Source organism: Enhydra lutris, unplaced genomic scaffold, assembly GCF_002288905.1.
Source record: "Enhydra lutris kenyoni isolate GAN:26980312 unplaced genomic scaffold, ASM228890v2 scaffoldscaffold12, whole genome shotgun sequence".
Taxonomy (NCBI): Eukaryota; Metazoa; Chordata; class Mammalia; order Carnivora; family Mustelidae; genus Enhydra; species Enhydra lutris.
The window spans coordinates 43,180,314-43,252,402 of NW_019154096.1; the positions used below are offsets into that span (position 1 = coordinate 43,180,314).

The 72,089-nt window shown below is 38.7% G+C and overlaps 1 protein-coding gene and 1 long non-coding RNA gene across 6 annotated transcripts in view; both read right to left on the reverse strand.

The window, feature by feature from the left end:
* The window catches only part of LOC111144851, a 5,910-nt gene extending 5,483 nt beyond the window's left edge, over positions 1 to 427 (reverse strand). For both annotated transcript variants that reach the window (XR_002640440.1, XR_002640439.1), the window contains exon 1: positions 238 to 427. This is a non-coding gene — a long non-coding RNA (uncharacterized LOC111144851). The remainder of the gene's footprint in view (positions 1 to 237) is intronic.
* A 6,312-nt stretch (positions 428 to 6,739) lies between these two features.
* On the reverse strand, positions 6,740 to 49,100 carry LOC111144844 (chondroitin sulfate N-acetylgalactosaminyltransferase 2). 4 transcript variants are annotated; one of them, XM_022499382.1, is made up of 8 exons: positions 49,061 to 49,100; positions 33,474 to 34,405; positions 31,029 to 31,245; positions 29,137 to 29,238; positions 25,594 to 25,772; positions 23,951 to 24,045; positions 13,156 to 13,237; positions 6,740 to 7,882 (listed from the first exon to the last, which is right to left on the reverse strand). In XM_022499382.1, exons 2-8 carry the CDS (start codon positions 34,132 to 34,134, stop codon positions 7,590 to 7,592), a joined length of 1,629 nt encoding a protein of 542 aa, XP_022355090.1. In that variant the 5' UTR covers positions 34,135 to 34,405; positions 49,061 to 49,100; the 3' UTR covers positions 6,740 to 7,589. The 4 variants fall into 4 exon arrangements, 3 of the variants coding, with proteins under 3 accessions (XP_022355090.1, XP_022355093.1, XP_022355091.1); XM_022499385.1 differs by lacking the exon at positions 23,951 to 24,045 and having other exon boundaries at positions 7,825 to 7,882; XM_022499383.1 differs by lacking the exons at positions 6,740 to 7,882; positions 13,156 to 13,237 and adding an exon at positions 20,106 to 20,408.
* Between the last annotated feature and the right edge of the window lie 22,989 nt (positions 49,101 to 72,089).

Sequence of the window (72,089 nt, forward strand, 5' to 3'; positions counted from 1 at the left end):
CTACACCTGTACATAAAGTATGTGTCATGTTCTCCAGGGAGGCAAGACAGGATAAGCATAAGAGCAAAGGAATCTGAAGCTGAACTATTTGGATTTGAGTCCTAGTTTCTTGTTCCAAGCTGGGTATCCTGGGAAATGTTTACCCTTTAAAGCCTCCATTTTCTCATAACTAAAAGGAAGTTACAATACTCTGTTTCATGGGGTTGTTGTAACGATACATGGCAGAAAGTGCAGTACCTGGTTCATCAGAAGCAGTCAGTGTTAGCTGGGAATTAGCAGCGGCACCCCTGATAAGATTGAACCCCACTTCTGCAGAAAGCAGAATCTCCTGGGAAAAGTAAAACAAAGAATTATAACTGATTTTCTCTAAGGAACAACTGAAGTCCTGGTCAATACAAATACAGTCCAACATTACCAATGATCCACTTAAAGTGTTAAATTTAACAGGTATATAAACATATATGGAAAAAATTCCCACAAATTTGGGATTCAAACTACTTTCTAAATGAAAAATCTACTACCCACATATAGGCTAGTAACCTTATATCATACCAACACAATTTCTCTTTTTATTCCCAGAAAGTAAGTCATGATACTGTGAAGAAGGTGAAGGGCTGCCATCCCTCCTTGCCCAATGATCTATCATAACATACCTTAAACTTAGGTATGGAACTTCAGCAACAATGTTGAGGAAACAGTGTTGTCAGGAATATAAGAAAATTGGGCACCTGGCTGGCTCAGCTGTTGGAGCATATGACTCTTGGTCTTGGGATTCTGAGTTTGAGCCCCACAGTGGGTGTAGAAATTACTTAAAAATAAAATCTTAAAAAAATGTATGAGAAAGTTAGGCACCTATTTCTGGCAGCATTAGACTAAGCGCTTGCCTGTGGAAATCAGCTGCTAAAGTTACGCAAAATGTAAATATCCAAGCAAAACCCCAGAGAGGTTGAAGGAAACTCTGAAGCCAGCTTTTGCCTTGAGGGCAAGGATTATGAGCTTCCATTTTCAAGTCTACATGGGGATAGAGAAGAAAGTTCAGGGCATATTCAAGAAGATGGGTCAAATAGGAGGCCCCAGCCCATAAAGCTGACATCCTAAAGAATGACCCTTCACCATAATAGCGAACTTGCAATAAAATGCTTCTCCCCCAAACCCATTAAAGGGATTAAAGAAAACTGCCTGTTTTGAACCTTGGCACTGAATGGAGGTTGGGAAAATTTACCACTGATAATTTGTAGCCACAAGTCAGTGAATTTCATTAAGTTTTGCAGCAAATATCACATTGGTCAAAAAAACGATAAGCTGAAAATCTAGTTTAATGTGGCTCTGAACTATGGGTACTATCTCTAAGTTAGCCAGCAAAAGCAAACATTCTGAGATTCTAGTTTAAAAAGTCTCTCCTTATTAGATGTGTCCGTTTAATCCACCTGTTGGATTTTTTAAAATTCATTTTCATTTCTTGAAGAACCAAATAAAGGCTCTTCCCCAAATTTGTTTGGTTATAATTCTGAAGAAATTACCAGAGTATAACACAGTGGGAGAAGACTGGAAAATATGAAATGGGTTAAGAAACAAAGGGCATGGTGGACACAACAACAGGTCTAACATGTTCGCAGAGCTTTTGAAAGAAAGAATGATAGAGACAATCAAAATATAATAGCTGAAAATCTTTCAAAATTGATAAAAGAATAATCCAAGGAACCCAAAGAATCTCAAGCAGGATTAGAAGAAAAAAAAAACAAAAACCCAGCACACAGACATATCATAGTGACACAGAAGAGAAATAAAGAGGAGATCCTGAAGGCAACCATGGGAACAAGGGTGATCACTTTTAAAGGAGTATCAACTGTTAAGCTGACAGTTTACTTCATAAGGGAAATAACTGAAGCCAAAAAAAACAGTAGAATAACCTCAAAGTGCTAAATAAAATTCCCAACCCAGAATTCTATACCCTTCAAAAAATATTTTTTAAATAAGACAAAGATACTTACAAACCAAATGGAGTTTGCTGTCAGCAGACCTTCACTAAAAGAGATTCTAAAGTTTGACTCATACACTATATACAAAGATTATTTCCAGACGCATCATAGATCTAAGTATGAAAGGCTCAACAAAGACGAGAAAGGGAGGTTATAGGCAATCTTATGCAATAAAGCATCTAAAAGAAAATATGAAAATTTCTTCTTTACTTTGGATAAAGTTTGCTTTGTCAAAGTTACTTTAGACAAAGGTTTCTTAAATTGGGATACCAAAATCATTAGCCATAAAAGAAAGAAAATAATAAAATGGACATTATTAAAATTAAGAGTTTTTGTTTACTAACAGATACCATTAAGAGAATGAATAGTCCCCTGCCTAGGGGAAAATATTTGCAATACATAAATCTGACAAAAGACTCATATCCAGAATACTGAAGTAAATCCTATCAATTTTAAAAAAGGCAATGAAGGAGTGCCTGGGTGGCTCAGTTGGTTAAGCATCTGCCTTCAGCTCAGGTCATGATCCCAGTGTTCTGGGATTGAGCCCCACATTTGGCTCTTTGCTCAGCAGGAAGCCTGCTTCTCCCCCTGCTTATGCTTTCTCTGTCAAATAAATAAAATCTTTAAATAAAGGGCAATTAAAAAAGCAAAAAAAATTTACTAGGCATTTCACAAAAGAAGATACTCAAATGGCCAATAAGCATATGAAAAGATAATTAATATCATTTCCCTAGTGATAAACTAAACTAATAAAACCAAAATGAAATAACTGTACACACTCAACAGAGATTAAAGAGTCTAAATTGAAAACACTGAAAATACTGTGCTGGGACAATGTGACACAACTGGATCCCTCAAATGTGGCTGGTAGGAATCAGTTATTTACAAGGACTGAAAAAACTGGCCAGCCTCCCACAAGGTTAATGCAGGAAAAACAAAAGGCATAAATAAACAATACCAGGAATGAAAGAAAAGGCTATTCACTATAGATCCTGTACATATTAGAGATAACTAGAGGATATTATAAACAACTTTGTATATTTCATCTAAATTTTCAAATTAATCACCATAAATTCCTAGATCACATCTTAAATAACTCAGTCAAAACAGACTTTTAAAAAAAAAGGTTTATTTCTTTTGGAAAGAGAGAGTGAGAGAGAGTGAGCAAGAGTAGGAGGGGCAGAAGGAGAGGGAGAATCTCAAGCAGACTCCATGCTGAGCAGAGCCCGAATCTGGGCTCAATCTCATGACCCTGAGATCATGACCTGAGCTGAAACCAGGAGTCCGATGCTTACCAATGTGCCATCCAGGTGCCCTAAAACTGACTTTAAAGAAGTAGAAAATCTTAATAGTTCTACAATCATTAAATAAATTGAACTGGTGATCAGAAATCTCCCATTTAGAAAACATCACAGTCAGGTGGCTTTCAGGTAGTTCTGCCAAATATTCAAGGAAGAAGTAATTCCAGTCTTACAAAACTTCTTTAGAAACAGTAAGAAAGAATACCTGTAATGTACTTTACAGGCTAGCATAACCTTAATTAAAAAAAAGCCCAACAAACATAAGAAGGGGGCATTCTTACTCATGAACACGGATGAAAAAACACCTGAAATATATATACATACACACACACCCACCCACATGAGTATATACAGATATGCAAATGAAGTGTGTGTGCGTGCGCACACACACAAACACACACACACACACACCCCAAATCCTGCAATGTATAATAAGAATAATACATCATGAAAGACTGGAGTTTACCCTACGAATGCAAGAAACTTCAGAAAACTGATTAACTCAATTTAATATATCAAAGATGGAAAAAAATCATATGATCATCTCAACAGATACAGTAAAAGTATTTGATAAATGCTCTCAAGCATGATAAAAACTCACTAGGTAGTCTTTTTTAACTTGATAGAAGGTATTTATAAAAACACTTCCAGCAAATACCATACTTACTGATGAAACACTGAGAATGTTCCCCTTGAAAATCAGAAACATGGGCAGGAACTCCACTATTATCACTTCTAGTCAACACTGCATAATAAAATCCCAATAAACACAGTAAGACAAGAAAAATAAAGATATAAAAACTGGAAACAAAATTTTCACTACTCATAGATATATGACTGCATAACAGAAAACATACAACAGAAACTAGAAATACATTACCAGAATTAAGCATTTTGGCAAGGCTGCTGAACCCAAAAGTAATTGGACTTTTAAATACCAGTAAAATATTAAAAAAAAAAAGACAGCTATAATGGCATATAAAATGCAAAGTATGTAGGGAAAATCTATAAAGTAATACATGTAAAACCACTGTGTGAAAAAGTATAAAATTTAAAGACAATAAAGACCTAAACAAACATGTCATGTTCAAGGATTGGGAGACTCTGTATCATAAAGATGTAAATTTTCCCCAAAGTGGTCTTATAGATTCAATGAGATTCCAATCAAATTCATGAAAGTTTTGTGAAATTTAACTAGCTTATTCAAAAATGTATGTCAAAGTGCCAGGGCTACAAAGAACCATGACAATCTTTAAGAATAAGGCAAGTGGACTAGCTCTCAGAGATACTGACTTGTATTAAGCTAAAGTAATTTAGACCATGATGTAAGGTATGGTGATGGACAGAAAGCCTAATTGAACAGATGAGAGCCCAGAATCAGACCTGTGCATTTGGACATCTGATGGATGAGAGTGGTTCTGCAGGTAAAATATGAACTATATTGTAAGGTGATGGTGGAAAAAGTGTAATGCAATCCTTAGCTTGTGTTATACACAAAAAGCTCCTCCAGTTAGGTTAAAGACCTAACTAGGAAAAGCTATAGATGAGGTATTCAGAAGACAATACAGAACACTAGCTTTAAGTTATCTTTCCTTAATATGAGGTCATAAGCCAATAATAAAAAGTAGAATACATAAAGGAAAAAAAATAGTCCCATTAGAGTCAATTTTTATTAATGAAAAAGTACCACCAAGAATCGGAAAAGACAAGCCACGTTCTGGGAAAAGATACTCAACCAACAAGAATTGGTATCCAGAATATGTGAAAAATTCCTAAGAACTGATAATAATGGGCAAGAGGACCGAAATGCAAACTATAACTACAATTCATGCCTAAGGTCTATTAGATTAGCAAGAATTAATAAACCTGACAAAATTAAGTGTTGCCAAGGATGCAAAATGAACTCTCCCACAGTGCTGGAGATGGTCCATTTTGGAAAGGAAACTGAATGTACACACAAACGATGACCCAGCATCATTATTCCTAGAGAAACTCTTGTACACTTATAAGAGACATGTAAAGCAGTATTCATGACAATACTGCTTCTGATAGCAAAAGCAAACAACAAACTATGAACGACCCAAATATCTATAAAAAAATAAAATTACTGAATATTTAGTATATTCATACAGTGGAATACTAGTCAGTAATAAAAATGAATTTTGAGACTAATATGAATGAACCTCAAAAATATAATACTGAATGAAAGTTAGAGAATAGATAATGAAATAATATGCAAATAAATTTAGAAACAGGCAAAACTACATAGTCTTTTGGGTAGAGGTACATAACAGTTGGGAAAACTAAGAAAAACAAATGAAAAATTATCACAGAAATCAGAATGGTCACTATTACAGAGAGTGAGGGTATGTGATCAAGAAGGGGGCCATAAAGGCCTTTCAATGATAATGTTATCTTAATCTGGGTAGCTGTTTGCTTTATTATTCTTTAAAGTACACAATTACATCTTTTATCCTTTTTCATATTTATGGTATTTTGTAACGGAGAGAAATTACTTATCACATTTTCATTTAGCTTTTGGTAATAAAATACTTTATTGGTACCATTTAATGTCAAAAACATAGCATATACTGTTTCCATCACTTAGTTTCTATCTTTAAATTAAAAGCTCACTAAGGTAAAGTCATTTGATTCTGTCAAAAAAACAAGCTGCAACTTACCTTTGCAAATAATTAGCTTCTCTCACTTTAAATACCTACACTCACTGGTCTTCATAATAAATAATTGTATATAAAAAGAGATATTGGCCTTAATAATTCTGCAGAGAACATTTTACACATCTTAAAAAAGCCTAAATGCTACCCAACTTAAAACTTGTACAAATAATTTATTAAGAATTACTGTAAAGTGAATTCATGTAGCACCAAGAAATTTGGGATTTATACTTTAGGTGATAATGATTCACTGAGTAAAAAGAGTAGATTTTTCTTCTGTGAATTCTCAGGGGTTTATATACAAATAGAAAGGATACAATATAGGTCCCTTTTAAAAGCCAAAGGTTCAAAATCTGTGCATGCCTTTCACCATATCTCCAATTTCTGGATCTAGCAATGGACCGTATGGTAAAAGATCCATGTGTGATAAATAACATAGTACAGTCCTATCTGAATATAACTTCTTATTCATCTTGTCTCATTAACATAATTTATACCTCAATTAAAATGTTATTCTATCTGCAGACAATAGATTTCTCTAAAATATTCTGTAATTCGGATTTCTATTCAGACTTTCTCCTTCACCTCTTTTCTCAAGTCAGTATAATTTTATGGTAAACCTCATTAAACTGTTTTTTTTTCTCCCTTCAGTGAAACTCAACTCAAAGTATCATAATATTATAAAAAGAGATGTAGCTTTTGTTAACATATTGTAAAAAGAAGGATAATAAATACATATGGATTCATGCTAAATAAGACAATGCAAAGCAAAAAACACGCAACACCATGCTATGCTCATCTATTCTGAATCACTACAAGAAGGCCCCGATAGCACCCTGGCTCATGTAAACTGATGTTCCCAGATATCATTAGTGCCCTATGCTCCAACATAATTAAATGTTCTATTAAAGACATTTCCATTTTATTTGTTTGTTTAAAACAATTTATAACAATGTTGACTACTAATCCTGATAACAACACATTACAGTTTTAATCAAGTCATAGATTCTAAGCTAAAGTATTTTCTACCATCATCCATTTATTTAAAAACACATTCAGGGAGCTAAGCAACATTCAGTTTAAGGGGTTTTTATTTCTTTTGATTGATTGTGAATTTCAGATGTGTCATTTAGTCATCCTCTGCTTCAATGAAAAAGAATTCTTCAGGCAACTGACTAAAGATCTTAATTTAAAAGCAAGTTGACTTGGTGGTCAGCAGGGGAAGAACCCTTGTCTACACACTGCATCAAATATTACTCTTTCCTCTCTGCAGGAGCTGGATGCTCCTGACCTACCATGAGCATAACACATTCCAACCCTCAACCCATATGCAACCAGGGCACATTAGAACATGGGTACAGGGTAGAAACTAACTCAAAACTACTTTTGGGGCAAACACCAGATTTTGATTTGTCAGCGATTCCATAGTATGGTATGCCCACAAAACAGGCTTTGCACTGAAACACTTGATTTTTTCTTCTCATAACAAGTTAAACTGCTTAAGTAAAGTAATATCAGAAAGAACACAAAAGATAGGCATGTCTTCTCTGAAAGAGGCACTGCATCTGGAATTGGAATTAAGGCTAAATAAATAGTGCTGGTTTGTGGTTCAGACTAATGTGCCAGTGATTATGTTAACCGACAGCTTCACTATTTATCCTGTATGCCTGTTTGTGAAGATGCGTCTCTATCTCCTCCCTGAAGACCAGCATTCCCAGGTGCGAGTGAGAGGCCTCGTTCATGGCTTTGGACTGGATGCACATACGGTACTGCTCAGGAGTCAACTCATCAGCACAGCGTTTCTCATGCCAGAGGTGGAAAAGGCCAGGAACTGGAGTCCGAATCACAATCAGGTCACCATGTAAGTATTTTCGATAAAGATGAACATCTTCTCCACCCCAACCTTTTACTTCCATGTCAAATCCACCTGCAGGATGAAAATTGACACTACAGGTAAATGTCTGACAGCCAGAGCACAGTCAACCCTGATAAGAATTAAGATGTTCTGCTTCAAATGAGATGGCACAGTACAGCCCAATGATATCTGATATAGAGGACTGACATTCTGGTTTGGAAGTCCAGCTAGAAGCTGAGATCTAGGAGCTCAAGCCTGTTGTTCAGAGTATCAAAATAAGATTAAATATTTAAGAATGCTTTGTAAATGTCTAAGTTATATAGAAAATCTAGAGAAAGTCAAAGTAGAAGGAAATAGAAATTATCCATAATTTCAGCACTATTAATATTGTAATTAATACAGTTATCCTTTGAGATACAAGTTTTTCTGGGTCACAGACAACTTTCCAGAGTGGAAAACAGAAGAAATGGCTAGTCTGAACATCCACATTTGAGAATGGACACACAGGTGATTTAAAGTCAAAGGAATGGATGAAATTACTGAAGGAGTTTAGAAAGAAAATATGGCCCAGATCTAAATGTTAAGCAATACCAATATGTACAGGTTAAACATGCAGAGAAAGATAAATCAGCAAGAGACTGAAAAATGGTCCCAGAGGATGGAGAAAATTCTGAAGAATGAGCTATCAGAGAAGTCAAGTGAAAAAAGTGTCTTCAGGAAGAAACGGTCAAGCATGTGCTGCTCAATAAATTAACTAAAAAAAAAAAACAAAACAACCCCAACAACAACTAGTAGACCTAGCAACATAAATATCACTTATAACCTTACCTACTAGAACAATTCTGATGGAGTGATGTGGCAAACGGCTTACTGGACTGGGTGAACACATGAAATGGGAGATAAAATTGAGACTATTTTCAAACTGGCTTAGGATGAACAACAAACTTTCTAAAGCATAGAGAACACAAACCATTTGGAATTTTTGGAGAATTAGCAAAGGTTCTTAAAAACCAAGAACAAATCAATTCTTCAATTAAGAGCTAGGTTTCCAAATTATCTCTTCTATCAAATAATTATATGCTACTTAGTTTCATACTCACAGGATGACAATAATCCTGAGACCTCTGAAAAGTATTACCTTAAATAGTCACAGCTTTACTAAAAGCTATGTCTAATACATACTGGTTTTTCTTCTTTGTAGATAAAAGGTCTTCAAATATTAGAAATGGTGTAGATACTTAAAATAAATGGGGGACTTCCAGTTTCTGGTCCAGCATATATAGGGCTTCAAAGTCATATTGTCCTAACAAGAAGTAAAAAACTAAACTGAAAAATAAACAAATTTTCTCAGATCCCTCAGAGAAATAAGGTCACGAGCAAATTGGAGAGACAGGCAGGTAAAACAGAACCATAACTATGTGAGCAGAAACCCACTACTAGAAATCTCTAGGGGAACCAGTACTAGGGTAGGAAAAAAAAAAATCTGAACTATAGATGATAAATCGCTAGAGGCTCAGAGGACCAAGTCTGAGAGTTGAAAACTCTGGGTCGTAAGAGGGTCCCTATGCATGTGTGAGTTTACCTTTTGGAGCTCTAGCAGGTTCTCACTGTGAAGACTGGAGCAAAATCCCCTAGTGTTTTCAGCAAGGGCAGTGGGAACATAATCATTCTGAAACATGCCAGAGCACTTTATTCTTCTTAACAAGGCCTGCCTTCAGGAGAAACTATTTTACTACAGTCAAACCTACCTGGAGAAAGGACATACTCAACTTCAGCCCACACTAGTCATCCTGTCTCACTTAAGGTTGGGGGGAGTGTCTGAGAAATACTTGTGAGGTTAACGGTCCAGATACATAATCTCACTAAAGGGCTGAGACCTAATCACAGGACTATGGAATGTTTCCTCTTTCTGCACGCCTCACCACCTATTATTAAAGGCCTATTTACTGCAGTTTCCTTTACCCAATATATCATAATCAGCTATGAAGGAAAAAATGAGGCATACCAAAAGACAAAAAACAGATTGAAGACGCAGAGCAAGCATCAGAACCAGACTCAGATATGGCAGGGGTATTGAAATTATCAGCCTGGGAATTTAAAACAACTATAATTGATATGCTAAGGGCTCTAACAGAAAAAGTAGACAACAAGCAAGAACAGATGGGTAATGTAAGCAGAGTGTGACAGATTCTAAGAAAGAATAAAAAAGAAATGCTAAAGATAAACAGTGTAACAAAGGAAGAATGCCTTTGTATTGGCTGAGGAAAGAATCTCTGAGGTTGAAGACATGTCAAGAGAAACTTCCAAAACTGAAAAGGCAAAAGAAAAGCAAAGAGGATGGGGGTGGGGAAGCCAGATCAGAATAGAATTTCTAAGAACTGTATACAAAAGGTATAACATATGTGTAACGGGAATATCAGAAGGAGAGGAAAGAGAGAAAGGAACAGAAGCTCCAAAATGAAAAAGGCCAAATTCCAAACAAGTGCTGCTGAGAAGCCAGGGGCTCCCTTTCTATCCCGCCCATAGTCATAAGGTAGAGGATATACCCCAGGAGGTAGTGGGACCCCTGACCCTCCACCCCATGTCCTACTCATAACACAGGGGAGAGAGAAGTTTGCCACTGTCTCCACCCCCAGCTCCAGAGGAGGCTCGGAGACTTTTCCCTGGGGAGGAGCCAGTGCATAAGAACAGACTGCTCCAAAACTCTTCCCGAAGGAACTGACTTTATTTGAAACAGTGTGCAGAAGTTCAAGCCTAAGGGGGCTCTTGAACATAATAGAGATTTTGGTGGTAAGCAATTAAGAGAAGGCTGATAGCTCCATTAGAGCAATAAGCTAAAATGTAGGCCAGCTAGTTTACTGGAGAGAACAGGGAAAGAGACAGATAAGAAGAACCCTCCTGAGGTCTGAACAAAACTCAAAGATGTGCCTCAAAAACTACCTTGCAAAAGGGTTCAATTTAATTGGGTCAGACTGCAGAGCCATTTTTATGCCCCAGAGTACTGTCAAAAACAAGAGAGCAATGAGTAGAGCCTAACAAGTGGGGGTGTTATCAACAAAGGCACGGAGACCATAAAAGACAGCCCTACTAGGGGCACCTGGGTGGCTGTCGATTGAGCACCTGACTTCAGCTCAGGTCATGACCTCAGGGTCCTGGACTGATCCCTGTGTTGGGCTTCACGCTCAGTGGGGAGTCTGCTTCTCCCTCTCCCTTTGCCCCTCCCTCTGGTCCTCCTCTCTCTCAAATAAAGTCTTTTTATTTTTACTTATTTATCTTAAAAAAGAGAGCCTTACTAAATCCATGTCATCTCAGAGTGACTGTGCCCATGCCCTAAGGAGTGACACGAGAGGCTTCATATTGCCGGGGAAGGGGGAGATAAAATTCATTAAAATAGTAAAGTCAAGTCAATAAACAAGCAAAAAAAAAAAAAAAACAGAACAAAAAACAAGCCCTGGAGTCAGGGGGGAATCAATATCCAGACTCACCATGATATATTACCTAAAATGCCCCGTTTTCAAGAAAAAAATTATGAGGCACATAAAGAATTAGAAAAGTGTGATCCATATACCAGAAAAAGTAGGCAAGAGAAACTGAGGGCCCAGATGTCAATTTCAAAACTATTATAAATATGTTCAAAGAATTAAAAGAAATCATGCTTAAAGAAGTAACAGAAGGCAAGATGATAATGTCTCATTAAATAGAAAATATTAAAGAAGAGAGAGAAATTACATATATAAAAAGAACCAAGGGGAAATTCTGGAGTTATGGGGCGCCTGGGTGGCTCAGCGGTTTAAAACCTCTGCCTTCGGCTCAGGTCATGATGCCGGGGTTCTGGGATCGAGCCCTGCATCGGGCTCTCTGCTCAGCGGGGAGCCTGCTTCCTCCTCTCTCTCTGCCTGCTTCTCTGCCTACTTGTGATCTCTGTCAAATAAATAAATAAAATCTTTAAAAGAAAAATTAAAAAAAAATTCTGGAGTTAAAAAGGACAATGTAAATGAAAAATTCATGAGAGTAGCTCATTAAATCTTAACTAACAAAGAATCAGCAAACTTGAAGACAGACCAATTGAGATTATGCAGTCCAAAGAACAGAGAGAAAAAAAATAATGAAAATTAAAAAAAAGAAAAGAATAATAATAAAAAATAATGAAAAATGAACAGAGTCTCAGAGAAATGTGGAACACTATTAGCTATACCAACACATACCAAATAGGAATATGAGGAAAAAAATAATGAGAAAGGAGCAGTGAGAAATAACACGAGTTAGAAAGCAGTGATGTATCCTTGCTGTTTTACTAATCCAGAAATCAGGGAAAAGGGCATTAGTTTAACTTAATAGTCCTTTTATTACTATTTGCTATTTGCATGATTCAAATGTTACAATGATAAAGAGACAAGGTGGAGGAACTTCCACAATAAATGGCTGATTATAAAAAATAAATGTAAGATGGACTTAAAAAGTACACAAAATATATTCTATTACAAAATATAAAAAAAACCCCAATATATGCATGTGTATATATAGATATGTATGTGTATACATAAGTAAATATGTATATCTATGTATAGATGTATATACATATCTAGATATATATACACACACACACACGCATAAATATATAAAATACATTCTTATATGCTATGGAAGTGTAGCCACCTACTGATTAGGAGACATGGAATCAGGTTTCAGCCTGCTTTCTTAAACTATACTCTGATGCATTTTTTGCTGGGTAAGACTGAAGCTAGAGTGGGGCAGGAGGCTTAGACCAGATTCTTCAGGGTCATTTTGGCTTTAAGGAGTGGATGACTAAGCCAGTGACTCCAAGTCCCCCATTCCAACTTCAACCAGAGCTAGAAAGATAAGCTGTCTTTTCATTTGTTTTAAATACTAGGATTTCATTAACAGTTCAATAGACAATTAAAGAGGGTTTCATCTCTAAATTTAAAAAATGCAAAAGCCCTTGGATTAGATAATCTAACATTACTTCCAGATGTAACAATCTGTGAGCACAACACCAAAGTTATGTAGAGATCTTTTGTAAGAGTATTTGTAACAACTGCAAATATTGGCAACAAACCAAACAGATGATTTTAAAAACTAGTGTTTTGATTTTAAAGAAACAAGTAAATATTCTATTTTACTTTTTTAAAATGATCTCATTTTTGCTACTTAGAGACATTAATTATATATCTATTTTGCCTTTCACACCTCCAGATGCCTCTTTTTAGCTAATCTCATTCATAATTTAAGAGGAAAATACTTGATTCTGAGACCTTTGAGAAAAATGCCATAAGGCACAACAGTAAATATGTACACCCCTCTCCATAAATATAAGGTATACTTACCAATTGTCAGGAAATCTGATCGATACTGACAAGTCATTCCAAAGCCAAAATCTCGCCAAAAGCCAGAATCCTTTTTGTGAACCTTCAGTTAAAAAAAATAAATTCAATTTAATACCTCAAGAACTAGAAGAAGTTTCAATCAACAAAGAAAAAAATTAAAATTTTCCAGATAATAATTTTTCCTGTCATTTCTGTGACTGACAATGGATCACATGCATTCACATGATTAAATCCTTAAAAAAAAAAATCAACAAAAATACAGTACTGTCAGCAAAGGGTTCTTGCCACTTCAATTTAGCTGAATTTAAGCCCTCTGGCAAGATGCAAGCTGGGGTTACTAATAACCAAACAGTATTGTGCCTGAGCTCGAGGAGCTTACATTCCATTCTGGGAGGATAACAGTTGCATAACTCATACTATAATACACTGTAATGAATTCTGCACAGACCTTATTTGGTGCCTATCCAGCATTCACCTCCCTGCCCCTTACCTAACTGTGTACAGTTTTGCTCTGGCAATTACTTGGCTCCATGTAGCCCATGAGCTTCAGGGAAGCTCCTTCCACCCACAGCTTTAGATTGGACCATGCCTGTATCAGTGATACAGTGTCACCCAGTTTTTGCAGGAATTGATTGACTAACAGGAATTAGACAAAATTCAGGCCAACATGGTAAAAGGGGAGGGTTGTTGGGAACTCTGGAAAACAAGGCCCCTTCATTCCTCTGAGAGAACTACTAGAAAAGACACTTGCTTTTTTTGGATGGCGTAGGGCAGGAGTCAGCAAACTACAGCCTCCAGGCTAAATCTGGCCTGCCGCCTGTTTTTGAAAATCATTTATTGGAATACAGCCACACTCATTTGTTTACAAACTGTCTATGTGTATTTCATGGTACAGTGGCATAGCTGAGTAGTTGCAACAGGGATTTAACTATATGGCCTGCAAAGCCAAAATATTTCTCTGTGGCTCTTTACAGAATAAATTTGCCAACTCCTGCTATAGGGTGTAGATGTGAGGTTTGGAATTACTACAGTCCTTTAAAATGAAATTGTCACCACTGAAGTCCAAACAGAGAAATAAAGAGAAAATCAGGGCTTTGATGATATATAACCCCAGAATCAAGTAAAAGTTGACACCTGATAAAGATTCTTTATTTTATTCATGCATTCAGCAAGTGTTTTTACCCATCAGACATGATATTGAGAGCTGGGAACACAGCAATGAATAGAGATGACAAGGTCTCTGCCATCACAGAGCCTCTGTTTTGATGGAAAAATAGCAAATAAATAAATATGTATCTCAGGTGGTAATACATGCTAGGAAGAAAAATATAGTAGGAGAAGGGGAGACCATGAGAGACAGAAAGCCTATTTTGGATATAAAGGCCATATGAGGTCTCCTTGAAGAGATAACGTTCAAGCAGGGACCCTAATGAAATACTGAAGTGAGCTGTGAAATATCTAAAGGAGATCATTCCAGGCAAAGAGGGTAGCATGTATGATGGCTATGAAGCAGAAAGGGAATGAATGGGGCAAGAGCAGAGAAAATAAGGGCAAGAGCAGAGGAATGAGGTCCTGTGGACAAGAAAGGGCTATTAACATTTTTAAAAGATAATTGGTATTACAGTTCTTCTGTATGCATATGGTAATGATCCAGAAGAAGCATAATGCTAGGATAGGAGAGCCTGAAGGATGGCTGGAGGGGAGTGCTTGTTTAGGCATGAGAGATGAGCTCTAGTCCAAGAGAAAAGGACAGATTGGCCTTATGAAGGGATGTGCGCAGTTCCTCCACTGGGAATGGAGAGAGGCTGATGAGTCTTATGATAGAATAAGAAAGTGAAATGTCTGCTTCTCTGTTCTAAGTGAAATATGAAGCAAGGTATGTGGAGAGTGAGAAGTGGTGAGGGGTGTTGGGAGACAAGAGAAGGAGGACAGTATGGCTGGCCTGTAGGATGGACAGTGGGTAGATCATGGTCAGGCACAGATGTGAGGGCAGTTGTGGAACCCTGAGGCCCGTGGTCATGTTTTTAAGGCAGTGGCCCTATAGTGAGACTTTACTATAGGTGTGTTTCTTACCCTCCCTATTCCACTGCTCAAGGGCCTGTGTAAGAGTTGCCCTTAACCAGGCTGGGGTTCTAAGAGAAAACACTAGACAGGGTGAGGGATGAAGGTGAGTATGGCAAGGAGGCTGTGGATAATGACTGACTATAAAGTTGGAGTTGGGTAAGGAGAGACATGAGGATGCACACAAGAGAAGGGTGACAGAAAGGAGAGAGTTACCTCACCCAAAGTGCAAGGTTCTAAGACAGTTTCCTCTAAGAAATGAAGTTGGAACTAGGATGTGAGAAATAAGCCAGAGTTATTCAACTGAAAGATGTGCTGGAGAAAGGTCTAGACAAAAGAACAGGTTGTGCAAAGACTTGGGAGGTTGGAGAGAGCATGTGAGTGAAGGATGGTGGGACCACATTAGAGACAGAAGTAGAGGTGCCCACAAAGGTAGGTTAGAGCTCAGCCAACTTCTGCAAAAGAGCAGGCAGTAAATATTTTAGGTTCTGCAGAACATAAAGTCTGTCACAACTATTTATCTTAGCCACTGTAGTGTGAAAGCTGTCACAGACAATAAGTAATCAAGTGAGCATGCTGTGTTCCAATAAACTTTACTTATGGTCGCTGAAATTTGTATTCTTGAAAATATTTGTCAACCACTCTTCTTCATTCATGAGCCACAGAAAACTAGGCAGTAGGCTGTTTTGGCCAACAGACCGTACACTGATGACCCCTGGTCTAAGGGACCCACAGGGCCATATCAGAGAGAACAGGATACCTGGTCACATATTTTCACTTTATCCTAATAGCAATGGAAATTCTCTGAAGAGTCAGGGCAGGAGGAGTAATATGATCAGGCGACATTTTTGAAAGATCACTCTGGCCAGAGTATAGAGAAGAGATATAAGAGGGGAAAAGAAGGGATGCAGAGAGGATGGTTAAGAGGCAATAGTTATAATCTGGGAATGGGAAGCTGATGATATGTTCAGAAAGAAAAAATTAACATGATATGTTCAGAAAGAAAAAACTGCATGGGGGTAAAAAAAAAAAGATTGAGGACAAAGAACTGATAGAAGTCAGGAAGTGACTGAATGGGTAGGAGTTGGGATGAGAGGGAAGGATCAACCAAGGCTGACAGCAGGCTGCTGTCCTGGATAATGGGTATGTTGTAGTGCCATCCCCCAATAGTGGGAGCACTGAGGAAAGGGCCCAGAGCTGAATGATGCAAAGCTGGGTTCTGAGCATAATGAATGTGAGTGATCTACAAGGCAGCACATGAAAATACTGCAGATAGCAGGAATGAAGGGAATATATGGGTCTGCAGAGGAGGCAAATCTTGAGAGGAGTGGGAAGAATCTGAAAAAGCTGCTGTATGTAATGGGAGAATTGGCTGAAAAAAATAGAAGAACCAGGCAGTACTGACGACTCAGCTTAAGTTGGAACTAATAAGTGAGGTATGTATTTTCTTTTCTTTCTTTTAAAAAAATTTTTTTTTGGTTAGGGGAGGGCTTCTTCCCCTTCTAGACTATAAAGCTCCTAGAGGGCAGGACTTTTTATTGATTTTGATCACTGTTATATGTGGAGCACCTAAAACAATGCAAGGCACATAGTAAGCTTTCAATGAACATTTGTCAAATGAAATTAATTTATAGAGGCATAATTTCTGTGGCAAAACTAGGTTCCAATATTCTTATCTCCTTAGTCAAAACATAATCCTGGTGCAAAGTATTAAAACAAAACACTCCCCACCCCATGCAAATAAAATAAAACACTCACTCTGACATTTCTACCCCATGACAATTCTGATTTTACAAATATTAAGTCTTCCTTTATAACTTAGTTTCTTTAAAAAAAAAAAAAAAACTCCAATATTATATTATCACACTTGGGGAAAGGAGTCTTTGGTTTTGATTTTTTTTTTTTTTTTTAAGATTTATTTATTTATTTATTTATTTGACACAGAGAAACACAGTGAGAGAGGGAACACAAGCAGGGGGAGTGGGAGAGGGAGAAGCAGGCTTCCTGCCAAGCAGGGAGCCCGATGTGGGCTTGATCCTAGGACCCTGGGATAGTGACCTGAGCCAAAGGCAGACGCCCAACAACTGAGCCACCCAGGTGCCCCATGGTTTTGTTTCATTTTTAAACAACACATTTCCACTGTCTGTAATCCCTGATTGTTAATGTTTTATTGCATTTTTATCTCTCCCTGTCCTAAGCAAGTGGGGGGATGCAGGTGTCCACAGATAATCTACATCTCCAGCCCCCAGGCCCTCACAGGCTGCCAGGTTCACAAATCCATGTGGCAACTTGACACCTTCCCTTGGAGGTCTAATAAACAACATATACACCACCACACTCAGGCTGAATCCCTAATCTCTCCTTCTGCCATTCCTGTCTTTCATTCCTCACATCTAATTCTCCAGCAAGTTCTGTCAGACAAATCATACCTCAAATTTTCTCCACGATTACCATCCTGACCCAAGCCATGGTCACCTCCTTGGCACACTGTAAAAGCCTAACTGGCTATTTGTAGCTACTGCCACACCCCATCCATTCTTTACAGAATCAAAACCCTCCCCAGGCTTTCTATCACACAGAGCTTAAACTCCTTATAGCTCAACATGACTGGCCCAGCTTTGTGCCCTGTTGCCCACTGTGTTCTAGACACCTTAGGAAACCTAGTAGCTGTTCCTTTCTTGGGACTGTCTTTCCCCAGTTACTAGGTAGCAGGTTCTTTCCTGTTATTTGGATGGCCTCTCCAATAGCCTCATCTCAAAAAGGTCTTTCTGACTAAACACACCACAGAAACACCTAATCATTTTTCACAACTCAGCCCGTTTTAATGATCTGCATGGTATTTATTAATTGATTTCATCTTCTGTCTCTTCCTACCAGAATAAAGATTCTTGTGAATAATAACCATGTCTATATGGTTCTAGGTGCTGGGGATTCCAGCAGTGAATAGTGGCTGGCCTAGAATGAACCCCATTGGATGAATTATGGTAACACAGGCAAGTTTGTGCAGTGAATAAGAGTGGAGATACACTGCCCGGGCCCTTGGCCCCAGCCATGCCAGCTGTGCAACTGGGCAGGCACTCAACCACCAGATGGTTGTGTCCTCATCTGTAAAACAGGGGTAATAATAGCATATACCTCAGAGGTGTAAGAAGGATTAAATGAGTTAACATGTATGAAAAACAGAACAATAGCTTACCCAAAGAAAAGGATAGCTAAAAAAAAGTTATTATTAGCATTAAAATATCATAAAAAATACACATAATTTCCCTTTTTTTAAACTTTATATTTTCCTCTACATTTACATGGCTGTATAATCTACATTTCATGAACATTTTCCTCTTGCTACCTATTCACCATCATATGTACTATAATTCATTATTTTTACAGTTTTGCTGCTTCCAATGTTGTCGATATTATCATATGTATTGCTGCTCTACGGTTCTGTTTTCTCAGGATAGACTCCTGGGAGTGGAGATTACGGGATCAGAGGGATGAACCTGTTTGAAAACTCCTGACCCAGAAAGCTTGTCTGCATTCCTACACCACCAGCATGGATGGAAGAACTCCTACCCCACCAGCCTCGCTTGCATGGCTGTTTTAAAAATTGATTTTACAGCAGCAAAAAAGTATTGCACTGCTGTTTTTATTTATTCTTAGTAAGGCTGGTTATTTAAATATGTTTATTATGAATTACTACCAACTGTCTTTTAGCCTTTTTTTTCTAATGGTGTATTTCCTGTTTACTTTTAATATCAAGGAGATAAAATTACACATTATGGAGAGCAAGCTTTTGTCTTGTTTTAAGTGGGGGAGATTGAAGTTTAGAAAGGGTAACTTGCAAAGGTTACAAAGTGAAACTACAACTTGAAGTGGAAGTATTTAAACTTATTTTTTTGTGTGGAACATCTAGAATGAACCCACATTCAAATCATTCTTCTCCCACATCCTCCCAAACCAGACAAGAATATTAGCATGCTTTTACATTCCTCTTCACCCTCACATATTGACTCCATTTAGCACTGTGTTTATCAAGGAATTTTTTTTATAAATAAGATTTTTATTTTGGAGTAATTTTAGATTTACAGAAAAGTTGCAAAGTAGTAAACAGAGTTCCCGTATACTTCTCACCTAGTTTTAACTTCACCTAAATGTTATTATCTTACATTGTTATTGTGGTACATTATAAAAACAAAGAAACCAACACTAGTACATTACTATTAACTACATTTTATTTATTTATTTATTAAAAGATTTTATTTATTTGTCAGAGAGAGTGAGCATAGGCAGACAGAGAGGCAGGCAGAGAGAAGCAGGCTCCCTGCTGGGCAAGGAGCCCGACATGGGACTCGATCCCAGGATGCTGGGATCATGACCTGAGCCGAAGGCAGCCGCTTAACCAACTGAGCCACCCAGGCGTCCCTATTTATTTATTTTTAAAGATTTTACTTATTTATTTGAGAGAGAGAGAGAGAGAGAGAGAGAGAGAGAGAATGCATGAGGGAGAAGCAGAGGGAGAAGCAGACTTTTGCTGAGCAAGGAGCTGGTTGCAGGACTTGAACCTAGGACTCTGGGATCATGACCTGAGCTGAAGGCAGATGCTTAAATGACTAAGCCACCCAGGCACCCCACTATTAACTACATTTTAGACTTTATTTGGATTCTACAAGTTTTCCTTTAATGTCCTTTTTTCTGTTCCAGGATCCAGTCCAAGGCACCACACTGCATTTATTTGTTATGTCTCCTTGGTCTGGAAACTCGTAATTTCTCAGTCTTCCTTGTTTTTGATGATCTTGACACTTTTTAAAAAATTACCAGTTTTTTGTTTTTTTTTTTTAGTAATACCCACACCCACTCTGAGGCTCAAACTCACAACCCTGAGTTCAACAGTCGCATGCTCTTCCAACTGAGCCAGCTAAGCACCCTTGATCTTGACACTTTCAAGTACTGCTGAGGTATTTTGTGGAATACTCTTCAATTTGGGTTTGGATGAAGTGTTTCTCATGATTAGGTTTCTGGAAGGAAGGCCACAGAAGTGAAATGCCCTTCTTGATTCATCAAATCAGGGGTGCATAACAACACTGGTGATGTTAACCTTCATTACTTGGCTTAAGGTGGTGTCTGCCAGGTTTCTCCACTGAATAGTTCTCTTTCCATACTCAATTCTTTAGAAGTGAGTCACCTAGCTCCACCTACTGGAAAAGAAAGTATCTACATAAGTTATTCAGAATTCTGTAGCAAAGATTTAGCTCTTCTCCCTTATCTACTCCTATCTAATCAGTCTATCCATTGAATTATTATTATTATTATTTATTCACTTGCTAATTTATTTATATCAGTATGTACTCATGGATAGTTATTTTATGCTTGGGGTTGCAATCCAGTACTATGTTATTTATTTTGTTGCTCAAATTGTTCTAACTTTGCCATTGGGAGTTTATTCAGGCTCCTGTATCCCTTTGACATACCCTTATCCTCTTTTTTTTTTTTGAGTACTGCCTTACTTTCTGGAGCTTCAGGCTCCTTGATTTCCTGTCCCAGATCCTAAGATCTGGGAGCTGGGTATGCTGGTTACTCTTGGGGTATTACTGCTTCTAGGTCCTCTCAGGGGACAGGGCTAGGTAATACACATTTGTATGTGTACCCTATGAATTTTAAATCCCCAACTGCTATTCATTTCTTTTTTTATTATGTGTTTCATCAACAACTACTTAAACAAGTTTTACTGGGGTTTTAGTGCTGGTGACTACTGTTTTATTCTCAGGTCTTCTTTCAAACGGGTTCATTTCTCATTCTGCTGAAGAGGTCTGTAAGAAGTAAACCTTGAGTCCTTGAATATTCAACAATATCTATTTTGCCCTCAAATAGGTAAAATATAAATTACAGAATTAAAGTTATTTCTCTCACAACATTCAAGATATTGTTTTATTGTGTTCTAGCACCAATTATCATCAAAAAGAAGTCAAATGCCAATCCAATTCTTAACTCCTTTGCAGACAAGTTCTCAAATGCCAGACTTGTCTTTCCTTAGCTCTTTGAAGTTTTCTTCTATTTCATCCACTGTCTGTTCTCTCTTTTCTCTCCCTTCTGGAGCTCCTATTAACAACTTTGGGAGCTTCTTGAGTGATTCCTCATGTCTCAATTTTTCTCTACATTATCTCTTGGTCTTCATGTGCCCAGGTAACTTGTCTTCTAGTTACAAGCTTGTTTCAACTCTAACTGTTCCAATATTCAGCCCATTTACTGAGTTTTAGATTTTCACAATTTCCAAGTTGACCTTTTTAGCACAAATCCAGTCTTAGTAATTTAATGTTTTCTTTCCCTGAAGACTTATTTACCTTAAAGTTGTTTTCATTCTCTATTCATATTCTCATGTGTTATCTTTTCTGTTTATTAAAATTTGGTGCCTCCCTTTCATAGTGTTGGTTTGGCTACTCTCGGTTAACTGCTACTGTTTTTTGTTTCAAAAATCATTGTTCAGGGGCACCTGGGTGGCTCGTCAGTTAAGCATCCAACTCTTGATCTCAGCTCAGGTCTTGACCTCAGGGTCTTAAGTTCAAGCCCTATGTTGGGCTCCACGCTGGACAATGAGCATACTTAAAGAATAAAAAAATATCATTGTTCAAAAACCCTTGGCTGTCAGCTAAAATTACAGGGGCCTATCTCCAGTAATAGTGGAAGAGGGGCTGAATGTGGTCTTGCAGACAATGTGCCAACAGCAGCTCATTTTCAGAGCCTGGCGCTCCCTATCCATCCTACAACTCAGTATTCCCAAAACCTTACCCTACCTCTCTTTCTCCAGAGACCACATACACTGCCGCAGCCTGTAGTTCAATCCCTGTGATGCCTGTTGCTTAGCACATGCCCAGAGAATATGTACTCCATCATGCTCTGTCTTCCATGAGCTCAGAGGATACAGAGCAGCCCCATCTTGTGTTCTCCTGAACATATTCCAGATTCTTCTTTCTTCTATCAATCCTATGCCAACTATTGCCATCTTATAACAATTTCTCAAAATTTTCTACTAAGGGCACTTCTCTCATTTTCCAAAGCTAATATACTTTTTTCTTTTTAGTAATTCACTTTTACAAAGGATTTAGGGTTTCAGATAAGGCAAATGTGGGCGCTTGGTTTGCCATTTTGATCCCAATTGTTTTTATATTCCCAAGTAATACTGGCCTACAGATAAGGCAGAGGGGTGTGTGTATACAGACACATCAACTGTAGCTAATAGCTATATTGCTATAGCATCAACTGTAGCTAATAGATATATTGCTTACTATATCCAGCCCCTCTGCTAAAGGCAGGACTGGAGTCTGAAGATAATGTTGGCTTCATAAAACTTATTAAGTAGGTCATATGGTATTACTTTAACCTGTTCTTCAAAAGTTTGGAAAAACTCACCAATAAAACATTGTACCTATTCATATGCAGGGTAATTTTTTTGATAACTATTCTAATTTTTTAAGTGGTTCTTAGTCTTTTCAGAGCTTCCATCTCTTTTATATATAAAATGCTAACACAAAATTTGCTTGTGTTAATGGTTTATAAGTTCTCAAATCTTTTATTTAGAATTTTAAAAATTTACCATATAAAATTGATTTCTCTCAGTTGTTTTATTTTCCTTTTTACCCCAAATCTGCCCACTTTGGTTAAGAAATTTTTTTTTGCACATAAAGAATAAGCTACTATATATTAGTCAAACTATTATTTTTGGTTCATTAATTTCTGCCTTATCTTTATTTCTTTTCTCAGAGTTGCTCATTTTTTTAATATCTTAAATTGACTTCTTAGTTCATTTATTTCCATTTTTATTTAATATTAACAATAAGAGATTAGACTAAGTGCAATATAGTATTCTTGACTGGAACCTGAAACATGAAAAGGACATTAGTAGAAAAACTGGTGAAATCCTAATCTACAGTGTAGTTAGTAGTAACTTAGCAATGTTAATTTCTAATTTTGACAAATCTTTCCATAAGATATTATTCTGAGGGAAAACGGGGTGGAGTACAGGAATGCTCTATACTATCTTTCCAACTTTTCTGTAAATTTAAATTATTTCAACATAGTATGTTTACTTAAAGTAAAAAAAACTTATATAGTTTTATCAATAACTGTAAGTTCTGTTATGGGCATTCCCACTCCATGATTTCTTTAGTAATTACCCACAGAATATCATTCCTTCTTACTTTATTTTGTAGTTTTAATTTCTAGTAAATAAGGTTTTTAAAATTAAAACTTATTTTTAGTATTACTGAGAATACACTGGCAGAAGTGATTGTAAAATCTACATATTCTAGAACATTAAGTTTTCTCTGTGGCCTAATTTTCTTTCCCTCTCTAGAATGATATTTGATTCTAAAACAGTAAGTGGAAAATCACCTTATGGGGGGTGGTAAAAGATACTATGAAAAGTGTTTATAATAACTAGAGTTTTGGGGGGCTCCTGGGTGGCTCAGTCAGTTAAATGTCTGCCTTTGGCCCAGGCCATGACCCTTGGCGTCCTGGGATTGAGCCCTGAATTGGGCTCCCTGCTCAGAGGGAGAGCCTGTTTCTCCCTCTCCCTCTGTTGCTCCCCCTGCTTGTACTTAGTCTCCTATAAATAAATAAATAAAATCTTAAAAAAAAAATAACTACAGTTTTTTATCGAAACTTTCTTTTCTACTTGTGAAACAAACATAAAGGAACCTAGCAAGGATCACTGTGGCCTTTCATAACTGACAATGAGTCTTACCAGCTGCTGCTCCACGGGTGGTGGTACATCCTGACTGGCATAAACAATGGCAGGGTTGTAAAGACTGAAAACCACAGGGTAAAACACCTTCTTACCTATAAATTAAAATATACAGTTATATCACACAACAAAGTCATAAAATGAAAGACTGATCAATACCGTGTTATCAATATTTAATACTGCTATTTCTTTGGTCATATATGGTGACTTTATCAATATTGTATTTTGTCAATTTTCAGGCTACTAAACATGATGCTGATTTGATGAACATGATGATTTTATAATGTATCAGTAGCTACAAAATTTATAACCTAAAAGAGACTAAAAAACAGACTAAAGGGTATAACACACATTTACTCCATTTGACTTTGGAGAGATACACAAAAGTTTTCGGTCAGTTATTCAATAGGTGAGCTATTTACTACTCATCATTTCATCTGATTAGCAGTGACAGATGTAGGTTAACCTCTGACAATCACCAAGAACTTAGAAACGTGTTAAATCCATCCTTCAAAATGAATCACAGAAATAGTAAGTCCAAAGAATACTATAAAATCAACAGATTTGTGCACAATAATTAAAATACAGAATTGCATAGAGATTTTGGTAAGATTTGGAAAAGTTAAAAATACCTGATCTAATAGCCTCTGCAGAAAATCTTGCCATTAGCATTCAAATTGATAGCAGTGAAGGGACCTGTGAAGACTAAGGAGCCCTCAACAGAGAAGCCCTTGCTAAGATGGGCCTCAGTTAGACATGATAATATAAAGTGCTCCGTAACCATCAAGTACTTGTGGTAATGTGGCAGCCGTTCTATTACAAAATCCCTACTAGATGCTCATATCACCTTTGTTAAAACTCACTTAGGGATGGAATTTCAATTCCCAAGGAAAATCTATTTCTAGACATTAAAATATTTCTTTTACATTGAGCAAGTATGTTTCCTTCCACTTCCACATTGTGAACTTCATATTGTCTGGTGCAAAAAAAGTAAACCCAACCCTCATTTATTCACTAGGTGCTCAAAGAGTTCCTGACAATGATCCCTAATGAAAATAATTAATAGGCTAATAATTTGCATGATATGAATAGTTCTACACAAAAAGCATTTACTAGGAGTTTTTTTGGCACAGAAAATTTTCTTTTCACATTTAAAATAAGATTTGATTTATAAAAAAATCATTTGCTCATACATTTAAAAAAAATACCTATAACATAAAGCAAAGTACAGTAGATGATCCCCAAATATGTAGTATGGATGCCAAGCACCATCTGTATCTAGGCTTCTTCATGTGTGTGTGTCTCTGTTGGTACCACCTGCCTGAGGTAGAGTACTTCTTTCACACATCTCCATGTTGTCTGCTTGGCTCTTTTTCTGATAAGTGCTGCTTCCTCCTTGTCAATTTTAAGACATTTTCTTTGCTTTTGTTTATTTGTATTCAAATTTTGACAATGGATTTGGCCACAAGAGAACAGGGGTATGAACTTCAGAGGGGCAAATTTTAACTTTTCTACTTAATATTCCAGTTAAAGTATGCCTAATATAACTTTAAGAAAACATAATTAACTTGATCCAAAATATGGGACATGCTGACACTGTTCTCAATTTCTACACTCAACTCGTCTACCAAGATTTTACGCACCTGGCTCAGCATTTAACCGGCAACTGTTAAGGAATTCAGCTGAGAAATATATATCAACATCACAGAAAAACATCAAGACCTCTCCCTTGTCCCAAGCTCGGGCACCCATATTTAGTCCTCGTCCACGATTAAATTCTTCATTCAAGGAGACCAAAGTGTAATTGTGAAAATTAGACTCACTAGAAGGAAAGCATATACAACAAAGGGTAAGTCCCACTTAAAATTTAACAACTCTCTTCTTTCAACAAGACTTACAAAATATGTTTTATACTTCAAGTATTTTTCAATTTTGGTTCTACAGTCATACAGGGAAAGGAAATTATCAGCTTCACATGTATGATCAACATCAGGGACGGATATTCATGAAATGGCCATATCTGAGGCAACATGTTTGTGGTGTGAGCTTAAAAAGTGTTGAGGGATCACTGCTCCTCAGGATCTTAAAAACTTATTGGGGAGATAAGGAATATACACATGGAAAAATGGCCATAATGATTGGTAATAAACAATGCATTCCATATGAATGGTACATTCAAAGGGTGCTCTTGTGTTTTTTGGATCTTTGCTCACATGTCCTCTTATCGGAGGGATTCCCCTCATACCATTTGTGAAGTTGTCCCGACCTCCCTCTCTTTAATCTTTATCCCCCTGCCCAGCTTTGCTTTCCTCAGCAACACCAGACATGTTTGTTTGAGTGTCTCCCCCCACCCACTGGAACATAAACTCCATGAGAGCAGGCATTTTGTTTTGTTCATTATTGTGGATATAGTGTACCTCCTCAAAGAGTAGGAGTTCAATAAATATTTGCTGAATGAATGAATGAACAGCAGTTCTGAGAAAAAAGATTGCTTTTGTCTGAGAGTAGTTAGAGACTAGAGAGGTTAGAAGCAGAATTAAAGTTATGCCTTGATAAAATTCCTGAATTCAGTAGTGAGTTTAAAGGTTATTCCAATTAATTATTCTCAAAGGCAAAGAGGTAAGAAAGTAGAAAGCATTTTAGAGAAAAAAGATTAGACAAATTGGATGAGAACAAAGGGATCCTAAATTGGGAACAATGAGAGAAGACCAGAAAAGGGTCAGACTGAGGAGTAGCTTCTGTGAGAAGTTAAAAGAAGTTGGTCAGTGTCCTTGAGGCAAGGAGTTTTTCTGCCAGGGTAGTTCTCACAGGGAAGTCCCAACACCCACAGCATCAGCCTCCCCCGGGAAAGCAATAGAAATGCAAATTCTTGGGCCCCACCCCAGACCCCTGAATCAAATACTAGGGGTAATGCTGAGCATCTATGTCTCTCTTGGTAAAGTCACACCAGGGGACTCTGATGTTAAAGGTGGAGAACTGCTACGCTAGGATATGGCCAGATCAAAAAGGGTCATTTTAGGAAGATTACTCTTTATAAATGTATAGAATGGGAATGGAGAGATGGAAGCAAAGGCTCAAACAGTTTCCAGAGTGGACTCCATATGCTCCGAATGCCCACACTACCCTTCTCATGGATATCAATCTCTCCCTTCTTTTGGGAAAACTGCTGATTACCGCGTCACACTCCCACCACCAAGTGGAGGAACTAATCATAGAACACCCAAACCACAGTAATTTCCTAGAGGCAGGGACCAGACTCAAGCTGGGCCAATCATAATATCCAAATCCCACCTGGCCATAGTGACTGACTTAAGAGTGGGCAAAACTCCTTCCCTGGGCTTTTCTCAACTGGATCTGGGAGAAAGCTCTTTCCTCTCTGATGGCAAAGCTGAGAAGATGTGAGCCCAAAGCCGCCAACAGCCATATACCTCACATGTGGAAGAAGCCAATCTGCAATAGAATGAAGTCAACATGCAGAGAAAAACAGACAAGAAGACAAGAGAATTTTCATGGTGCTCAAGTCTCTGGTTCCAGTCCCTAAAATATCAAAGCTGTTTTGGTTTTTCTCCCCAAATTTGGCTGTAATAATCCCTTCAGTTTGGAGACTATCCAAGATTCTTCCATTAACACTCCCAGCTTCCTTAAGCAAGTTCAAGATGGGTATCTATCATGTGCCACAGAGGAGTCTTGAGTAATGCAGTGATAGCTTCAGTGGTACCAATGTAAGTGCCTGGCATTTAGTGGGTGACCTGAAAATGGTGAAGAGGGAAGAGAAGGAAAGAAATGAAGGAGGGGGAACCTGAGTTAGGTTGGTAGCAGTAGCAGGGAAAGGACAGGGAAAAGGTCCTGGGCAGGAAGAAAGAACTGACTAGAGGTAAAGAATGAAAGATGCTAGCTCTCAAACATGAAGCCCAGGGGATCATGAAAATGGTCTTAGTCTGAACTGAAAGAGGGCCACCAAGTGAAGCAGCTAGTGTGAAGGGGGAAGAAAAGACAGTATTTGTTTTTTAATACATGTGCTGTGAGAGTCCCTTTGGGGTAGGAACTATAACACTCTCTTCTGTGCTCATCTATTCCAACCACCCCAGTTAAGACTCCCGAGCAGTGTACCTGGAACATAGTCGGTGGGACTCAAGGAATGTTAGTTGAACAATTCGAGAAGAATGGCCAGCCAAATCTGGACTCTTAGGGAATGGCCACAACTAGCAGAAAGGTAAAGAAGCAGGTAAAGGATACAGAGTTGGCTTGGTCTGAAAAGACAATCAACCTAAAATTTTACACTGTAACATATTTACATTTACAAAATATATTCATTTTACAAACATCAGAGGAATATGTTAAGAAGGAAGTACTGGTTAGGCATCAAATGTAAAAAAGTGACCAAAGAGGATGACAGAAAAAAGGCTGAATTTGGCAGTTAGGTCAAAACTTTGGGCCTATAACTTAGAGATGAAAAGGCTGAAAAGCTATAGAATTAATGTCAGAGTATTAAGGAATTACTAATTCATTCATTCAAACCTCTGTGTACCTACTATGTGCCAGGTACTATGTGAGTTGTCTGATTAGAGAACTACTGTTCGGTGAGGTTTAGCTATGAAAGAACAGAAACCTACCAGCAGCTACTGGTACTACAGAGTCAGGTGGTGGTGGCTTAAGGACAGGAGAGACCTAAGCATTATTTGCAGGGCAAGAAGAAGGAACTTGGGAAAATGGAAGGAAAGAAAGGTGAGAAGTGAGAGAAAAGCTTAGGAGATGACATCAAAGTGAAGGGATTAGATTTAGAAAAAGGGGAAGAGTCCAACAGAAGGGAACGAAGAAGTAATAAATGGAGGCAAATAAATAGAAGGTGGCTGGGCCACAGAGTGAGAGGGCTTGGATCATGCCAGGCTGGCTGCCAAGAGGTCAGGGAAGACGAATCATTTAGAGATGCATGAGTGAACTGAGGGGTGAAAGGAGGAACTTACCAGTACCACTACTCATTTGCTCAGCCAACTTTTAAACAGCAGCTATTAAAAATCAACTCATTATGGTGTGAAGTGTGTAAACCTGGCAATTCACAGACCTGTACCCCTGGGGCTAATAATACATTATATGTTTATAAAAAAAAATCAACTCATTAAATATCTGAAATTCTCATTCTTCTAATGTTATGTATCAAGACTTCAATTTGGACATGGCTCACCAACCTTGTGACAGATTCTAGGATAGACTTGACTTTAGATAATCCTTCTTTACCAAAATACACCACTGTGAGATGAATTCTCTTGTCCTGATGAATACACACATCCCTAACAGAATTGAAAAATAAAGTTCATTCAAAAAAATATATAAGGCACTACTCATTCAGAAAGCAATCACATGAAGTTTTAACAAAACAAGTGAGGCATTACTCATTTAGAATGACACTGCATGAAGCTTTAAGTAAATATAAAAGTGGCAATATTGCTGAATTATTAATGACATAATAATATAAGCAAATGCATAACAATATAATCACATGAATACAGTCCTTGAAGGTCTACAGAAGTTGCTTTATTCCAAAATTTTGAAACTTTTGCTTTGGTATTGCCTTTAGAAGCAAATTACAAGCTACTCAAGGAAAGAAGTCTAAAAACCAAATAAATAAATATTCAAGTTGTTAGTCAAGAGTTATTTTGTCCTCAGACTGGTTAATTCCAGAAATTATACCTCTCATCAAGGAATAAGTATCTGCCATGGCTGAGATTACTTACTGTAAAGAATAATGTAGCATCTGAAAGCAATTCCAAGAAAAGCAGTAAAAAATATTTTAGGAAATCAGATCTCAGGTGAGCAATTTCAAATAGGCAAAACTCATTTGGAAGCATGATTTCTAGATATTCTGCTACAGAGCAGCATTAACTTTTATTTATTTATTTTTTTTTAAACTTTTTTTTTTTTTAATATTTATTTATTTGACAGACAGAGATCACAAGTAGGCAGACAGGCAGGAAGAGAGAGAGGGGGAAGCAGGCTCCCCACTGAGCAGAGAGCCTGATGTGGGGCTAGATCCCAGGACCCTGAGATCATGACCCGAGCCGAAGGCAGAGGCTTAACCCACTGAGCTACCCAGGCGCCCCAAACATTAACTTTTAAATCCAATGATTTCAATATGAGAATAAGGATTGGGATTATAAAGCATTAAAACTAGCATATTAAAATATTAAAAACATGGCAATTGTTAAACAAAAAGGCAAAACTTTCCTCACACAGCTACCCTGATACATACTTGTTAACATTTTAACATGTCAGCATTTAAAAATATCCAAATTTAATGACAAAAAAGGAAAAAAATTATTTTAAAAATTATTATAGTCTCTGCTTCTCAAGATGGAATAACTCTCATTTTTAGTTAAATGTTTGTATTTCTAAAATTATTTCAATGTTAAAATTCCAATTGTTCTTAGGGAATTTTCTGGAGAAAAAGCAATGACCCGTCCTGTATGTTCACTGGGAAAGCAATTATGAGCATAAAGGTTTGTCAAAAGACATGTAACCCGTACCCTTAAAATATGTGGGTTTTATTGTATGTAAATTGTGCCTCAATAAGTTATTTTTAAAAATTCAACTCATCCTAAAATGAACTCACACACAATTATAAAGTTCGTCAAATATAGTTTCTAATAGTTGTCACTCTCAATTTACTTCAAAATTCAAATTGCCAGGGAAGCCTAAGTGGCTCAGTTGGTTAAACAGTTGGTTAAGCAGCTGCCTTCAGCTCAGGTCATAATCCCAGCGTCCTGGGATCGAGTCCCACATCGGATTCCTTGCTTAGCAGGGAGCCTGCTTCTCCCTCTGCCACTGCCTGCCACTCTGTCTGCCTGTGCTCACTCTCTCTGACAAATAAATAAAATCTTAAAAAAAAATTCAAATTGCCAATAACACAATATATTATACATGCTTTAAAAAAAAAGAGTATCAAAAACTAAGATTCCCCAAAGCCTATAAAATTACTCTGGAATTCTAAGTAATCACACTCAGTGAAGATAAATTAAGCAAATCTGCATGAAATGTGATTTTTTAGAAGTGCTTAGCCAAATCATTAAGCCCTGAGAGTTACCTGAAGTTCTGCATAAACTGCGCAAATGCTTCAGTTCTTTCAGCAAGTGGCACAATGATATTAATAATTGATCTAGTAATGTCAATCATCTCGCTCTTCACTTTCATGAGAGGTCCAAAAGGGCGGAAGAGGGTCACATGCCTATATTCCATAAGGTCTGCTTTCTTAAAAAAGAGTTCATACTGTGTGCCCTTATCTCTCTCGGTGCGATAATAACCTAAAGGAAAGAGTTAGGGACAAAGATGTCTCCATGTCAAAGTTTATAAATTCAATGTGAATATTGATTTTACTCAAAGATCAAAAGTACAAAACCAGACATGTAGTGTTTTTAATCATTTTGTGAAAATAATTATCCCTTTTGTACAGTTGAAAACAATTATTTCTTTAAAAGGAGAGGTTACAAAAAATGTTCACTCCTCTATTATTAGTCAATTCATAAATATGTTCCAAATCACAATTATTCCTTTTTACATATGACTTTTTTAGTAGTAGAGCCTATCAACACAGTAATCATATGATGAAAATAAATTACTTCTACCAATACTAAATTCTAGACCTGAGAGTCAAAACTTCTATTGCTTGGTTCAGTTCAACTAAAATGAATGGAGTGCCTTCATGTCACTCATTGGTGGTATAAAGAGGGCTATACAGTCCTGGTTTTGAGGAACAGTCAGTCTAGTGAGGGAGACAGAAAAATAAGGAAATAAAAACAATACAGTGATACATATTTCACTCTACAAACACACACACACACACACACACACACACATACACACTCACTCTCTCTCTCTCTCTCTGAAGAGAGTGAAGTCAGACAAAGAAAAATTAGTACAGATTTAAACATGGTGATTTGAGGTAACTTCAGGAGAAAAGTTTGGAAGTCTCCTGGGCAATCTATTTTTAAATGTACATTCAGGAGAGAGGGAAGACCTATAGATGCGTGAGTCAGTCAATATCTGGGAATAAAATAATGAACGAGATAGACCAATCCACTCTCTCCTGAGGCTGACAACAGCTTAAGAGAACTACAAATCAGGAAATGGGCAACATCATATACTATGACAAGTACTATGAGAGGGGACACAGGTAGAGGTTATAAGAGAATATAGGAAGTACTGTTATCTTAAGACTTGCAGGTTAGAGATGACTTCTAAGTGAAGTGATATCTAAGCTAAAGTCTGGAAAAGGAATAGGACTTACTGAATAATGAGTATTTTTTATTTTTGCCAGGGGGGTAGCAGAGTGGAAGAAAAGTGGGGGACAAAATTATGTTCCATGCAGAGAAAAATCCTGTCAGTGAAAGAATCAAAAGAGAGTTATAAGATAAGCAGAAGCTGTAGAATATAAAACTGACATGGCTTCCTTCCTTTATTAAGGCAGATGTGAAGACATTTTATACTTTAGTGAGTTATTTCCTTAGCAGCTTTCAGTTCTGCTATAAGCTACAAATATGGTAAAAAGACAAAAAGCTGAATTTGACAAAAAATTCCAAGAGTTTTGACAGAAACAGCCCATTCAAAATTGCACTAAGTGACAACAAAAAAAAGAAGTGACTACAATGAAAAGACAGCTGAAGTACCACGGAAAGCACAATGCCCTTCCTGATGGCCTCCAAAGGTCTTAAGGTGCTACTACACTGTAGTATAGCAAGTACTATCCATGATGATTCAAGCCCAAAGAAATTACATGTGGTATACTGTTCATAAAATCAAGCAAAGAGAACTTTCAAGACAGATTTATATCCAAAATGGTTTTAAGTTTGTCACTAAATATCTGGCAGGAGATATTAAGATGGAGATGGGTGGGGATCTGTATTTCTATTTATACCAATCAGCAAATATCTTAAGTTTACAGAAGTGTTCCTCAACTTTTGAGTCATACTTCATCTTGATATGTATACATTCCATGCCCTTTCTGCAGTCTGTATTAGGAAAACAGGTTATTTCTTTACTTTTTCAAATACCAAATTTGCTTTTCAAAACTATATATGCCCCCTTGATGTTCTGACATGTGGTTCTCCTCCCCCTAAAATACAGAATCACCATCAATCTACTAAATTAGGGTTTTTTTCCTTCCTTTATCAAATGGTTTTCAAATCACGAACCTTAGTTCATATATTTTGAAAAATACAAAAAGGGAACATCAAGACCAGATAAGAATGCAAAAACATACATGTAGAAATACATGTATAGCCCTAAGAGCCCTTCAACTTGAGCCCTGTATAGTATATTCTTCTATATAAACTTAGATTTATTCTATTTCCCTGTCCTCTATTTTATTATGGTCACATTATAACTTTTTTTTAAAAAGCCACTTCAAATTCAATATTTGAGTAAAAACTCAAATATTTTAATACTGTAAATAATGACTGACTTATAATACCAGCATAGAGTAATAGAATTGTCATACTAACATAATTATGGATCAACATATTTTTCACATTACCTTCTATGAAGTCATTTTCATTAAATACCATTTTCTCTCCAAGGGGACCATCTTCATCTTCCTGTTCATCATCTTCATCAGGATTATTAATGACCTCCAAGCCAGCTTCAATGACTTCTACCAATTCATCTCGCTTGTCTTTTCTAACTGGCTTTTCCTCAGGATGGCGAGTGAGACCCATTTCCAACTGGAATACTTTCATTAAGGTAAAACTTTCAAAGGGAATGACTCCATACTCACTAGGTAATTTGGCTCCTATGCTAACTTCAGCTTTGTCAATTTGGGAATGAAGAAATTCTAAAAGATCACTAGGTGTTTGTTCCTTGTTGCCTTGATAGCCTATGCCATTAGCCCCCACACTTTTTCTCTCTTGCAGTGATCTCATCTTCTCACTCATTTCTTGCAATTCTTGTTTTAATTGGGCAATTTGACGTTTTAGACTGGTAGCCCTGGTTTGATAATGTTCTTCTTGCTCCTGTAGGAGGGCTTGATAATACTCTTTACCATAATTTTCCCCAACAACACCAGGAAGAGGTGCATTTCCATCAGTTTGGGGGGCACATTCCAGGAGGTACAAAAATAATACCAAACTGCAGAGTAAAGCGAGACCCAAGAGTAGCCAGTGGGTCCGGGTCTGAAGAATCAATCCTCTTCTAGGCATTCTTATTAATGTGGACTTGCCTAACAAGATAAGTTCTTTGGTTGTTCATACCTTTGCAAAAAGTTATCAAAAATTAACAAAATCAGAATTTCCATTAAAGGTAACAAAATGAACTCTGTTATAGCTTAAAAAATTTCTTCCTTCAGCAGTGAAGACTACTTGCAGAAATGAGAAATAGTGCATACTTCCTGTATTGTTATCATGATATCCAGAATAATGAAATCTTATCTATAGAATCAGATAAAATTCCATAATATGGGTGGTGATTTTCCTGAAAAAAACAGATAGAGTCGATCAGAGTTGATCAGAATCTTTTTTTTTTTAATTTTATTTATTTATTTGACAGACAGAGATCAAAAGTAGGCAGAGAGGCAGGCAGAGAGAGAGGAGGAAGCAGGCTCCCTGCCAAGCAGAGAGCCCGATGCGGGCTTGATCCCAGGACCCTGTGATCATGACCTGAGCCGAAGGTAGAGGCTTTAACCCACTGAGCCACCCAGGCACCCCAGAATCTTATTTCTTTAAGTGTATCAAATTGTTGGTAGTTTCGATAAACTTAGTGATGTGACTACTCTGTGTAGAACACCATGAGAAGTGCTAATACAATGTAGAATATTCAGTAAATGCTCGAAGAAAATATTAAGAGAAATATCTTATAAAACACTAAAATCCCACATTTAATACTTTTAACCACAATGTCTACACAACCATAACCTCCTGAATGAATCAAAGAAGCATTTAAATTATGTTTAGCATACTTTGTTACAGAGATATTACTGTTTCTAATTATTTGAAAATTTTAACATTTATAACTCTTTATTAACACAATATTTAGATTAATATGCCATTTCCCGCCTAGTGTATATCACTATTTGGGAACTGAGTTTCCATAAATTGTTTTTTTTATATTGATAATGGCTTATTAGGGACAGATATTTTCTTGAGTTTATTCAATTCAAGCATTCTATTTCATTAATTTCTATGGCTGAACCCAACCAATAAAAGAGCCTTAAAATTAAGTATGTGTGTTAGGGGAGAGACAATTCCAAAAGGTCACAGACATCTGGAAAACACATTAAGAAACATTTTTACATCCAAAGTCCTCCCATAGATTATTTGAGCATTAGATCACCTAATTCTTTCCACTGTATTACACAGCACCAGATTTCCTACAAGTCTGGAAAGGTTTAGAGTCTATTTAAAGAAAAAACAAGACCATTTTAATGTTTATCTACTGGGAAAAAAATTAAAAAACCATTTAAAATAAATGTAAAATCACACACTACTGTTCATACTATAACCAGTTGTGTGAGCTCTTCCATATTTCTTTTTAAACTAAGAATCCTTAATTTTATGAGTAGAGAATGTTAAATTTAGGAGACAGGAGGCCTCCACTGCAGAGAGAACTTTCATCCTAACAACGTATTTGTCAAGGATGTGTGATACTCCAGCGGGATTTTTTTTTTTTTTTTTTTAAGATTTTACTTATTTATTTGACAGAGAGATCACAAGCAGGCAGAGAGGCAGGCAGAGAGAGAGGAGGAAGCAGGCTCCCCTAGAGAGCAGAGAGCCTGATGCGGGGCTCGATCCCAGGACTCTGAGATCATGACCTGAGCCGAAGGCAGCGGCTTAACCCACTGAGCCACCCAGGCGCCCCTCCAGCGGGATTTTAATAGAGATGGTTTCTACCAGTGCAGCAGAACTTATGGGAACTTATGGGGGAACATCAGTCCTAGTCACCTTCTCAGTGATTAGGAAAGCCTTAATGCCTTTTCTTTTTCCTTTTTTTTCCTTGTGGCACATATCTGTATAAAAATGCAGGATAGATTCAAACTTCTTATAGCTAGTAGACCAAATAATGGACTTAAGTACCCTTAACCACTTATTACTTTCAATAAACAAATGATAACCAAGTATCATGAAAATTTTAATCTACTACAAAGAAGTTTTAATATGATGCCATTTGTTTTATGATTGTAAAGCTTGTTTTAAGTGATGCAGAAAAAAATAGGAAAAAATTTTGGTATAAAGAGAAGTATCTAATTAAAAAATAAGAATGCAAAGTTAATATTAGTCCTAGGACTTTACCACGTCTCAAAACCATAATTCTTAGCATAAAAAATAACTTGAGTATCATCATTTGAAAGCTAAAACTCAGAGGTATCTCCTTTAACTATTTTAAGTTCTTACTAGCCTGCTTGTTAGGGGAAAAAAAGACTAAAACTGAAAATGCAGAGTCATAATCTTGTAGAAATTATTAATAAATTATACATATTTGACTAGGTTCCAGGTAGTTTTGCTGTAAGCATATTTGTGACAAGCATTTTCACTGCATAGCTGATAGGCCATAAGGCAATCCTGTAGAAGACTAAAAAATAACTGGCTGACAGTTTGGTTTCACTGCTCCATTGACACAGTACTCCTGTTTTTATATTATATAAATCTCAGCCCTCATAATGATCTATACAGTGGCAGAGTTTTGAACCCACATTTCCTATAGAACTTTGGAATGTTTATCAATGGACACCTGGTAATATGCCAAGAACAAACAACAGTGTAGAAGGCTTTCACAATACAATAGGAAGCTCAGTTACAAATATATATTCTAGTATTTGGAAATTGATGCCTCTTTAATGAAAGAAACAACTTTCATGAAAAAAGAAAGTGCGATGCTGAACAAGGGCATGAATCAATAAGCAAAAAAAAAAAGTACTACACTATGAGCAAAAGACTATGAACACAAGTGTTTAGGTACAATCCACAAAATAAAATCAGTTATTTATATAATATTGCCATGAATCTACAAACATTTTAAAATATTCTGTATTTTACAATAGTCTTTTAAATTTTGTTCTTCATTTTTCATGTTTCATATGTCCTTTTTAATAAATGTCCCTTCTTTTTCATGATTTTGATTTATGGCCAATTAGCTATGCAGGTAAATGCTTATGGTAAAGGTGCTAATTGCAAAAATAACTATACTATACTCAAACTATTTTGAAATGAAACTTGAAAAAGAACTAACAGTATGTTAGTTCTAAGTATCTAAGTATCTTAGAGGTACTTAGTATCTAAGTATCTAAGAGGTACTTAGTATCATCTAAGTACCTCTACCTTTTATTAATATGGTACTTCATGGTTTTTTTTTTTCATTATATAGACAATATATTTTAAACTGTGAGATATGATCCATTTAATGGGTCACTAAATACAGGATTACTTTTCAATGAAAAAGACCAGGAAATATCAGTGTACACCACATATAATAAGTTTTGTATTGCAATTATATATATATGTATATGTATGAGATCTCTACATAAAATGTATTTATAAGAGAGCTGTGGTCTAAAAATCCTGAAGAATCCTGGTTTATAAAGTATTTTTACATATTTTCTATGTCATCTTTTTAAAATGATGTGGATATTAACTTCATTTTGGATAGGAACAATAAGCTAAAAAAAATGAAAGGTGTAAGTAAGGTTCTATAACTATTGAGTGGTATTATTAAAGCTGAGTTCTTCATTTTCCCCTCCCTTAAGCAAAATACAGGTTTTGCAATACTTTACATGCTTATCTTACAGTTATATCTTTTACAGTTGAATATTACCCACTGAAACAAAAGAAAAGTTGCTGTAATTACTTTAGAATATAAATGTTATTTGCATACCTCTGTGGTTGTTAAAAATAAAAGGTATCAATTATAGTCTTTTTTTTTAACAATACAATTTTTATGAAATTAATTGTAAACCACAAACACAATTTTTTTTTCAGGGAGGCAGACCATGCTTATTTTCTTTACCGTCTGCCATCAATAGCAATTAAAGTCTTATTTGCCTAGTTCTTGAAGGGAACTCTTTAGCCAAATCCTAGAAGACTAGATTATAACAGTTCTAAATACATTAACATGTTGGAGAAAACATCAATTTTTCAGCTGTTACACCTTGACTGTTGTCATTCTATGTAATGTGTTCATATCATAAATAAGATTCACTTGTAACCCAGAGTTAATCTCAAGCACCTTTCTATGCACAAACAGCAAATAGTTAAGTGGTGTGAGGAGAGAATGAGATAACTGTGGAGATGGGAAAATGAGCTATTAAAGATATAGAACACAAAATCATAGATCTCAGAGTTGAAAGAAACCCTAGGAGCCATTAATTATTTTTTTAAGATTTTATTTATTTGACAGACAGAGATCTCAAGTAGGCAGAGAGGCAGGTAGAGAGAGAGGAGGAAGCAGGCTCCCCACTGAGCAGAGAGCCCAATGCAGGGCTTGATCCCAGGACCCCCGGACCATGACCTGAGCCAAAGGCAGACGCTTTAGCCCACTGAGCCACACAGGTGCCCCAGGAGCCATTAATTTTCTTACTCTTTAAGACAGACTAAAGAGACTTCCTCTTATAGCCTAGATAGAACAACAGGGACCAGACTTACCCCTGTACTTAAAACAATAAAAAAACCAACCAATAAAATCCAAAATCTGCCCCTCCCAATATAAAACAATGGTTTTCAAGATACTGAACATTAGGTAATAAACTACAGTGATCCTTGGTAGAAACAAGAAACAAATGATTGCCCAGCTTACTGCCTTAGTTTCTAGGCCATATCACAGGGAGTCCCCTCCTAAGTAGAGCCCAGGTGACTTGTTGAGTTGATGAGATGAAGCTGGCAGTCTGAGGAGATCAAGGCAGCTAGGTTGAAAGGGTACAGTACCAGAAGAGAGAGCCACATAGAGAGAGAGAACAAAGATCTGAAGAGCACACCCTTTAGGTACTGAGCAGAGCACTGACAAGTGCAGGCATATAAAGAAACTAACTAAAGCTTAAAAAAAAAAAAATTAGAAGACACAGAACTCAGCATTCATAAAGGGCCAGGAATAATGTGCATGTTCCCACCAGATAGACTGGAAAACCTCAAATTCATGGGGCATTGGGTACAGTACTCAAAAAGGTCTTGCCTCAGTAATGGGAAAAAATTAACTCTAGACTAAACATGGCTCTGGTCTTGCCTAACAAATCTTAAAAGCAAGACCTGAAAGGATCAAATTGTTTTCAAGTTAACTGCACAAGAAGCCTCAAAATATTTACAGGAATATAAAAATATCTAGCACCCAGCAAAATAAAATTCACAATGTCTGACATCTAAACAAAAATGATCAGGCATACAAAGAAAAATAAAAACAGAACCTATAATGAGAATCATCAATGACTGAAACTGATCTAGAGCTGACACAGATGCTAGAATTCATAGAAAAGGACATTAAAATTGTTATAAGTGTTTTTAAATAGATACTCATGTTAAAAAAACTAAGCAGAGACACAGATAACATAAAAAACTGAACTTCAGATGAAAACTTCAATGTCTGAGATGAAAAATACATTGAATGGGATTAATAGATAAGACATTTCAGAATAAAATATTAATGAATTGAAGACATTGCAATAGAAATTATGCAAAACAGAGAAGGAAAAAAGAATGAAAAACATGAATAGAACATGTAGAAAGCTGTTTGACAGCTTCAAACAGTCTAATACATATGTAATTAGAGTCTCTAAAGAAGGGAGAGGGGACAAGGAGAAGTATTTAAAGACATAAGTCTGAAAACTTTCCAAATTTATAAAAAGAAGCTCAATGAATACCAAATACAAATGTCATAAAGAAAACTAAAATGAGGGGCACCTGGGTGGCTCAGTGGGTTAAAGCCTCTGCCTTCGGCTCAAGTCACGATCCCAGGGTCCTGGGATTGAGCCCTGAATTGGGCTGCCTGCTAACGGGGTGCCTACTTCTCCCTCTCCCACTCCCCCTGCTTGTGTTCCCTCCCTCTCTTTGTCAAATAAATAAATAAAATCTTAAAAAAAAACCACAAAAGAACAAGGAAAAATAATTCTTGGGGCGTTGGGAGGCTTGGCTGGTTAAGTGTCAGACTCCTGATTTTGGCTCAGGTCATGATCTTGGGGTTATGGGACAGAGCCCCATATTGGGCTCTGTGCTCAGCAGGGAGTCTGCTTGAGATTTTCTTTCTCTCCCTCTCCCTCTGACTGCCCTCCCCCCCGCAATTGTGCGCATGCGCTCTCAAATAAATAAATAAATCTTAAAAGGAAAATAATTCTTTAGACTTTAAGAAGCTAAAAGAATTCATCACCATCAGACCTGCACTGTAAATTCCTTAGGCAGAAGTAAAATGATACCAGATGGAAACAGGAATCTACACAAAGCAATGAAGAAACCAGAAATGTTAACAATATGGATAATGATAAATTTTCAAATTATTTAAATCCCTTTCAACTGGAGACACAAACCACTGAAAGTGACTCAAGACAAAACAGTAAATACAAGTAGACCTATGTTGAGACTAAATTAATAATCAAAAACTACCCACAAAAAAAAAAATCCAGGCCCACATGTGTTCACTAGTGGATTCTACCAAGCATTTATAAGAATTAATAGCAATTCTTCACAAACTCTTTCAAAAAATAGACATACTTCCCAACTCATTCTGAGACCAGTATTACTTTGATATCGAAACCAGATAAAGACACTGAAACTATAGATGAATATTCCTTAATGATACAGACACAAAAATCCTCAACAAAATATTAGTACAATGAATCCATCAACACATAAAAAAGTATAATACAACATGGCCAAGTGAGATTTATCCAAGAAATGCAAGATTGGTGTACCATCTAAAAATCAATTAATTTGGGGTGCCTGGGTGGTTCAGTTGGTTAAGTGTCTGACTTCAGCTCAGGCTGAAATCTCAAAGTCCTGGGATAGAGGCCCACATTGGGCTCCACACTCAGTGGGAGTCTATTTATCCCTGTTCTTCTCCCTCTGCCCCTCCTCCCACATGTGCCCCCCAATAACTAACTAACTAAATACATAAAAATAGTGTGGTACTAGTATAGGAATAGACATACAGATCAATAGAATTTAGGGTCCAGAAATAAGTCTTCACATTAAATCAACTAATTTCCACAAGGCAGAAAGGTAATCCAATGGAGAATGAATAGTCTTTTCAATAAATGGTGCTAGGACAACCAGATACTTACATGCAAAAGAATGAAACTGGAATTCTACCTCTCCCTCTATTAAAAAATTAACTCAAAGTAGGTCAAAGATCTAAATGTATGAGTTAAAAATATAAAGCTCTTAGAAAACATAAGTGTAAATCTCTGTGGTTTTCAATTGGGCAATGATTTGTTAGATATGACACCAAAAGACCAAAGACAAGATAAATAAATTGGACTTCATTAAAATTAAAAACTTTAGTCCTACAAAGGATATCCTCAGTAAAGTGAAAAGACAACTACAGAAGGGGGAAAATATATGTAAATCATCTGTCTGATAGGGACCTGTGTCTAGAATATATAAAGAACGCTTACAACTCAATACTTAAAGGGATAAATAACCCAATGGGCAAAAGATCTGATTAGACATTTCTTTAAAAAGATTAAGAATGGCCTGTAAGCGCATGCAATATGGCTCAACATCGATAGCCAATATAGAAACGCAAATCAAAACTACAAGGAGATACTACACATTCACTAGGATAGAATTCAAAATGGATCACAGATCTAAATGAAAAACCTAAAACTATGAAAATAGAAGCAAGCACAGGAGAAAATCTTCGTGACCTTAAGTCAGGCAAAAACTTCTTTGATGTAACAGTAACAGCATAACTGATAAAATGGACTTCATTAAAATTTGTTAACTTGTGGTCTTTGAAATACACTTTTAAGAGAATGAATAGGTAAGTTACAGACCAGGAGAAAATAGGTGCAAAGCATATCTCATAAAGGACTTGTATTCAGACTAAACTTGGCAAACTGTTTGAACAAACACTTCAAATAAACACATGAAAAAAATGTTCAACACTGTCAAACCACAATGAGATACCATTACATAGAATGGCTAATTTTAGAATGGTTAAAATTAAAAAGTGGGTGTGTTGGTGACAATGTGGAAGAACTAGAACTTTCATATACTGCTGGTGGGAATGTAAAATGGTTTTTAGTTTCCTAACAAGTCAAACATAAGCCTATCATGATTCAATCATTTCAATCCTAGATATTTATCTGAGAAAAATGAAGCATATGTCCATACAAAGACTTGTACACAAATGCTCATAGTAGCTTTAGATGTAACAGCCAAAACCTAGAAACAACACAAATGTTTATCAATAAGTGAATGGATAAATAAACTGTAGTACAGCCGTACTGATACATGCATTATCATGGGTGGATCTCAGTAATTATTCTCAGTGACAGAAGTTCAACAACAGAAGAGTACATATTGTATAATTCCATTTATATAAAGTTCTAGAAAATGTAAGGTAACTTGTAGTGACAGAAAGCAGATAGAGTCAGTGGTTGCCTGGGACCAGATGGGAGTCAGGGAACTGGTAAAAGGAAGCAATTATAAAAGGGCACAAGGAGGGGGGGGGGGGGTTGGGGGGGTGGGGTTATGGACATTGGGGAGGGTATGTGCTATGGTGAGTGCTGTGAAGTGTGTAAACCTGGCGATTCACAGACCTGTACCCCTGGGGACAAAAATATATATGTTTATTAAAAAAATAAATAAATTTAAAGAAAAAAGGGCACAAGGAAACTTTTGGGAGTGATAGATATGATCTATCATTTTGACTGTGGTGATGATTTCACAGATGTATACATATGTTCAAATTATCAAATTATCTATTTTAAATATGTATAGCATATATATGTCAGTTATACCTCAATGAAGCTATTTAAAAAATAAAACCAAATCAGATTTAGTTTTAGTAGTAGCACTGAAGAAGCATTTTTAAGAAAACTCCATTTTGTTCATTAAAAAGATGAGCATGAAGACTTGCTGACTCCCAAGTTTGAACTTAAAAAACAAAATAAGAGGGGCACCTGGTTGGCTAAGTTGGTGGAGTATATGACTCTTGGTCTTGGGGTTATGAGTTTGAGCCCTATGTTGGGTGTAAAGATTACTTAAAAACAAAAAACAAAAACAAAATCAGCAACACCCATTCTCTTAAAGCAGAACTCCTATTACTTTGAAAGTCTCACATCTTTTCTATTTGCCTTGTGATTTTGAGACAACAGAAGAGTGCTAAACACAGTTCATCCTATGATGTTGATCACTACATAACAATATGACCTTTAAGCAGTTTCTACTCAATATTTTTTTTTTAAGATTTTATTTATTTGACAGAGATCACAAGTAGGCAGAGGCAGAGAGAGAGAGAGAGAGAGAGAGAGAGAGAGAGGAAGCAGGCTCCCTGCTGAGCAGAGAGCCCGATGTGGGGCTCGATCCCAGGGTCCTGGGATCATGACCTGAGCCAAAGGCAGAGGCTTTAACCCACTGAGCCACCCAGGCACCCCTCTACTCAATCTTTTGATTCTCTAATATTACAGTACTACTTATACATATTTCATACATCATTTCCATGGTACTTACACTGCAGTGTACCAAAATAACTTCTGTAGTAAGAGTAACTTACTGCCTTTTGCAAAATACAATCCATTTGAATCTATTTACTTTAAAAGTTCTATTCTGTATAATCTTCCTAAATTTCTGCACAGTTTCTTACTATAGTTTTCAAAAACTAAATTTGTAATTTTTAGTTCACTTTTTACACAACGAAAACAAAGTTACAAAATTATTTGGGAAACATAAGCACCGACAGGAAAAACAAAACTTAAAACTTTATGAAGCATCAGTATTTATAAGGAAAGGAATTAGAACCATTTATTTCTTGAGCAATTGATGAGTTACAATGATAAATGGATTTTTAAACATGTCATTGAATAAATGGTTTGCAAGTATTTAGAAATAAAAGTACTGGTCACTAGAAGGTAGTACTCATTAAAAAATATTTGAGTACCTAGTGTGTTAGGTATTGCAATGGACTGAATGCTTCTCTCCCCAGTCCCCATTCATATGTTGAAATCCCAACCCCAATGTGATAATATTAGGGGATGAGGCTTTTGGAAGGCCTCCTTAATGGGATTAGTGCTCTTATGAAAGATATCCCAGAGAATAACATAGCCCTCTTTCTGCCAGAAAGTTGACAGTCCAGAAGAGGGCCCTCATCAGAACTCAACTATGCTGGTGCCTGATCTCAGACTAAAGGAAATAAGTTTCTCTTGTTCATAAGTCAGTCTGTGGTACTTTGTTATAGCTGTCCAAATTGACTAAGATAGACACTGTGTTGGGTGCTAAGAACAAGTAATACCAGATCATTTTGAGAAGTGTTTCTGGGTTAAACTATATTCAAGGTACTCAGATTTCAGCAAAACAAATGACAGAAATATTCATGCTATCAATACAGGCAAAAATGTGTCAAAAGCACAGGAAAAGCAACTAAAAAAGTCAAGTATAATAGCTGTGTAATCTTGGGCATAATACTTAAACCTATCTGGCCTTCATCTATAAAATGAGGTAATTTGTCTGGATAGCCAAGATTTCTTCCAAGATGTTCCATTTCCTTTGATTAAAGATAAACTAAAAATAGACACAAAGACTTTTTGGAGGACAAATTTGATGTAATGCACACGCTTTTTAATCCAGCAATTCACAATTCCATTTTTAAGATTTTAAGATGCTATACTATGGAAATACTCATACTAGTATACAGTCACATGCAGAAGATGTTTACTACTGCTATATGTAACAGCAAAAGAAAAGCAATTTAAAGTCTGTCAATAGAAAGATGAAGTAAACTGCAGACAATCATATAATATTCAGAAAGAATGAGGTAGACCCAGACGTGTTGACACAGATAACACCTATAAAATGGTATTAACAGATTATAAACATTTCTCTTAGTTTGTCTTATTCATGTAATTGACTAAATTCATATATTCCCTCTACCACTTTCTAATTCTTCATTATAGGTAAGTTTTTAAAATCTCTATAAGCTTCAGTTTTCTCATCTGTTGAGCGAGAATAATTATAGAACCAACATTTCAATTATATTATAACAATTATAACAATTAGTCAAGTAAAACAGGACAAGCATTAAGTGCTCAGTAAGTGTTAGGTGTTACTTCACTTATGTAAAGTTTTGTTTTGTTGTTGTTAATGGAGTCAAATGGTCTCTTCCTGAATGACTTCTCTATTTCAGCTTTATTGGAAATAATCCTAATATAAAACTTATTTTCTCAAATAGTCAATTCTTACCAGTTATTTAATAATCCATGTTCTTGTCACTAATTGGAAATCCCACCTTTATCATAAGCAAAATTCCTATACATATGGAGGAGGTCTATTTCTGGCTCTAAATCAGGGGTTAACAAACATTGCAAGTAAACGGCCATGTAGTAAATATCATAACCTCAACCCTGCCTTGGAGCACAAAAGCAGCCACAGAAATCTGTAAATGAGTGAGCATAGTTATATTCCAATGGATACTGAAATTTGAACTACCTATAATTAATGACACAAAGTATTATTCTTCTTTTACTGTTTTGTTTTGAAGCACTTAAAAATATAAAAGCCATTCTTAGGTCACAGGTCATACTAAAATAGGTGAACAGCCATATTTGGCAACTTGTGCTCTGAATCTTTACATTTTCATACACTCTTAAAATTTTGCCCCGACCTTTTTCTTTTTTTTTTTAAGATTTATTTATTTATTTTAGAGAGAATGAGAGAGTGAGCAAGTGCTGGGAGGGGCAGAGGGAGAGGGAAACTCCAGCAAGCAGACTCCTCACTGAGCTTGGGAGGCCAACACGGGGCTTGATCTTACACCCCAAGATCCTGCCCTGAACTGAAACCAAGAGTCAGATGCTTAACTGACTGTGTCACCAGGGGCCCCTATTTTGCCTCCACTTTGAATGACAGGTTGGTTAGGGATGTTTCTTAGTTCAAAATATGTCTCATAAGCACTTTTTAAATAATGTTCCACTGTTATTTAACATTCTATGTTCCAGATTAGAAGACTAAGTGCACACCCGATTTTCACTCCTTTATAGGTAACCATATGTTTCTATTTGGAAACTTATGAGACTGTATATTAATTTACCCATGAGGTTCATAAATTTCATTGCAATGTATCTACTGTGTCTATCAATACTCTTTTAAGACTCTCTGTATGAATGTATGAATGAACTAGACAGTCCATTCATAAACTCAGATACTTCTGAGAGAAATTTCCTTGTTGCTTTCCTTTCTTCTTTTGACATTCTACCATAAGGTGAGAAAGGGAAATCAGGCATCTACTGTTAGCTAGCCAGAAACTCTTAACTTGTGTCACATTTTTCTATAAGCTTGCTGAAAAGGTATACTTACTGATCATTCCCACTACACAGATGAAATGGAGACCAGAGAGGGAAAGGCTGATTTTATGGGCAACACTTTGTCTCCTGATACATCTTTCCGTTTGGCTCTGGATGCCCAAGATTCAGCTTGGATACTCCTACCCTCATGATCTGTAGTTATTTCTCCTCTTCTAATTTCTGTTTCTTCTTGGAACTGCTATGAGATGCTCATTGATTCTTCTGGATCTATTTTCCATGTCATAACTATTTTTTCCTATTTCTACTTTTTAATATTCAAAACTAATTATTTTCAAGGCAGCCTCTATATGTTAAATAGGTATGATGCCCTCCCAAATCTGAGCATACTAATATTAATTTTAAAGTTTTCTTCTATTCCTTACATCAATTCCATTGCTTCAGGTCTAGTTCTACATATCTCTTACATGCTACTAATTTCTGTTGTTTATCCCCATTATAAAGGTATCAGCATCTCAGTATACATGGAAATCACTGTACTTCTGCAGTAAATTCACATTTGTAACTAACCCTATAATGCAATTTTATACTTACACCCAGACTTGTATAGTATGACAACAACAAGATAATTTTTTTAACTTGCAAACCCATGATTTTCAATCCACTTTTTTAGTCACATCATTTTGGTGTTTCATTTCCCTTAACAACCACCAACTTGAGTAACACAGTTACTATCTAAGTGTTATGCAATAAGCTTCAGGGACAGATCGTCACCAGCTCTAACAGACTTATCTAACAGTTAAACAAGTAATCAGAGTCTGGTAGAAGATTGTCACAGATGTGCAACTAAAGAAATAAATAATAATACAGTAATGAATCACTTAAGTCTTGAACTCAAAATAGTTTTGCTTTTTACCAATATTTAATGTTACAGTAGTTAAAATAACAAATTCTACTGAAAAAGAAAGATTCCATGTTGGTTAAAACAATTTTCTGCCTACCGTATGATGGTTATTCCATAGCTGACAGAAATGCACACAGGTGTTCACCAAGAACATTTATAAGAATGTCATAGTATTCTTCAAAATATGTAATAACAGAAACTGGAAACACAAATATCCATCAACAAAAGAATAGTCATGTAGTCATACCAATGGAATATTAACCATCAATAAAAGATAACGAACCACTGATACATGAAACATCATGAGTGACTCTCACAAGCAATGCGCTAAGCATTTTGCATGATTCCATTAACAACAAGCCCAAAACAGACAAAACTAAGAGATGATGACAGAAATTGTAACACTGATTGGGGGCAGGAGTAAAACTTGGAAGAAGCAGAGGGAAACTCCTGGGATGATGGAAATGTTCTGTAAATATAATTTGTTGGTCTAGCTTGTGGTAACACAAGTTAATAAATATATAAAAATCCACTCAGTTGTATAATTAAGATTTAGGTACCTTATGACTTCACATGTATTTTATACCTCAATAAAAAAGTTAAGAAAGAACATAATTTCCAAACTGTCAATATTCAATAAATATTGTAGTCAACCATATTCAGCCATAAATATTGGAAACCCAAAATCCTTTTTATATTCTTTTAGCTGTAAATGATTTTAAACAAATGGTATCAGAATAATAATACAAAATGAAGGTTAGCATTCTGAGTCATAAGATACTTGGTTTCCCATGTCTAAATTTGGGAGCACTGTGCTTTGTTTTGTTAAGATTTTTATTTGTTTGACAGAGAGAGAGAGAGAGAGAGAGACAGCGTGACAGGTAACACAATCCGGGGGAGAGGGAGAAGCATGCTCCCCGCTGAGCAAGGAGACAGATGTGGGGCTCGATCCCAGGACACTGGGATCATGACCTGAGCCAAAGGCAGATGCTTAATGACTGAGCCACCAGGCGCCCTGGAAGCACTGTTTTAATACATTTTTAAAGACAACATTAATTCCACCAGAAATAAAGACCCAGCTCCTGAGAACCTTCAATGAGGTTAAATGTCCAGACGCTGCATATAAATCTCAAGAACAGGCTGAAGGATAAGAGCTTAAGATTTATAATTAAATTTTCGTTCTGCAAATAATGTCATCACCAATAAAAGCATCACTATTGCGTTTACAAATTAATCCTCCGCCCGCTGTTCAGAAATAGCGCAATTTTCCAGATGAAGACTGAAATTGCAAGAAGCTCCCGGTCCTGTAGTCTCCTCCGCCCCACTAATTCTTACACGGATGTGCGTCTTTAAAGGCTCCTGGTTTCTGGCAGATAGAGCGAGGGGCAGCTGTCAACAGACTACTACATTAACGCCATAAAGAGGTAACAGCTGACTACAAAGTTTATACACTGAGAGAAGCATACAGAGTGGTGAGTTAGATTAAAAAAAAAAAAAAAGGTGATAAAAATAAAACACACCCAAACCAACGGTCCTCTGACAGCATCGTTTTCAAAAGAGAACTCAAACCGCTCCGAAAAAACTGTGACTTTTCCTGACACCGCAGCGGCCTCCCGAGGGCTTGTCCGGGAGGCGACCCCATCGGGATAGGGTCCCCCGGCTGGCTCGTCCGTGAAGCCACCCGACCCGGACAAGGACCCACAGCCCTCCGCCCGCGCCCCGACGCCCAGACCAGACTGCCCCGGCCCGAGCCGCCAGAGCCACAGGCAGGCGAGGCCGGGTGGGGCCGGGTACTTACCGCGCTCACCAGTCCGCGCAAGGCCACCGCCGCCCCGCCGCCTTCTCCCCGACCGCGGGCATACACCGGCGGCGCCCAGCGCACAGGGTTTACCACCGCCTCACAGCCCACCACACGCGGCCGCGCAGACGACCGCCACTTCCGGCGCGCGTGAGGAAATGAGGCTGCCGCCACGGCGCGCGCCTGCCCCGCCCCGCCCACACCCAGCGCCGGCAGCCCCGCCCTATCCCCGCCCACTTTCCCGCCCGCGCCCCTTGTCAGGCTTGGGAAACTCAGTAACTGACATACAGTAGTGACTAATCGATTATCTGTTTAAAATATGTGTGTGTGTAGTTCCAGAAACGATTTATAGCGACCGGTAGAGTGCCCCAGGCAGAAAATCGTTCCCGCCGGAACAAGAGTCTACAGGGACGGGAGTACCAGCTCCAGAGGACCACTGACTGCGAGAGGGAGGGACTCAGCCGAGGATGGCAGCGCAGTTCTGCTCGGGACCTCTGTCCTGGGAGCCCGAAGGGGCGAAGAGTGCCTTCGTGGGCACTGAGCTAAGGACTGACAGATCGACAGAGATGTCCCAGCATCCTCAAGGGTGCTAGGCTGCGCTTGATATCCCCAGCGAGGAAGTCCTGAGTTGCCACTGGACCTTTAGCCATTCCATTACTTTGGACGTGGGTGGGTTTCCTTATATGTGAAACGAGGGAGACATTGTGGAAGATGACTTGAGAGCTAACGCTGTATGATTTTAGTGAGTGAAAAAAAGAAAGCCCTCCCCAACATCCCTTCCACTCAACTGCTTATTTCAGAGCATCCCCCAAGGACGCTGCCTTGGAGAGTGATAGCCTGTGCGGGGGGTGGGGGGCGGATATCAGGCAGCACCAGCCCCTGCTTGTGTCTGGGCAGGACACGGAGGTGGTAAGAGTGGCTGTGGGGTCTGCCTCCCACCATGCTCTGCTTTCCTTAGTGGCTACCTTGGCAGGTGACCACACTTAGCCTCTCTTAGCCTGTTTCTTCAGCTGTGTTGTAGGGACAGTAATGATAGCATATGCTTCCTAAGGGTGTTGTGAGTGTTAAATGCAATTTTGTGTTTGATGCGTTTGGCACACTGCCTGACAGGTGGCAGGCAGTTGAAGCTCACTGTCACCATTAAGTACATTAGTTTGAGCAGAAGACTGGGGTGACTATGGGATGCATCCCATAGAAGTGGCATTCCTAGAAGGGAAGATTTGCTCCCAATCACAGCTGTCTTCATTGTATGATGGTCATTGGGATGTCTTTAATACAGATGTTCTCGTCAGATACGTCTTGTGGGAAATCCCACTGGTAAGAGAGTGGATAGCCTACTTCTAAGCCAGGCTTGCTGGATGTCCAGCCTCTTCCTAATTTCAAGGTGTCATTCCTCTCTCATGTCATTTCTGAGCAACTGTAAGCGTTTATAGTTTTAACACTCCTTCCCTCAACCTGGCCCAAGAGTAAATAATTCATCTAGTCATAGATTCCATGGGTCTGGGACCTTGTGAAGATACGGACCATGTCTTTTTCATCTACCACGACTCGGCACGTAAGAAGCATTCAATAAATGTGAATTGAATTGGTTAAAATAAGAACGCACAAGTATCTCTCCCTCATCCAGAATCTATCTCCTTTATCCAGAATCTCAGACCCCTCAAGAGGATGGCATGAATGATTAAGTTTATTGTCATAATTAAGCTTTCTGTACAGATGCCTGATTATGCTCTGGTATGGCAGTCAGCCTTGTGTGAGTCTACTTAGCATAAATTCTCTAATGTTTAAGACTGCCATGGGTGTTTTTGTTCTGTAAACCTGAGGATCCAGCTTGGGAGTGTAAATGCAAATGTAAATTCTTGTGGGAGAATTAGGGAGTGGGTACAGAGCACAACATTGGTGAATTTAAGAGGATAAGCCAGAAGTACTTTAAATATTTAAGGTGTTATTGCAAGTAAATATAAATGGCAGTCCATTGAACTGTCAGGGGATTATGTTCCCAGGCTGGCAACTTTGAAGCCCTCCATCCCACTCTAAGTTACTACATATTGTTAGTTAAGACGTTGTAATCAGCCTATGCCTGACATTCCTGCTGATGAACCTTAGGAAGTCTACAGAAAAAGGAGTATGTGGACTTTGTCCTCCAGTATCATATCCAATAACAGCAAATGCTTAGGCTGTTTTCTTTTTCTGCTGCCCCTACAGACTTTAAATTGGATGAGACTATCTGCTCCCCTAGGGCAGGGACATGGCCTCTCCTTTTCTCTCAAGCACTCCTAAGCCAGGCACAGGGCCTGACCCATTATATGTGCTCACTGCATACCCACAGATGCATGAATGCCTGAATACTGGTGAATTCTACAGCTCTAACTTTCCTCTAGTCGGGGCCAAGTAATAGCAAGATAAGTCTCTACTTCCACTAATCAGATGCAAAAAAATCCTCACCTTCCATTGTGCTGCAGTGCACAGTTAAACATTTACACAGTTAAACATAAACACAGTTAAACATCCCTTCCACGTTAAACATTCTATTTTTTGTCTACCTCCACTAGCCTTATAAGTGTTGGGTTTTCTTTTTTATTTATAGCATTTGTTTTTCTTCCTTTGTCCTACACTTTCCTTACTGATCATGCTGTGTAGCCACGTGTGGCATAGGCTGCATTCAGCAGCAGGTGCGTCTCCCAGTTTTAACCCTTCTAATCCTATTGACATCCCTGTGGAGTAGGTTACAGTCCTCAGTTTACCATGGAGAAAACAGAAACTCAGAGAGGAAACTGCAGAGGCTCACCCAGGACAGGAACAGACCTGAAGTTGAAGCAGTGTGGTTAGGGTTAGCAGTCATGTCTTGTACACTGCTGGTTGGATTCTTCATTAGCATTGTTGTCTTTAAAATAATTGAGGTTCTGCCATCAATGGATTTAAATTGTTAGCTTTTTATTATTTTTTGAATTGCTAAATCAAATACTAAATGCATGTAATTTAAATTTGGAGAGACAATAATGCATAATTCAAGTTCTGTGGCAGATAATGGGTGATACAAATAAAATAAGTAGTTCCAATGAGAAAAATACAAAAGTACTGTTGTGGTATAGTAATATCAGAAGAATAGAGTTTTTTCCCCAAGAATCTCCACTCTGAGGTGGTGGTGCCTGCTGCTCCTTCTTCTTCTCCTTCTCCTTCTAACTATAAAGCTTTCCCACTCCCCTAACCTGCTTTTGAGCTCTTGCCAAATGGAAGTGATGAGGGCTGACTCCCTTGCTATATAGCAAGCTCTGAAGAGCCTTTGCCTATTCTCATTGGGCCATTTTTGTTTCCATAGTTTCCTTAATGGGGCCACCAAGCTATGGCCTTCATTGCTTATTGCCTCACACCATAGCCTTCACTCAGGCATGGTATTCACAGAGGCCCCTTGTGCCCTGTTGTTCTTGGTTTATCAAGTCTATAAGAATATGGCAAATTGGCATCGGGTCTGACCTCTGCTTGCTTTGCCTTGAGTTCCTTGGCTATTAATTCTCAGTTTGGGAATCTGGTTTTGTTATTGATTCCCATTTATTTGGAATCTTTGATGGAATCAGTCCATTCCCTTCATCCGCTTTTGCTGTCTTTTATGTTACTGTTTTGCCTGCTTTCTAAAAGTTTGTTTAACATATGGAGAATCATAGGGCAGAACGCTGGCATAGGCCCTAGAACACTGTTGCTCAAGTTGGTTCACAGACCTGAGTTTGGGGTTCTCTCTAGACCAGCGTCCATTTTCACATGGTATTCTCCCCTGTGTCTTCCTTGTGTCCAAATTTCCCTCTCCTTATTAGGGTACCAATCATTGGATTAGGGGCCCCCATAGTGCAATATGACTTCATCCACAAAGACCCTATTTTCAAATTAGGGCAAATTCACAGGCTGTGGAATTACAGACTTGAACATAATCTTTTGGGGGGTCAATTCTACCCACTATAGATGGCAACCTTTTCAATTTCTGGTAGATTCAGGTGCCACTCTTTCTGAATTAAACCCTGCCACTTTTGCTCAATCTTTTCCTGGGAGTAAAAATATGGCATATGGAAAGCATTTCAAATAACCCACAGATTTCCTCTGTTTCCTGAATGGTTAACTGTAAGCATTGAGCCTTTGATTGCCAACACTTACAATAAGAGATTCTCTCCTCTGGGAGCCCAGATATGAACAGGCTTTCTAGAACCTGTGGGTGGCTCCTCAAAGGTCTCCTTCCCTAGACATCTGAGACAGGAGAAAGCCCTTTTGCCTGTTTGTGCAAGAGCAATCTGGACAAGCCCTTGGAGTTCCATGGGAACTATCCAAAACCCATCACTTACTGTAGCCTTCCCTTGACATGCTGTAAAGACTTATTTCCCCAGTGTTAGGGCAAGTGCTCAGCTACAAAATTTGCTGATGCTTCTGCTGAGCTAGTTCCAAGCTCCTTGCTTGACCTCATGATTCTTCCTGAAATAGAGACATTACTATTGACTGGAAACACAGTACTTCTCAGCCACTGATTAAACTCTTATGAAATTCTATTATTCTCTCCCTCTCAAGTCCTACTTACTGCTATAACACCCTGAATCCAGGCACTCTCCTTCCTCTATCAGAAGAAGGGAAGCCTATTGCTGATAATTTGATAATCAGATAATTTGAGAACTCTCTGTACCTTACTCATATGTTAATTATAGTCTCATATTGAGAACCCTGAGCTAATCCTGTTTGCTGATGAATCATTCTTGAAGCTGGAAGTTATCAAGCAGCATATACTATCATTAATTGAAGAGCTCCTTTAGAATATAGTCTTCTCCTGAGATAAAATCAGTCCAAATGGCAGAATATATGGCATTTACTAGAGCTTGTTAACTAGCCAAAGACTAGAGAGTAAACATATATATAGACAGGAAATAGGCTTTTGGAGTACTACACAACTTTAGGATGCTAGAACCCCCACAAAAATGGACAGCAAGTTAAGCAGTTTTTAGATGCACTCTACTTACTGCAAAGGTGGCTATTATGAAGTTCGAGAACCATGCAAAAAGAGACAAGGTTGAAGCTCAAGCAAACACTCCAGATCATCATGCCAAACAGCTAAATTTCTCCCTGAAACTACTCATAGAGCACAAGTTGATTACTACCTTAAAGCAACACTGAAAGAGCTGTAAATAGACAGTTGCATTGTTTTAAATTTCATGTGGGTTAGTCATGGTGTGTGCCCTTCCTAATATTATACTTGAATCAGTGACATAGGGAAGGTGGGGCAGGCAATACAGTACCTTAAGAGCAAAAGCTACCTCGTGACCTATATGGGATTTATTCTTGGCCTGGGTTATTAGGGTTCTGGGTTCAAAGCATCTTACAGGGGTTATTAATTGTTCTTGTTCTTGTCATAGTGGTCGTGATACTGGTCCACTGCATTCTATCCAGGGTCTGAAATGCTTCTGCACAGATCACATGATCTCCATGATGCTACAACAGAAAGGTTGAGGAGACCTCATGGTACAGTTGGCCATAGAGATGACTGGACAATCGATCTCAGAGTGGCGAAGATCTGGATTTCTAGACTTCCCTGAATTCTCCAACTTCTCACAAGCAAGCAAATGATCAGAAAGGAGGACTGAGTCTGAATATGCAAACAGACAATGATCGGACCACATGTAAACTGAGAAACTCTGACCCACACCTCTGCAGGAACCAGTCCAGAATGGTCAGGGCTGGTCCAGTTTTCCCACTTTTGTTATTTCCAAATCAGGACCAACCAGAGAAAGCCAAGTACATTCCCAAAGCCAATCTCATAAGATGCCTGGCTTCTAGGTAGCCTACCTCCAGCTTCCCCATGCCAACAACCTCCAGTCACAACATGCCTGAAGCCTCCCTCCCTCACCTCCTTTTTAAACTATAAATCTTTTCCCTCCTCTGCCTGCCTTACATTTCTTTTAAAAGCAAGTGATGGTGGTTGACTCCCTCACTATAGCAAGTCCAGAATAAACAACCTCTGTTCATTCTCATTTGAACGGTCTTTACTTGCTTCTGTGAAACTAAAGATTATAGGTAATTGGACTTCTCTTAAAAAAATACAATTTTCTACCACAATTCTTCTTTTACTTCTTTCAATGACTACCTTATGAGAGACCAGAACCCTTGCATCCTTGGTGTCATTCATTTTCTTAAAAATAATTTCTGATAATCTCTTCTTTCCATATACTTAGGAAGTCCCCCAGACCCTTGGCATGCACCTGGCCTGCCAGGCCTTGTGGCCACAGAGCCTCCAGGAAAATTTTTAAGCTCTTTAAAACTCTTAAGAGGCACAAAGCATGCAGCACATCATAGGCCCTTGGTGGGAGAAATGTCTGAAGACAGGCTGTGATGCAGGTACCGTGCGGACTCTCTGCAGCCCTCCAGGCAAAGTCCCTTGCCTCAGGTAGCAAGAGGCAACCTCACATACTTCCTTCTCTAGGACTAGACCCTTTCCAGCCCACAGGAATGACTTTCCTCCAAGGGGTGAATGACATGCGCAGAAAAGGACCGGCAGTGGTGACAAACAGGAGCAATGAAAAAGCATATGACTTACCCTGGCACTGCTTACAAAATTGACCAAGATAAACAGAAACAAGGACACTTAAAATGAACATAACATTTTTATTCATGAACTTGACCCTTTTCACGGTAAATATTGCTTGTGTATGCAATATCAAAATTATTTCCTTTTCAAAAAAATTTTTTGGGTATTTTTTTAGTTTTGGAAGGTACTTACCTTGCCTGTTCACACTAAATTTGAACATGAATTTCTCAGTGTCCTCTGAAAGGATGCAGGATTATGGCGCCTCCTGGTGTGGACTATAGAACTCCTGAACTCACAGTGCTTGGGGTGGTCTCAGGTTGTGACTCCTTCCATGCTGCCTGGCCCGGTTCCCTGTGACACTGATGTTCCTGTAGTCACCATGTTCCTGTCGATGGCCTCCCTGTCACTCTCTGGGCCCAGGCTCTGGTTGAGAGGTGTTGGTTGGCCAGGTACTGTGATTTGCACATCCCAGAAACACCTGCAAAAATATCTCATCGCTTGACACAACCATGAAAACCTGAGTGGCAAAGATAAACCGTGATTTCTTCTGGGCACTCATAGTGCCCCCTAACCCTGGGCATGAGGCATGTTCTCTCTGCCATCACACCGCTGCCCAGCCAGCCCTGGCTGCAGATGGGGAGAGGGGTTTCAAATGGAAAGATTCTCCACATGGAGGTGCTGATTTTTCGTGATGTCAGCTAAGAATCCTTCCTATGAATCCCTACAGTTTTAAAGGGGCCATCAAGAGTGCTGCCTGTGGAGGAGAGACGAGAACAGAAGAGTCCCAGCGGAGAGGGCTGTTTTCTGTTCATACGAGGGCAAGAGCTGTGGATAAGCTCCACACATATCTTCATGCCAAAAGGATGAGGAAACCCCCACCTCCCCACGCCGCCCCGCCCTGCTGCTGAACGTGGACTTCAGATCAATGCTATGTCTTTCCGGGGCCACAGAACCAAAGGTTTCTTAGGCACCTTCTAGAACCACCCTAAAATGTTACCGGCTAAATATCCTACATGTGAATATGCTCAAAGGAGAATTCACCAGGGGACATATACTTCATTTATAGGGGAAGCCTATGCTTTTCTTCTGAATTTTCTTTTATATATAAAGTATTTGTCCATGCCCTGTTCTCAGACATTATCTTCAACTAAATTTCCACCCTTAAAATAAGCTGGCCTTATGGTGGGAAAGCATCCTGTGTGGAAGTTGGTGGAGAAATGTGCTTTTTAATACAAATAAACCAAACACACACACACACACACACACACACACACACACACACACACACTCCTGATGGAAGTTCAAAGCTCTTGTAAAAGGGGCTTTTAGTATTTTAGTATTAGCTTTTCTCAGCATGGGTTTCTAAACATTCAGAGGAAAAGGCTGTAACAAATAGCCCACTTTACAAATTATATTTACTTCCAGTTCCCGTGAACCAGATTGAACGAGGACACCAAGAGCAGAAATGGGTCCCAAGGGCCAGGAGCTGGAGCTCCGAGGGCCAGGAGCAGCTCATGCATGCGTGTGTGTGTGTGTGTGTGTGTGTGTGTGTTCACACACGCACATGTGTGTGGGGAACAACACGGGCCCTCGGCACCTAGTACACAACACAACCATGAATCAGATTTATGTTGGTAACAGCTTGTGTTTGTCAACTGACCTACCGGCTCCCTGCCAGGCATTTGAGGAGGAGTTCAGAGAGTGCCTGCCTAACCCAACAGGACTTCCACAGAAGCATTTAGTCTTTTAACCTTCATAGTGGCTCAGAATGTTTCCTCTGACTGCAGTGGGCCTACAACTATGGGTATGCGTTTTACACCCTCTCTCATACACCTGTCCAACTCCAGCTTCAAGAAATAAACCACATTTGCTAGAGAACCGCAGATACCTGAACTCGACATGGCTGCTGCTCTATTTCAGGGAAGGAAACATGAAGGAAAAAGTTTCCTGAAGGGTGGGATAAGGGGAGTTTTAACAGTTACCACAAATGTACCTATTCACATACATATTGTGTAAGACAAGTCAAAGGTACCACCGAGCACCTCCTAGTTCTTTGAGCATTGTTACTTCCCCAGGGGTGACAACAACAGATTTCCTTGTAATATTTCAATCTTTACACGGAAACATCAAAATCAGGAACCTGATGTTTCCAACGAGGGAGTTAAAGAGAGAAAAGAAGTTTACGCCTTTTATGATACATGATTTTATTTGTATAACTGAAATTATTTCCTTAGTCACCTTGATTACAAAAGCAAATTAACATGATATGGCTTAATAACCTTTCATAAATAGATTTTACAAATTTTAATAACTGACAGATTGCTACTTAATACTCCATAATACTTAATACTTAGTAACTTTGGTGTATATGCATACGAAATTTGTCTGGAAGGACTAGTAAGTAGGAATACTTTTAAAATTCAGGAATAGACAATTAGATAACTGGTCAAGGGTCAGTTCCCCATCACTGGGTCAGCCAGTTAGACCTGGAGTTCTCACCCTGCCAAGGACTAACCTACGGTGGCAACTCACACTTATTGAGTAGGTATTTTTAACAATTTGAGAAAGCTTATTCTTTTTTCTGCATTTAAGAAGACTACCATTAAGCACATCTGAAAACCAAAAGTTGACCACAGCTAGATATTTGTGAAAGAACTTACCACAGTGTGTCTGGAAAACGGCCTCAACTAAAGCCAGGTCACATCTTCAGTAAGTGTTTTTCCAGCTCTCTCTCTCTGGGTTTGTGTGCACACTCATACACACACACACACACACACACACACACACACACCCATGAGGCTCTGATACATACTCACCCAACCTACAAAAATGCCCTAACTTTACTGCTTTTGTGAAATGCCTCTAAGATACAGTATTTGGATGAGACACTGTCTTCATCGGGCTTTAAGTCGGAAGACCAGGCAGGGTGTTGGTCACCGAGCCTCTCTGGCGAAGGTGCAGACAGAAGAGCTGCTGGGGACTTCCCGATAGCCACCCCCACAAGATGGAAGGAGTGCTGAGTGTCCGTGACCACAAACAAGCCGTGAAGAATGACAAGAAGCTTATGAGTCATGATCAGAATCTAGTAAACAGAACTGTCCTGCTAGAGCAGCATCGTGTTACAAACACAGAAAAGAGTGGATGCACATACCTTTTCACACAAGCTCTATGAGAGCCAAAACATTGTCTTTTCCACATCAGAACTGTAATTAGAGGTGTAGCAGTCCTTGGCCATTGTCAGCCTTACTTCTAACACAGCTAGCTTGACGGTCCCTTTTAGACTGAGCCTAGCCCCACCCACTCCTGCTGTGTGAGATGAGCCCCTGCTTTCCGGCACCAGATGTGTGGTGTGCTGACGGCTGGCAGGCTGGCAGCAGTGGAATTCACGGCGGCCAAGTCAGCAATCCCTTCGACCGGAGGCCACTCAAACGCCCCTTTGCTTCATACCGTTCTCGTCAGGGGGCAGTGATTACTCAGTGATGGGGACTGAAGTGTCTGGTGAGCCCTCTCCCCTCACACCACCCCTCTACATCGCAAATATGGCAGCCAATCTCTCCATTGTGCTACATTTAAGAATCATTTAAATCATGATAAAAATCAAATGTCTTCCTAAGAAATGGTGCCATGATCTAAAAAACCATTCTTAAGATCTCAAACGTTGAGTGGAGGCCCTTCCCGAGGTCCCCTCATCCCCTCCAGCCCTGGAGGGTGTTGGGGGCGGGGAGACTTTGACCTCACTCTAAGGCCTTGCTGGGCTCTTGTTCTGAACAAGCACATGTCGTTTGGGTCAGGTTTTTAAAATTTATTTATTTTTCCTGTTGCCCTTCTGTTGTGTGTGTGCTTTGTGTTTAAACCTTGGTGCCCTGTTTGGCGGCAACCAGAAAAATCAGACAGCTCAGGTAGTGAGCGTGGGACCCACATGTGTGAGCAGAGAGTGTGTGGTTGTCCCTGGTGAACACGGGCCAACACAGGGTGCTGCTGAGGGCCAAAGAGGATGGACTAAAAAAAGGCTGGACTCGCAACTTGGGTCCAGTGGCTATGTCTGCCAGGAGGGAAAATCACCAGCCAGTGTCAAGTGTACAAAGGAGGGGCCGGCAGACTTTCCGTTCTCGGTATGTTTCTTCCCCTTGGGAGCCCATTACCTTTCCCAAAGAAATGTTAACTATCAAATGCGTCCGTTAATTGTGCCGCTGAGGGTGAAACCATCCAGTTAGCATATACACTATCATTTGCATATCTTGGACACACAGTGTTAGTGCCATCAGCTCGCGTGAGTGGTACAGGACTCTCTTCAGGCCAGTTCGGGTCTGACATGCCTAAAAATGAAAACAGATCATTTGTTCTGCACTGAAGAACCAACACTTCATGTGCAAACAGTAAGGCCTTGGCAAAACTCCCTTTGAGGTTCAAACCAAACTTTCTAGTTTCTGTGCCAATTACACGAATGTTTTCATGCTCCAGCTTTCCAAAAACAAGGTTACATTTTTGGGGGAAAGATCACATGCTCTCTTGGTAACTGGAACATAACAGAAACTGCCAATTTTGCCTTTTTATGAGCTTCAAACTCCGAAATCTGATATAAATATCTGTTGACCTATTTCAGTCTTTTTTCTAAGGCAGCATAAAACATTGGTGAGTTTAAAGGGCTTACTGCAGTGGGGAAGCTTCTATAAAAAGTTCTCTAATGTAAGAAGCCTACTCGTCTTCCATCCAAGCCCACCACGGAGGACAGAATCTTCCAAATCAAGGGTGCACACGGGCGAGCCCCACAGCGTCGGCAGGACAAATGGCGTGTAGCACTAGACCCAAAGCCAGCAAGGAATCAGTGACTCAGGAGGCATGCAAAAGGAACAATCTCGGCCGAAAAATGTTTCAAACTCCCAGATTTAAAAACAGTCAATGATTAAGTTAGAAAACACAAAAATTTTCAAGTATTTAATTAAAGACAAAAGAAGGAGTTTTGGCAAGAACCGTATTTACTGTCCATTGCAAGACCACAGCACCACAGACTACGTTCTTTCAAAAGCATTTGCTCCAGCTTTTAGCACTGACTTTGTAAGTGACAACTGTTAGGACAGTGTGTGATGCAAAGGATGTGAAAACAGGAGTCTGCACGTATCCTCCCTGGCCGTGGGCATGTGGGCGGGGCTCGGACTGGGTTGGCCACTGCTTCCCAGTACTGAGTGGCCTCTGAGAGCCACCTACCCGTCCACGTGGGGTCTGTGCCCTCAATGCAGTCAGGGTGGCTCGGACTGGGTTGGCCACTGCTTCCCAGTACTGAGTGGCCTCTGAGAGCCACCTACCCGTCCACGTGGGGTCTGTGCCCTCAATGCAGTCAGGGTGGCGGGGAGGGTATGTGCTATGGTGAGTGCTGTGAAGTGTGTAAACCTGGCGATTCACAGACCTGTACCCCTGGGGACAAAAATATATATGTTTATTAAAAAAATAAATAAATTTAAAGAAAAAAGGGCACAAGGAAACTTTTGGGAGTGATAGATATGATCTATCATTTTGACTGTGGTGATGATTTCACAGATGTATACATATGTTCAAATTATCAAATTATCTATTTTAAATATGTATAGCATATATATGTCAGTTATACCTCAATGAAGCTATTTAAAAAATAAAACCAAATCAGATTTAGTTTTAGTAGTAGCACTGAAGAAGCATTTTTAAGAAAACTCCATTTTGTTCATTAAAAAGATGAGCATGAAGACTTGCTGACTCCCAAGTTTGAACTTAAAAAACAAAATAAGAGGGGCACCTGGTTGGCTAAGTTGGTGGAGTATATGACTCTTGGTCTTGGGGTTATGAGTTTGAGCCCTATGTTGGGTGTAAAGATTACTTAAAAACAAAAAACAAAAACAAAATCAGCAACACCCATTCTCTTAAAGCAGAACTCCTATTACTTTGAAAGTCTCACATCTTTTCTATTTGCCTTGTGATTTTGAGACAACAGAAGAGTGCTAAACACAGTTCATCCTATGATGTTGATCACTACATAACAATATGACCTTTAAGCAGTTTCTACTCAATATTTTTTTTTTAAGATTTTATTTATTTGACAGAGATCACAAGTAGGCAGAGGCAGAGAGAGAGAGAGAGAGAGAGAGAGAGAGAGAGGAAGCAGGCTCCCTGCTGAGCAGAGAGCCCGATGTGGGGCTCGATCCCAGGGTCCTGGGATCATGACCTGAGCCAAAGGCAGAGGCTTTAACCCACTGAGCCACCCAGGCACCCCTCTACTCAATCTTTTGATTCTCTAATATTACAGTACTACTTATACATATTTCATACATCATTTCCATGGTACTTACACTGCAGTGTACCAAAATAACTTCTGTAGTAAGAGTAACTTACTGCCTTTTGCAAAATACAATCCATTTGAATCTATTTACTTTAAAAGTTCTATTCTGTATAATCTTCCTAAATTTCTGCACAGTTTCTTACTATAGTTTTCAAAAACTAAATTTGTAATTTTTAGTTCACTTTTTACACAACGAAAACAAAGTTACAAAATTATTTGGGAAACATAAGCACCGACAGGAAAAACAAAACTTAAAACTTTATGAAGCATCAGTATTTATAAGGAAAGGAATTAGAACCATTTATTTCTTGAGCAATTGATGAGTTACAATGATAAATGGATTTTTAAACATGTCATTGAATAAATGGTTTGCAAGTATTTAGAAATAAAAGTACTGGTCACTAGAAGGTAGTACTCATTAAAAAATATTTGAGTACCTAGTGTGTTAGGTATTGCAATGGACTGAATGCTTCTCTCCCCAGTCCCCATTCATATGTTGAAATCCCAACCCCAATGTGATAATATTAGGGGATGAGGCTTTTGGAAGGCCTCCTTAATGGGATTAGTGCTCTTATGAAAGATATCCCAGAGAATAACATAGCCCTCTTTCTGCCAGAAAGTTGACAGTCCAGAAGAGGGCCCTCATCAGAACTCAACTATGCTGGTGCCTGATCTCAGACTAAAGGAAATAAGTTTCTCTTGTTCATAAGTCAGTCTGTGGTACTTTGTTATAGCTGTCCAAATTGACTAAGATAGACACTGTGTTGGGTGCTAAGAACAAGTAATACCAGATCATTTTGAGAAGTGTTTCTGGGTTAAACTATATTCAAGGTACTCAGATTTCAGCAAAACAAATGACAGAAATATTCATGCTATCAATACAGGCAAAAATGTGTCAAAAGCACAGGAAAAGCAACTAAAAAAGTCAAGTATAATAGCTGTGTAATCTTGGGCATAATACTTAAACCTATCTGGCCTTCATCTATAAAATGAGGTAATTTGTCTGGATAGCCAAGATTTCTTCCAAGATGTTCCATTTCCTTTGATTAAAGATAAACTAAAAATAGACACAAAGACTTTTTGGAGGACAAATTTGATGTAATGCACACGCTTTTTAATCCAGCAATTCACAATTCCATTTTTAAGATTTTAAGATGCTATACTATGGAAATACTCATACTAGTATACAGTCACATGCAGAAGATGTTTACTACTGCTATATGTAACAGCAAAAGAAAAGCAATTTAAAGTCTGTCAATAGAAAGATGAAGTAAACTGCAGACAATCATATAATATTCAGAAAGAATGAGGTAGACCCAGACGTGTTGACACAGATAACACCTATAAAATGGTATTAACAGATTATAAACATTTCTCTTAGTTTGTCTTATTCATGTAATTGACTAAATTCATATATTCCCTCTACCACTTTCTAATTCTTCATTATAGGTAAGTTTTTAAAATCTCTATAAGCTTCAGTTTTCTCATCTGTTGAGCGAGAATAATTATAGAACCAACATTTCAATTATATTATAACAATTATAACAATTAGTCAAGTAAAACAGGACAAGCATTAAGTGCTCAGTAAGTGTTAGGTGTTACTTCACTTATGTAAAGTTTTGTTTTGTTGTTGTTAATGGAGTCAAATGGTCTCTTCCTGAATGACTTCTCTATTTCAGCTTTATTGGAAATAATCCTAATATAAAACTTATTTTCTCAAATAGTCAATTCTTACCAGTTATTTAATAATCCATGTTCTTGTCACTAATTGGAAATCCCACCTTTATCATAAGCAAAATTCCTATACATATGGAGGAGGTCTATTTCTGGCTCTAAATCAGGGGTTAACAAACATTGCAAGTAAACGGCCATGTAGTAAATATCATAACCTCAACCCTGCCTTGGAGCACAAAAGCAGCCACAGAAATCTGTAAATGAGTGAGCATAGTTATATTCCAATGGATACTGAAATTTGAACTACCTATAATTAATGACACAAAGTATTATTCTTCTTTTACTGTTTTGTTTTGAAGCACTTAAAAATATAAAAGCCATTCTTAGGTCACAGGTCATACTAAAATAGGTGAACAGCCATATTTGGCAACTTGTGCTCTGAATCTTTACATTTTCATACACTCTTAAAATTTTGCCCCGACCTTTTTCTTTTTTTTTTTAAGATTTATTTATTTATTTTAGAGAGAATGAGAGAGTGAGCAAGTGCTGGGAGGGGCAGAGGGAGAGGGAAACTCCAGCAAGCAGACTCCTCACTGAGCTTGGGAGGCCAACACGGGGCTTGATCTTACACCCCAAGATCCTGCCCTGAACTGAAACCAAGAGTCAGATGCTTAACTGACTGTGTCACCAGGGGCCCCTATTTTGCCTCCACTTTGAATGACAGGTTGGTTAGGGATGTTTCTTAGTTCAAAATATGTCTCATAAGCACTTTTTAAATAATGTTCCACTGTTATTTAACATTCTATGTTCCAGATTAGAAGACTAAGTGCACACCCGATTTTCACTCCTTTATAGGTAACCATATGTTTCTATTTGGAAACTTATGAGACTGTATATTAATTTACCCATGAGGTTCATAAATTTCATTGCAATGTATCTACTGTGTCTATCAATACTCTTTTAAGACTCTCTGTATGAATGTATGAATGAACTAGACAGTCCATTCATAAACTCAGATACTTCTGAGAGAAATTTCCTTGTTGCTTTCCTTTCTTCTTTTGACATTCTACCATAAGGTGAGAAAGGGAAATCAGGCATCTACTGTTAGCTAGCCAGAAACTCTTAACTTGTGTCACATTTTTCTATAAGCTTGCTGAAAAGGTATACTTACTGATCATTCCCACTACACAGATGAAATGGAGACCAGAGAGGGAAAGGCTGATTTTATGGGCAACACTTTGTCTCCTGATACATCTTTCCGTTTGGCTCTGGATGCCCAAGATTCAGCTTGGATACTCCTACCCTCATGATCTGTAGTTATTTCTCCTCTTCTAATTTCTGTTTCTTCTTGGAACTGCTATGAGATGCTCATTGATTCTTCTGGATCTATTTTCCATGTCATAACTATTTTTTCCTATTTCTACTTTTTAATATTCAAAACTAATTATTTTCAAGGCAGCCTCTATATGTTAAATAGGTATGATGCCCTCCCAAATCTGAGCATACTAATATTAATTTTAAAGTTTTCTTCTATTCCTTACATCAATTCCATTGCTTCAGGTCTAGTTCTACATATCTCTTACATGCTACTAATTTCTGTTGTTTATCCCCATTATAAAGGTATCAGCATCTCAGTATACATGGAAATCACTGTACTTCTGCAGTAAATTCACATTTGTAACTAACCCTATAATGCAATTTTATACTTACACCCAGACTTGTATAGTATGACAACAACAAGATAATTTTTTTAACTTGCAAACCCATGATTTTCAATCCACTTTTTTAGTCACATCATTTTGGTGTTTCATTTCCCTTAACAACCACCAACTTGAGTAACACAGTTACTATCTAAGTGTTATGCAATAAGCTTCAGGGACAGATCGTCACCAGCTCTAACAGACTTATCTAACAGTTAAACAAGTAATCAGAGTCTGGTAGAAGATTGTCACAGATGTGCAACTAAAGAAATAAATAATAATACAGTAATGAATCACTTAAGTCTTGAACTCAAAATAGTTTTGCTTTTTACCAATATTTAATGTTACAGTAGTTAAAATAACAAATTCTACTGAAAAAGAAAGATTCCATGTTGGTTAAAACAATTTTCTGCCTACCGTATGATGGTTATTCCATAGCTGACAGAAATGCACACAGGTGTTCACCAAGAACATTTATAAGAATGTCATAGTATTCTTCAAAATATGTAATAACAGAAACTGGAAACACAAATATCCATCAACAAAAGAATAGTCATGTAGTCATACCAATGGAATATTAACCATCAATAAAAGATAACGAACCACTGATACATGAAACATCATGAGTGACTCTCACAAGCAATGCGCTAAGCATTTTGCATGATTCCATTAACAACAAGCCCAAAACAGACAAAACTAAGAGATGATGACAGAAATTGTAACACTGATTGGGGGCAGGAGTAAAACTTGGAAGAAGCAGAGGGAAACTCCTGGGATGATGGAAATGTTCTGTAAATATAATTTGTTGGTCTAGCTTGTGGTAACACAAGTTAATAAATATATAAAAATCCACTCAGTTGTATAATTAAGATTTAGGTACCTTATGACTTCACATGTATTTTATACCTCAATAAAAAAGTTAAGAAAGAACATAATTTCCAAACTGTCAATATTCAATAAATATTGTAGTCAACCATATTCAGCCATAAATATTGGAAACCCAAAATCCTTTTTATATTCTTTTAGCTGTAAATGATTTTAAACAAATGGTATCAGAATAATAATACAAAATGAAGGTTAGCATTCTGAGTCATAAGATACTTGGTTTCCCATGTCTAAATTTGGGAGCACTGTGCTTTGTTTTGTTAAGATTTTTATTTGTTTGACAGAGAGAGAGAGAGAGAGAGACAGCGTGACAGGTAACACAATCCGGGGGAGAGGGAGAAGCATGCTCCCCGCTGAGCAAGGAGACAGATGTGGGGCTCGATCCCAGGACACTGGGATCATGACCTGAGCCAAAGGCAGATGCTTAATGACTGAGCCACCAGGCGCCCTGGAAGCACTGTTTTAATACATTTTTAAAGACAACATTAATTCCACCAGAAATAAAGACCCAGCTCCTGAGAACCTTCAATGAGGTTAAATGTCCAGACGCTGCATATAAATCTCAAGAACAGGCTGAAGGATAAGAGCTTAAGATTTATAATTAAATTTTCGTTCTGCAAATAATGTCATCACCAATAAAAGCATCACTATTGCGTTTACAAATTAATCCTCCGCCCGCTGTTCAGAAATAGCGCAATTTTCCAGATGAAGACTGAAATTGCAAGAAGCTCCCGGTCCTGTAGTCTCCTCCGCCCCACTAATTCTTACACGGATGTGCGTCTTTAAAGGCTCCTGGTTTCTGGCAGATAGAGCGAGGGGCAGCTGTCAACAGACTACTACATTAACGCCATAAAGAGGTAACAGCTGACTACAAAGTTTATACACTGAGAGAAGCATACAGAGTGGTGAGTTAGATTAAAAAAAAAAAAAAAGGTGATAAAAATAAAACACACCCAAACCAACGGTCCTCTGACAGCATCGTTTTCAAAAGAGAACTCAAACCGCTCCGAAAAAACTGTGACTTTTCCTGACACCGCAGCGGCCTCCCGAGGGCTTGTCCGGGAGGCGACCCCATCGGGATAGGGTCCCCCGGCTGGCTCGTCCGTGAAGCCACCCGACCCGGACAAGGACCCACAGCCCTCCGCCCGCGCCCCGACGCCCAGACCAGACTGCCCCGGCCCGAGCCGCCAGAGCCACAGGCAGGCGAGGCCGGGTGGGGCCGGGTACTTACCGCGCTCACCAGTCCGCGCAAGGCCACCGCCGCCCCGCCGCCTTCTCCCCGACCGCGGGCATACACCGGCGGCGCCCAGCGCACAGGGTTTACCACCGCCTCACAGCCCACCACACGCGGCCGCGCAGACGACCGCCACTTCCGGCGCGCGTGAGGAAATGAGGCTGCCGCCACGGCGCGCGCCTGCCCCGCCCCGCCCACACCCAGCGCCGGCAGCCCCGCCCTATCCCCGCCCACTTTCCCGCCCGCGCCCCTTGTCAGGCTTGGGAAACTCAGTAACTGACATACAGTAGTGACTAATCGATTATCTGTTTAAAATATGTGTGTGTGTAGTTCCAGAAACGATTTATAGCGACCGGTAGAGTGCCCCAGGCAGAAAATCGTTCCCGCCGGAACAAGAGTCTACAGGGACGGGAGTACCAGCTCCAGAGGACCACTGACTGCGAGAGGGAGGGACTCAGCCGAGGATGGCAGCGCAGTTCTGCTCGGGACCTCTGTCCTGGGAGCCCGAAGGGGCGAAGAGTGCCTTCGTGGGCACTGAGCTAAGGACTGACAGATCGACAGAGATGTCCCAGCATCCTCAAGGGTGCTAGGCTGCGCTTGATATCCCCAGCGAGGAAGTCCTGAGTTGCCACTGGACCTTTAGCCATTCCATTACTTTGGACGTGGGTGGGTTTCCTTATATGTGAAACGAGGGAGACATTGTGGAAGATGACTTGAGAGCTAACGCTGTATGATTTTAGTGAGTGAAAAAAAGAAAGCCCTCCCCAACATCCCTTCCACTCAACTGCTTATTTCAGAGCATCCCCCAAGGACGCTGCCTTGGAGAGTGATAGCCTGTGCGGGGGGTGGGGGGCGGATATCAGGCAGCACCAGCCCCTGCTTGTGTCTGGGCAGGACACGGAGGTGGTAAGAGTGGCTGTGGGGTCTGCCTCCCACCATGCTCTGCTTTCCTTAGTGGCTACCTTGGCAGGTGACCACACTTAGCCTCTCTTAGCCTGTTTCTTCAGCTGTGTTGTAGGGACAGTAATGATAGCATATGCTTCCTAAGGGTGTTGTGAGTGTTAAATGCAATTTTGTGTTTGATGCGTTTGGCACACTGCCTGACAGGTGGCAGGCAGTTGAAGCTCACTGTCACCATTAAGTACATTAGTTTGAGCAGAAGACTGGGGTGACTATGGGATGCATCCCATAGAAGTGGCATTCCTAGAAGGGAAGATTTGCTCCCAATCACAGCTGTCTTCATTGTATGATGGTCATTGGGATGTCTTTAATACAGATGTTCTCGTCAGATACGTCTTGTGGGAAATCCCACTGGTAAGAGAGTGGATAGCCTACTTCTAAGCCAGGCTTGCTGGATGTCCAGCCTCTTCCTAATTTCAAGGTGTCATTCCTCTCTCATGTCATTTCTGAGCAACTGTAAGCGTTTATAGTTTTAACACTCCTTCCCTCAACCTGGCCCAAGAGTAAATAATTCATCTAGTCATAGATTCCATGGGTCTGGGACCTTGTGAAGATACGGACCATGTCTTTTTCATCTACCACGACTCGGCACGTAAGAAGCATTCAATAAATGTGAATTGAATTGGTTAAAATAAGAACGCACAAGTATCTCTCCCTCATCCAGAATCTATCTCCTTTATCCAGAATCTCAGACCCCTCAAGAGGATGGCATGAATGATTAAGTTTATTGTCATAATTAAGCTTTCTGTACAGATGCCTGATTATGCTCTGGTATGGCAGTCAGCCTTGTGTGAGTCTACTTAGCATAAATTCTCTAATGTTTAAGACTGCCATGGGTGTTTTTGTTCTGTAAACCTGAGGATCCAGCTTGGGAGTGTAAATGCAAATGTAAATTCTTGTGGGAGAATTAGGGAGTGGGTACAGAGCACAACATTGGTGAATTTAAGAGGATAAGCCAGAAGTACTTTAAATATTTAAGGTGTTATTGCAAGTAAATATAAATGGCAGTCCATTGAACTGTCAGGGGATTATGTTCCCAGGCTGGCAACTTTGAAGCCCTCCATCCCACTCTAAGTTACTACATATTGTTAGTTAAGACGTTGTAATCAGCCTATGCCTGACATTCCTGCTGATGAACCTTAGGAAGTCTACAGAAAAAGGAGTATGTGGACTTTGTCCTCCAGTATCATATCCAATAACAGCAAATGCTTAGGCTGTTTTCTTTTTCTGCTGCCCCTACAGACTTTAAATTGGATGAGACTATCTGCTCCCCTAGGGCAGGGACATGGCCTCTCCTTTTCTCTCAAGCACTCCTAAGCCAGGCACAGGGCCTGACCCATTATATGTGCTCACTGCATACCCACAGATGCATGAATGCCTGAATACTGGTGAATTCTACAGCTCTAACTTTCCTCTAGTCGGGGCCAAGTAATAGCAAGATAAGTCTCTACTTCCACTAATCAGATGCAAAAAAATCCTCACCTTCCATTGTGCTGCAGTGCACAGTTAAACATTTACACAGTTAAACATAAACACAGTTAAACATCCCTTCCACGTTAAACATTCTATTTTTTGTCTACCTCCACTAGCCTTATAAGTGTTGGGTTTTCTTTTTTATTTATAGCATTTGTTTTTCTTCCTTTGTCCTACACTTTCCTTACTGATCATGCTGTGTAGCCACGTGTGGCATAGGCTGCATTCAGCAGCAGGTGCGTCTCCCAGTTTTAACCCTTCTAATCCTATTGACATCCCTGTGGAGTAGGTTACAGTCCTCAGTTTACCATGGAGAAAACAGAAACTCAGAGAGGAAACTGCAGAGGCTCACCCAGGACAGGAACAGACCTGAAGTTGAAGCAGTGTGGTTAGGGTTAGCAGTCATGTCTTGTACACTGCTGGTTGGATTCTTCATTAGCATTGTTGTCTTTAAAATAATTGAGGTTCTGCCATCAATGGATTTAAATTGTTAGCTTTTTATTATTTTTTGAATTGCTAAATCAAATACTAAATGCATGTAATTTAAATTTGGAGAGACAATAATGCATAATTCAAGTTCTGTGGCAGATAATGGGTGATACAAATAAAATAAGTAGTTCCAATGAGAAAAATACAAAAGTACTGTTGTGGTATAGTAATATCAGAAGAATAGAGTTTTTTCCCCAAGAATCTCCACTCTGAGGTGGTGGTGCCTGCTGCTCCTTCTTCTTCTCCTTCTCCTTCTAACTATAAAGCTTTCCCACTCCCCTAACCTGCTTTTGAGCTCTTGCCAAATGGAAGTGATGAGGGCTGACTCCCTTGCTATATAGCAAGCTCTGAAGAGCCTTTGCCTATTCTCATTGGGCCATTTTTGTTTCCATAGTTTCCTTAATGGGGCCACCAAGCTATGGCCTTCATTGCTTATTGCCTCACACCATAGCCTTCACTCAGGCATGGTATTCACAGAGGCCCCTTGTGCCCTGTTGTTCTTGGTTTATCAAGTCTATAAGAATATGGCAAATTGGCATCGGGTCTGACCTCTGCTTGCTTTGCCTTGAGTTCCTTGGCTATTAATTCTCAGTTTGGGAATCTGGTTTTGTTATTGATTCCCATTTATTTGGAATCTTTGATGGAATCAGTCCATTCCCTTCATCCGCTTTTGCTGTCTTTTATGTTACTGTTTTGCCTGCTTTCTAAAAGTTTGTTTAACATATGGAGAATCATAGGGCAGAACGCTGGCATAGGCCCTAGAACACTGTTGCTCAAGTTGGTTCACAGACCTGAGTTTGGGGTTCTCTCTAGACCAGCGTCCATTTTCACATGGTATTCTCCCCTGTGTCTTCCTTGTGTCCAAATTTCCCTCTCCTTATTAGGGTACCAATCATTGGATTAGGGGCCCCCATAGTGCAATATGACTTCATCCACAAAGACCCTATTTTCAAATTAGGGCAAATTCACAGGCTGTGGAATTACAGACTTGAACATAATCTTTTGGGGGGTCAATTCTACCCACTATAGATGGCAACCTTTTCAATTTCTGGTAGATTCAGGTGCCACTCTTTCTGAATTAAACCCTGCCACTTTTGCTCAATCTTTTCCTGGGAGTAAAAATATGGCATATGGAAAGCATTTCAAATAACCCACAGATTTCCTCTGTTTCCTGAATGGTTAACTGTAAGCATTGAGCCTTTGATTGCCAACACTTACAATAAGAGATTCTCTCCTCTGGGAGCCCAGATATGAACAGGCTTTCTAGAACCTGTGGGTGGCTCCTCAAAGGTCTCCTTCCCTAGACATCTGAGACAGGAGAAAGCCCTTTTGCCTGTTTGTGCAAGAGCAATCTGGACAAGCCCTTGGAGTTCCATGGGAACTATCCAAAACCCATCACTTACTGTAGCCTTCCCTTGACATGCTGTAAAGACTTATTTCCCCAGTGTTAGGGCAAGTGCTCAGCTACAAAATTTGCTGATGCTTCTGCTGAGCTAGTTCCAAGCTCCTTGCTTGACCTCATGATTCTTCCTGAAATAGAGACATTACTATTGACTGGAAACACAGTACTTCTCAGCCACTGATTAAACTCTTATGAAATTCTATTATTCTCTCCCTCTCAAGTCCTACTTACTGCTATAACACCCTGAATCCAGGCACTCTCCTTCCTCTATCAGAAGAAGGGAAGCCTATTGCTGATAATTTGATAATCAGATAATTTGAGAACTCTCTGTACCTTACTCATATGTTAATTA

Coding starts and splice junctions, on each gene's coding strand:
- LOC111144844 (XM_022499382.1), bottom strand. CDS start 34,134: ATGCCTAGAAGAGGATTGATTCTTCAGACCCGGACCCACTGGCTACTC. Junction 31,246..33,473: donor TGAAAATGACTTCATAGAAG/GTAATGTGAAAA, acceptor TCTTTCCTTTAG/GTTATTATCGCACCGAGAGA. Junction 7,883..13,155: donor ATCAGATTTCCTGACAATTG/GTAAGTATACCT, acceptor TTCATCCTGCAG/GTGGATTTGACATGGAAGTA.